This window comes from Acinonyx jubatus, chromosome B4 (assembly GCF_027475565.1).
Source record: "Acinonyx jubatus isolate Ajub_Pintada_27869175 chromosome B4, VMU_Ajub_asm_v1.0, whole genome shotgun sequence".
NCBI classification, from domain to species: Eukaryota; Metazoa; Chordata; class Mammalia; order Carnivora; family Felidae; genus Acinonyx; species Acinonyx jubatus.
The window spans coordinates 20,321,669-20,393,757 of record NC_069387.1 but is presented as its reverse complement, the minus strand read 5'-3'; the positions used below and the strand labels follow the sequence as shown (position 1 = coordinate 20,393,757).

Here is a 72,089-nt window from a genome sequence, read left to right as displayed (position 1 = left end):
CCTGTGTGCCAGGAATTGCTCTGGATGAATAAACAAAAGTCCCTGCCTTCGTGGAGCTTGCGTTCCAATGAAGGGAGATAGAGATAAGAGATAGAGTGTTGGGGGGAAGGTGGATGTTGCACTTTTTAATGGGCTAGTCAGGTAAAGACTCACTGACAAGATGACCTTGAATCAAGACCTGAAAATATCTATGAGGCCATCCGGAAAAAGACCATTCTTGATAGACGACCAACAATTGCAACGATCTTGAGGGGAGAGCATGCCTGGAAGGGTTGGGGGGATAGCAAGGGAGCCAGGGTGGGCTGGAGCAGAGGTGGGGCATCTGAGGCGATTGTGAAGATCTTGACCTTGACTCTGTCTGAGATAGGAATACATGGGAGGGCTGTGAGCAGCGGAAGAGATTTTAAAAGGATCGCCTCTGGTGCTCTAGTCAAGTAGACCTTAGGTATGGGGGTTGGAGAAGAAGGTTGAAGCAGGGAAACCAGTTAGGAGACTATTAAAAGAATTTAGGTGAAAGTTAATGGCAGCCTGCACTGTGACAGAGGTAATGAGTGACAGAGGTAATGAGGGTGGTCAAAGTGTAGAGAGATTATGGAGGTAGAACTGACAGGGTTTCCTCATGGCTTAGATGTGGGTGTTGCAAGAGAAAAAGAGATAAGTCAAGAATGACACCCAGGTTTCTGACCTTAGCAATTTGAAAGGAGGGGGTTGCTATTTATCGAGATGGGGAAGACTGTGGGACTGAGTTTGTTTTTAGGGGGAAAATCCGAAATTCTGTTTTGGGATTAAGTTTGACGTGTCTTTTGGACATTGGACATTGGACATTGGACATTGGACATCCATATGATGCTCTATACACGGGGATACATGCGACGGAAAATGGGGCGTTGCCAGCACAGAGGTGATTCTTAAAGCCAAGCAATTGCTACATATCAGCCCAGGAAGGAGGCAGACGTGAAGACTGAGCCATGGGGTACAGCGACATTCAAGTTTAGAGGTGATCAGGAGGAAGCAAGACTGGGAAGAGCAATAGAGGAAGAATAGTGGACAATCACTGGCATTGTGTGGAAGAGGCACAAGAAGGTCTTATTTTGTTTTGAATTAGATCCATCAGTTTCCCAAGAGCGTATTGTACTTGTTTATCAAAAACTTGACAGCGGTATCCCAAGTGCCACTGTTTCTTTTTACAAGCAAATAGCCTGTTTATGGCTGTGTTGGAGTGCTACTAAACATTTAGAAAATCAGTTGCAGAACGAATTGTCCTTTAGGGAAGTCTCTGTAGCCCACTCTAGAAGGTCAAGTGTTTTATTTTTTAACAATAAACAATCGTTGCTTGAGGTCATGCAAATTACATTCTTAACCCAATTAATTAAATTTGATGTAAAATAAATATGCCTAAGGTAAGATTGCTCTGTGGTCGGTTGAAGTTTTTGATTTTTATTTTCTTTAATCTTTATTTTTTTGGGGGGGGGGACACAGAGTGTGAGCAGGGGAGGAACAGAGAGAGAGGGAGACACAGAATCCGAAGCTGGCTCCAAACTCTGAGCTGACAGCACAGAGCCCCGACACGGGGCTCGAACCACAAACCATGAGAGCGTGACCTCAGCTGAAGTCAGACGCTTAACTGACTGAGCTACCCAGGCACCCCAACTCTATGGTCAGTTTTAGTGAGGAACTAACTGATATCTGGGGACATGGAAGGTCTCTAGTGCAGGGATAATACGAATCAAGAGAAATGTCTGAATTAGATCACAAGAGTTGCCTGTTCTCTTCAGGTTGAAGTTTCCCAGCTAATAGAGTCCATTGCTTGTCACACAAAGGAGGTTAAGTATGCCAACATTGTAGATGAATAATAGAAGGTTTGGAGCAAAAGTATGGTCAGCCCCAGAGTTTGAATTTTACTTTCTAGGGAAGAGGGTTGAAAGACAGCCAAGGAATGAGGAAAGCAGGGTTTTAGCATTCAGGATAATCCTGAATTATGACAGGATTGGTGAACAAAAGGGCAGAGCCAAGAATGGAAAAGGTTGGTATTAGCTCACAAAATACATTCTTCACTTCTTCAGGTTGACTGCTCTGCTAGATAAATTGCTCTTCTCCCACCTCCCCATCTTGGTAACCTCGTAACTCCATCATTCTACCCCACTTGAGCAACTCCTCTCTTTCATTAGCCAGAACATTCCTCCTGCTAAGGAAGTATTCCAAAGCAGTTTGGGCAGCAGGACCCACATGTATTCTGCATACTAGCCAGATATCTTTGCTATAATAACTCATGATTTTTAGCAGACACAAGACCACTCGGAATACACGTTACTTTTCCAAGGCTCCCTTCCCTTTCCTTCTGACAACGTACTCATTTTGAGATTTACAAAAAATGTGGCCTCTTTCATGAAGCCCACCCTGATGTGTGTAACCGAAAGATGATTTTGCTCTTCTGTGAACGCTCATGGGATTTTATGTGCACCTCTGTTAGGACATTTATAAAAATGTCAGATGTACATTCCTTGGCATAACATCCACTATCCTGCAAACTCTTTGGACACATGAATGGGGTTTTGTGTTTGCTTCACAGCAAGTATGTGGCAAGTAGGAGGCACTCCATCAATATATTTTTTGTATTAAATTGTGGCAGTCGCTCCTTTCTCAGTCTCTACCCATGTGCTTTGGACTTCACGCTCCTGATGTGTTTTTTCTAAATTTTATTCTTTCTGATGGAATAAAGACAATACAACTGAACTTGAGCAAACACAACTTACGACGTTCTGCTTTCTTTGTCATTTGTAACATCGTCTTTGCCAAGCAATGGCCCACAGTCTTCACTGGTGATCCAGATGAATTTCCACCACTTCCAAAAATGGACTCCTTTTTGCCCATAAAACAAACTTTGTGAACTCCCACTTGTGCTATTTTGCTTATTCTCTTCCTCCAGCTGAGACAACTCATTGCCCTCAGCCTCTTGCTGAAATTCCATTCATCTCCTGATGGCCTTGATTAAAGTTCACTGCCTCCTTTTAATTTTACTTGAATATACCAGCACCTACGAATTACTTCCTTATCTCAACTTCTGTTGCATTTATAATGTACCGTTTTTCTTTTTTAATATAATTCTTAAAATGATCTCTACTGTTTAAATCTTACACCCTCAGTTACATTATAAGCTCTTTAAATTCAAGAATTCACACATTCCTATTGAATTATAGTTATTATGATATAATCACCAAGCAACAACAGCTCAGTACACAATAGATATTCAATAAGTATTTATTGATTGATGGGTTGATTGGAGAAATACAGTCTACAACTTTGAGTTGAATATACACTATCTTTTTATTCTTTTCTCAAAAATGTATTTGCATACTGTTTCTACTGTACACGCAATTTTATTTTTCATATCACTTTGAGATAATCTGAATATCCATCTACTTATATCACTGCATTTTCAAGTCAATATCGGGGAGGTATGTTATCTCTGAAACAAAAACAAAAAATACACATTGAAGGTGCCTGGATGGCTCAGTCAGCTATGTGTCCGACTCTCGGTTTCAGCTTAGGTCATGACCTCACGGTTTTGTGACTTCAAGCTCTGCACTGGCAGCACAGAGCCCGCTTGGGATTCTCTCTCCCTCTTTCTCTGTCCCTCCGTCACTCATGCTGTCTCTGTCTCTCTCAAAATAAATAAATAAACTTCAAAAAAATTTTAAAAATATATACATAGACAATTCCCTCTTGAAAATTCAGTTAGGGGGCGCCTGGGTGGCGCAGTCGGTTAAGCGGCCGACTTCAGCCAGGTCACGATCTCGCGGTCCGTGAGTTCGAGCCCCGCGTCGGGCTCTGGGCTGATGGCTCAGAGCCTGGAGCCTGTTTCCGATTCTGTGTCTCCCTCTCTCTCTGCCCCTCCCCCGTTCATGCTCTGTCTTTCTCTGTCCCAAAAATAAATAAACGTTGAAAAAAAAAATTAAAAAAAAAAAAAAGAAAATTCAGTTAGCATACAAAATTAACTTGGAATTGGAAACTGGAGACAACCTGAGAAATTTTTAGTTTTACACCGTTTAGAAAAACCTAGCAATCCACTTTTGTCTGAAATGGAGCCTCTTTCAAATTCCTGATTTTATTGAATAATAATGTACCCTCAAATTTTTTTTTAACTGAAATTTTAGTTAATTAACATACAGTGCAATATTGGTTTCGGAAGCAGATTTTGGTGATTTATCATTTACGTACAACACCCAGTGCTCGTCCCAACAAGTGCCCTCCTTAGTACACATCACCTGTCTAGCCCTGCCCCCACCTACCTCTCCCTGTCAACCCATAGTTTGTTCTCTGTCATTAAGTGTCCCTTGTGGTTTGTTTGCCTCTCTCCTCTTCCCCCCTTCCCATATGTTCATCTGTTTTGTTTCTTAAATTCCACACTTGAGTGAAATCATATGGTATTATCTTTGTCTGACTGACTGGTTTCACTTAGCTTAATACACTCTAGCTCCATCCAGGTCGTTGCAAATGGTAAGATTTCATTTTTTGGCGGCTGAGTAATATTCCATTGTATATATATGTATATATATATTGTATATAATATTCCATTGTGTATATATATATATATATATATCACATCTTTTTAATTTTATTTTTAATATAATTTATTGTCAAATCGGCTAGCATACAGTGTGTAAAGTGTGCTCTTGGTTTTTGGGGTAGACTCCCGTGGTTCATCGCTTACAAACAATGCCCAGTGCTCATTCCAACAAGTGCCCTCCTCAATACCCATCACCCATTTCCCCCTCTCCCGCCCTCCCCCATCCACCCTCAGTTCATTCTCTGTATTTAAGAGTCTCTTATGGTTTGCCTCCCTCCTTCTCTGTTTGTAACTATTTTTTTCCCTTCCCTTTCCCCCATGGTCTTCTGTTAAGTTTCTCAAGATCCACATATGAGTGAAAACATATATCCGTCCTTCTCTGACTGACTTATTTCACTCAGCATAATACGTTTCATTTCCACCCATGTTGCTGCAAATGGCAGGATTTCATCTTTCTCACTGCCAAGTAGTATTCCATTGTAAATATAAACCACATCTTTGTCTGTACATCAGCCGATGGACGTTTGGGTTCTCTCCATAGTTTGGCTATTGTTGATAATGTGTACCCTCAGATTTTTGAAAAAGAATAAAACCAAATACGGGAAACTTATGGTGAGAAAGGCTACGTGAATTAGTGAGAAGACTAAATTATAACGTAGAAATAGTGGTGTATCAGAAGAGACGGAGGACTCTGGGGAGCCCGGCATAACGTATACACTTGTTGAACAGCTACGTTGTACACCTGGAACTAATGTAATATTGTGTGTAAACTACACTTGCATTAAAAAAATTTTAAATTTTTTTTCAACGTTTTTTATTTATTTTTGGGACAGAGAGAGACAGAGCATGAACGGGGGAGGGGCAGAGAGAGAGGGAGACACAGAATCGGAAACAGGCTCCAGGCTCCGAGCCATCAGCCCAGAGCCCGACGCGGGGCTCGAACTCACGGACTGCGAGATCGTGACCTGGCTGAAGTCGCCCGCTTAACCGACTGCGCCACCCAGGCGCCCCCCAAAAATTTAAATTGCAATATAGAGAAATGTGTCTTCACTAAATGTCTCCCAGGGCCATGCTGGCGAATACTGACAGAAAGCAATCCTTCAGACACTGCTGTAATGACAGAGTGATGCTGAGTAGTAAGTACTCCTGAATAAAATACTTCTAAAGGCCTAGAAAGTTTATGATCTTAAGGATGGAAACATTCTCTTGTGGGATCTAATTGACATTTCAGATCCATTTATAAACACTTTTAGTAGTGCATATAGAGATGAAATATATTTGTTTTTTTTTTTAAATTTTTAATGTTTTTATTTATTTTTGAGACAGAGAGTGACAGAGTATGAGCAGGGGAGGGGCAGACAGAGAGAGAGAGACACAGAATCCGAAGCAGGCTCCAGGCTCTGAGCTGTCAGCACAAAGCCCGACGCGGGGCTCGAACCCACGGACCGTGAGATCATGACCTGAGCCGAAGTCGGATGCTTAACCGACCGAGCCACCCAGGCGCCCCTGAAAATATATTTGTAATCACAGTGAGAGTAACAACAAACTCAGAACTTGCAAGATATAAATTAATGAGGATTCACTCTACTGGCTATTAGAAACAGTTGAAGTGTTCTTTTTGTTTTTCAACATAGAGTTCTTTTTGTTTTTCAAAATATGATCATGAAACATAGAGTTCTTTTTGTTTTTCAAAATATGATCATGAAACTTCCATGGCTTTTATACAGCATACCTGATTAAGTGACAGAAAATATTGAATATTTTCTTTTCCTGAGAGGGTAGACTAAGCCTCAATTCATATTATCACTGTAAAAGAATATTATTAGACAAGTGGCAAATTTCTACTATCAGCCTAGGAAAGTCTTAGTTCAGGTTTGTCCTCTGGAGGTCAATGATCATGCCTGAAAAGCCGTCAACAAAGCTTACTGTGTTTTAAGTAGCTGTTCTGGAGTTGCAAATTATATGTAACAATACTGTTTACAATTTACAATGCTGTTGAGAATTTCACTATTGGCAAAAAAATATATATATATTAACATATGACAAATTTTCAGGAATAGAAAGAAGAAAAGAATTGTTCTTTGGTTGTAGCATTCAGGGGTCATACTTATCTGTCAGTTAGCATTTGTAGAGACTGGATTAATCAGAGACCTGATTAATTGGGAAAAATTCAGAAGCATGTATAATTTTCACCTTATAATAAGTCAAGGGCAAGCATCTTACAGTCTTTTGTAAGCCCATACAGCCACATTTATGAGCAAGATTCATGCCATTTCAGATCAGAATTTTAAAGCTTTTGGACACGGTCATTAACAAATTTGCAGAACAAATGATTACTTATTCTGATAATGGCATTATTCTAAGGTATTGATTTAAAACAGTATAGAAGCAGACTAAGTTTCCAAGCATGAAACTATGCAATACTCCAATTGGAAATATCACCATTTCATTTTAACTGGTAGGACTAAAATGTATATTTCCCTTATCTTTAAGACAACTGATTTGAAAGACTCTAAGGGGCTCCTGGGTGGCTTAGTCGGTTAGTCGTCCAACTTCGGCTCAGGTCATGATCTCACGGTTCATGAGTTCTAGACCCAGGTCGGGCTCTGTGCTGACCGCTCAGAACCCGGAGCCTGCTTCGGATTCTGTGTCTCCCTCTCTCTCTGTTCCTGCCCCGCTCTAGCTTGTCTTTCTCGCAAAAATAAGCATTAAATTTTTTTTTGAAAGCCTCTAAAAATGATTAATTGTGTTGTATAAGGCAGTGACACAACTTTTCTCAAGCTGATATTAAATATGTATTCCTCAGCTTATCCTCGATGAATCTCTGGCATGATACTTATTACAGTGATTTCGGAAATTAGCATAAAGGAAAGTACTAGGACACACAATTGTTTTCAGGATCGATACTCTCCAGTATTTTTACTTGCTATTTGCTTATTCGGGGACTTTTGAAATTTGGAACCCATTACAGCTTTGATCTGTATTGGAACTGTCTTTAGGGAAGAATGTGGTATTTGACGAGACATTTTTAGCAATGTAATGCAATAGTTAAAGATATTTTAAATTTCATTTCAAAACTTGCCTTCTAGTGAAAGGGTTTTGTTTTTGTTTCTGTTTTTGTTTTGTGAGCTGGTTATCTGTCATTTGAGTCTAATAATCTAATTTCATTTGAATGAAGAGAAAAAGCCAACACTAACACATGGAAACCTCAACATGCCCTTGGGTAGCCTGTTGAGTTTGGCAGAACTTATGACTCCTTTCTGATGACTAGAGCACAGCAGAAGTGATGGTGTGTCATTTCCGAGACTGGGTGACTGCTGCTTTTCTTGGGGTCACCTGTTTCTGGCTCTCTCTTAGATTTCTTACTCTGAGGAAAGCCAGCATCCGTGTTATGAGCTGCGCTCTGGGGAGGCCCATGAAGTGAAGAACCGAGGGAGGCCTTTGGTCAACAGCCAGGGGTAGACTGGGGCCCTCAGTCCAACATCTTGCAAGAAGGGGAAGCCTACTAACACCCACACAAACACGCCTGTAAGTGGGGCCTTGAAATGGATACAGTCCTGGCCAACAGCCTGACTGCAATGTCGTGAAAGGCTCTGAACAAGATCCGCCCAGGTAAGCAGCCCTCAGACTTCTGACTCTCAGAAACTGTGAGATAATGAAAATTGGCTGCTTTAGGCTACCCAGTTTGGGGGTAGCTAAGTTTCTAGAAGTCTTCAAGTTTCTAGAAGTCAGGAAATAGCCTGAGCTCTGGGCTTCAATCTCCTCCCTACCATTTAAAAAAAAATTTTTTTTTTAATGTTTATTTTGGAGAGAGACAGTACAAGTGGGGGAGGGGCAGAGAGAGAGGGAGACACAGAATCCAAAGCAGGGTCCAGGCTCTGAGCTGTCAGCACAGAGCCCAACACGGTCTCGAGCCCACAAACCACAAGACCATGACCCAAGCCGAAGTCGGCGCTCAACCGACTGAGCCACCCAGGTGCCTCAATAAAGACATTTTTTTAAAGTATTATAAAAAGTGCAAGGAGTTGGATTACAGTCAGATTATCAGATAGGATGGATTACCACTCTTTGTAAGTACTTGTTAAAAAACATAAATGTTGATACACTATGAATTAGGGTCCACCAAATATGAGAGTTTTTTTGTTTTTTTTTGTTTTTTAAGTTTATTTACTTAGTTTGCCAAGGGGGCAGAGGAAGAGAGAGAGAGCACGCACGCACATGCATCTGTGAGCAGGGGAGGGGAAGAGAGATTAGGAGAGAGAGAATCCCGAGCAGGCTCCATGCCATCAGGGCTTAGCCCTAACATGAGGCTTGAACCCACCATCCATGAGATAATTACCTGAGCTGCCGTCAAGAGTAGAGTCAGTTGCTGAGGGGCGCCTGGGTGGCTCAGTCTGTTGAGAGTCTGACTATAGCTCAGGTCATGATCTCCCAGTTCCTGAGTTCGAGCCCCGCATTGGGCTGGCTGCTCTCAGCTCAGAGCCAGCTTCGGATCTTCTGTCTCCCACTCTCTGTGCCCCCCTTGGTGGCACTCTCTTAAAAAAGTCAGAGGCTTCACCGACTGAGCCACCCAGGCAGCCCCGTGAGCGATTTCTTGTTCTCAAACACGGTAAAACTATTCATGCAAATGGACGGTTTCCTTCAGAATGGTAACTCTCATCGACTCAACAGGCGGTGTATCTGTCTAGCCCCCCTAGTTCAAGGCACGATGCCAGGCGCGAGAGATGCGGGGATAAACGTTAACAGAGGCCGTGCCTTCAAAACATGGACAGTTGGAGACCGAAGCGTGCACGGGCCACTTCAGGACAGTGTAACGGGAACAGTGGGGCAAGCACCGCGTGCTATGAAAACACGGGAGTGACATTCCCTGGTTGAGGTGAAGATTGAGGCAAGTCCTGGAAGGTGATCCAGAGTGATTAGGCAGGAAGGACAGACAAGGAAGGTGGGCTGGTGTTCCAGGTAGAGCTGGCAGTTAGCACCAGAAGAGCGTGTGGTACATTTATGAGGCAACCCAGAATTCGGTTTGTCTGGGCCATCTCGGGCCACAGGATGGGGAGTGACCAGAGACCGCGCTGAGGAGGGGAGCAAGGCTCCCATCGTGAAGAGTCTTGCATGCCGTTCTAAGGATTGTAGACTTTATTGCGAATGCATGGGTGAGCAGAGGGAGGATTTTAAGGGCAGGGTGCTCCCCCAGGTTACCTACTTATTCAATAATGCTTCTTTTTTTTTTTTTCAACACGAAATTTATTGCCAAATTGGTTTCCATACGACACCCAGTGCTCATGCCAACAGGCTGGGCTCACTCTTTTGAATATGTCCGATGTTGATGATGCTTTTGACAGCAGATTCGATTTGGGGGTGGGATGGAGGGTGGGGGGTGGCACGGAAACCGTTTCAAAGAAATGTGTTCAGGGAACAGAGTGGGCGCTGAAGCGGGTTCATATTATTGGGGGTCAAAAATTTGCTGGGAATAATGCCATGAGGCTGAATTCTTGCTTATTACTGCCTTTCATGAAACACACATTTAGGTACATGCATTTTATTTATTTTGTTTATTTTGTTTTGTTTTGTTTTGAGAGCGAGAGAGTGCACACTGGGGGGAGGGGCAAAGGGGAGAGAGAGAGAGAAACTTAAGCAGGCTCCGTGCTCAGGGTGGAGCCCAACACAGGGCTTGCTCCCACGACCCCAGATCATGACCTGAGCCCAAATCAAGAGACGGTCAACCAGCTGAGCCACCCAGGTGCCCCATAAATATACTTCAGAATTTGCTAATAAATGGCTACTTATGTTTCTAACTGACTTGGCAGCAGTAGAATCAGCCAGATTTTCTGTAGGAATATTATTGCCCCGCTTAGAAAATGGCTCCTGTGAAGCTTCCAGTCTGGGGCAAGATTGCCAACTCTCTCCACTGTCCACACTTCCCCCCACTCCCTGGGTTGTGGTCCCATCTTAAATAATCTCAGACAACATCACTGGCATTTGGGTATGAGTTTCTCACTTTGCTCTACTGTCCATCACTGGTTAAAACATTTTAAGATGCGTTTTTATTCCCTAAAGTATTGGTGACAAACACTTCCGGTTCTATTTTGTGTGATTCTTATCACTACAGTGAGAAGATTTAAGGCCAATACCGAGCATCCGCCTTTTATATTCACCCTAGATGACGAGCATATGGAGGAAAGTCTGTATTTTTTCCCAGGGAACAAAGCAGAGACTTCTGTTTGGGACCAATTTAAAATATTTTGGGGGGGCGCCTGGTTGCCCCGTCGGTGAAGCAACCAACTCTTATCTCGGCTCAGGTCATGATCTCTCCATTCGTGAGTTTGAGCCCCGCATCAGGCTCTGTGCTGATGGTGCAGAGCCTGCGTGGGGTTCTGTCTCTCCTTCTCTCTGTCCCCTGCCCCGCTTGTGCTCTCCCCCTCTCTGTCTCAAAAATAAACATAAAACAAATTTTTAAAAATAAATATTTTTCTAACGTTATTTTACGGTTACGAAATGTTTAACCACAGTTTTTACTTTTGATACCTAACATACTGACAGTTTTTATAATGTAGGAGGTAAAATGTCTTTCTTCAACAGTTGAATTCCTTGTTTAGCAGATGTATTCTTATAATCCTCTTTATATTCATAAAGGGTTTCTGCCATGTGGAAAAAATAGGCTACAGGGGCGTCTGGGTGGCTCAGTTGGTTGAGAGTCCGACTTGGGCTCAGGTCACGATCTCAAAGTCTGCAAGTTCGAGCCCCGCGTCGGGCTCTGTGCTGACAGCTTGGAGCCTGGAGCCTGCTTCGGATTCTGTGTCTCTCTCTCTCTCTCTGCCCCTCCCCTGCTCATGCTCTGTCTCTCTCTCTGTCAAAAATAAATAAACATTAAAAAATTAAAAAAAAATAGGCTACAGAGTGAAATAACAAATTATAAGGAAAGGAATTAAGTAAAAGAGGGAAAAAGGGAAAAGGTGGGATCAGAAGTGAGGGTAGCACACAAAATATATAGAATGAAAATTATACTTTCAAGAAGGAGACCATTCATTTGCCTTAAAGCCTTTTTTTATATTCAAGAGGAAAAAGAAAACATCAGTGGTTAGAATTTCCAGTTTTCGGATGATTTAGAAAGATCACACCATCATCAAAATCACGACCACCAGCAGCAGATGGTGTCATTGCAGAAGCCCAGCACTTTGTGATTCTGAGACTAAAGAAGCTTATCTTGTTCTAAGCTTAGTTCATCAACTGTGAGGAAATCAAATGTGCCTTAAAGTGCTTTATTGCGGGCTACCTAACTTTGCAATAGTCTTTATTGAAACACCAGGAGACAAAAACCAAAAAGAGACAAAACGAAAACCAAGTGGAATTCATAATGATTTCAATCATTTTAATAAAGAAAGGGCAATCAAAGAAGTGCTTATTTAATCGCTCCAGAACCACCCTACCTCTGCTAATGGGCACCTGGAAAATGGACAGCTCGTACCTGCTTCCCTCACTTCCTGCATTCCTTAGCTGCAAGGGAGTCTGGGAAATGTAGTTTTTAGCTGTCCAGTCTCAGCGGTCCAGGAATGCACGGTAGAAGGAGGTTGGGAGAAATACTGTGTTAACAAGTCTACAATAGCTACCTCAGCAAGTTTTAGTCCTTTGGACATTCTTTGGTCTAAGAATAGGTATGGAATCCAGTCCTGGCCGATGAAATGTCAGGAGTCGTCTTCTGGCAAGGGCTTCCCTTCCTAAATAAAAAGACAAAACTTCTGAAGGAAATCATTCTCCACCCACATCCTTCTTCCTGTCTGGAACACAGATGCAATGCCTGGCAATGTAGTAGCCATCTGGAGACCATGAGGTAACAAGCACGAGCATGAAAGCCAATACATTAAGGATGATGGAAAAGAAAGATAGAGTCTGCGTCCCCAGTGGCATTGTTGAGCTATTGTACCAGACCTGGATTGCCCAACTCTTGGGCTGTTTTTATGAGAAACAAAAAAAAAAGAAAAAGAAAAAAAGAAACTCTACTGGTCAAAGCTACCATAGCTACCATAGTTGAGGTTTCTGTTGTTTGCTGCTGAACGTATTCCTAATCCAAGGTCTAGTACAGTAGTCCGGGCTGGGGCAGGGCTGGTAGCTGTGATGATGGTGAGAAGCAGTCAGACTCAAGATCTATTTTGGAAGTAGAACCAGCAGGACTTGATGAAGGGTTAGCTGGAAAGAGGGGGTAAGGATGGAAGGAATCGAGGGCGCCTCCTAGGTTCTTGGCCAACTGTGGCTGATGGAAATGTGTGATCTTGTTTCTATCCAGAATGTGGGAAAATTCTTTCTCCCACCACTGCAGAAATAGCTAAGGAAGATAAAAACGTCTTCATGTTGCTCCCTTAACACCTGTTTCCCATTGAGCCTAAGGAAAAACTGGGTTAAGCTCATGTTAAATAATGCAGGAAGAGATTGGAAATACCTAACATTTATTCTGAATACTGTATCTGGAACATACAACAGCCTCTCCAAAGCCTTCTCATCATCAAAGCCTTCTTTCCCCTCGAAGTCCAGGTGTACAAAAGCAAACCCTTACTTCAACCATCATGTTCTGTGTTTTATTGCTTGCAGGAATGGACTATTATAATACTAATACTTCTAAAGAATATATTAATTTCTTGAGTCAGGAGAATAATACTCCACAGCTGGGCCAAATAAACATTCCAAATCAGAGCTTTTTTTTTTTTTAAGACTGTATTCTTTAAAAATATCTACCATCATTCTATGCATATATTTTAACATTAAGTAGAAAAGAAAGATCACTTTGTATGTTTTGTACCTATTACTTGCATTGCTGAGGCTTTTCTTTTGTTAATGAGGTACACTAGGCATGTCAAAGACATTGCCTCCTACAACCATACGTGCTTCTAAGGAAGATGGATTATTCCCACTTGCCCCCAAGCCCCCGCTCCCCTGACATGGCAGACTTTAAGGACATGTGCTCTATGATCCCTTTCATCCCATGTCCCAGCACCAGCTGAAAGGACAGTAAATTCATAGGCTGGCCAGAGACCCATGGCCTGACCAGGCTTGGAAAGGATGAATGAGCCATTCAGATTCTCTCTCCCTCTCTTTCTCTCTCAGTCTCTCTCTTGTCTGTCTCTCTCTCAGTCTCTCTCTTTCCCTCCCCCCCTTCTTTCTGTCTCTGTCAGGAATTTGAAACAAAAAACTTGAAGCGAACGAAGCAGTGTGCTGTGGACAGTGAAGCTTTCAAGTTAGGAAATAGAGCAATGCCTTGAGAGTAGCCAGGTAGGTCCCCAGAGGAAAATCAAAGGTCAATTTACGGACTTGAGCACAGAGAGGCAGGCCATAGTCCCCGAGGGTAAAACATTCTTCCACTCCCCTCTTTCCCCTGCCCACCATTTGGAGCAGGAGGAGGGAGCCCGGGTGCAGCAACGGTGAGACAGGTCTCAACAGTGGACACCAAAGGCACCCGGGAAGTGAGCAAATCCACCCAGATGTCACCAGACTAGGCCTCCTTTTCACATAGCCTCTCTCTCACCTGACCAATGCCTCAATTAGTTGAGGAAACTTGACATAATCTCTGGGTTTTTTTTTTTTTTTTAAGATTATTTACATTGAGGGGGGGAGGGAGGGAGAGAGAGAGAGCATGAGAGCGAGAGAATGAGAGAATTCCACGCAGATTCCATGCTGTCAGCACAGAGCCCGACCTTAGGCTCAGTCCCACAAACCATGAGATCATGGCCTGAGCCTAAACCAAGAGTCAGAGGCTTAACCAACTAAGCCACCCAGGTGCCTCTAATCTGTGTTTTGTTTTGTTTTCAACGAAAAGAGCCCAACTAAAACCAAACAGGAACAGAAGTCTAATATCTTTGATACAAATTGTTATTAACAATAATTACAATAATATCACTGTTGCTGTGAACAAACAGTTACACACTTTTGTGTTCTTTCCAAACCTAAGCTGCTGGACAGTAAGCGTTTTGGGAGCTGGGATACTTGCACGTGAGAAATCCTGGGTGTTTCCTCTCCAAGGCGAGCCCAAAACCCCGCGTGAAGTATTTCATTCAAAAATTGTATTCAGAGTGGAGCATTCTGTGAAACAGAGGAAGCATTTCCAAAGAAACCATGTATGCAGCCTCACTGCCTAAGCCTGGGCGAGGGGTTGGTGTCGCGGGAGGGTGCCGACTGGGGACTTGCTTAATAGCATTCAAGACAAGCTTGAGATTATGGCACCCCACGGAGGACAACTTTGTAGCTGTTTCCTCAAGGACAGGTGTTGTTCTTCACCGGACAGTGTCCTTGGACCCACTGTCTATCCCCCTTCTCCTCTCCACTTCCCTTTCTCCCAGATCATCTGTTTCAACAGCCCAGAGGCAGCTATTTAGAGCGTGGAGCTATTTGAACGCAGCAGGAGGAAGCTTGAAGGAATATGATAAAGTGGAATCCCAAGAAATCCAAGTTCAAGTCACACACTTATGCTTAACGTAAGGTGGTGAGTGCTTCAACTTCTACAGAGCACGGTTTCTGCCAGGAACCTGCCACCTGCATTCTAGGGAAAGTGGCCAAATATGCAGGAGTCTGCTCGTCTCCCACACACTTTTCTGCCTGCCAGGTTCCCAGTGCTCTCTGCTACAGTGTAACTATAGTTATCCGCAGACTGATGGGCTTAACATTGGCATTTTAATTTTTTTTCAACGTTTTTTTTTGTTTTTTGGTTTTTTTTGGGACAGAGAGAGACAGAGCATGAACGGGGGAGGGGCAGAGAGAGAGGGAGACACAGGATCGGAAACAGGCTCCAGGCTCTGAGCTATCAGCCCAGAGCCCGACGCGGGGCTCGAACTCACGGACCGCGAGATCGTGACCTGGCTGAAGTCGGACGCTTAACCGACTGCGCCACCCAGGCGCCCCGGCATTTTAATTTTTTAAAAATATGTTTGAGAGAGAGAGAGACAGAGCATGAGCAGGGGAGGGGGAGAGAGAGAGACACACGCAGGATCCAAAGCAGGCTCCAGGCTCTGAGCTGTCAGCACAGAACCTCACAGGGCTCGAAATCACGAACCCATGAGATCATGACCTGACTTCTCGTGACCTGAGCTGAAGTCTGACGCTCAACCAACGGAGCCACCCAGGTGCCCCAACACTTGCATTTTAAACGAAGAGGCTGAGCTCTCCCTTCTCCCCACTGGTGAATCTAAAACAGGCAACAGGGAGATCTACATGCTCTACTTGGTATCCTGGAAGACAGAAAGCAGCCCTTTCGGATTCTGCCATTTCTGATACTCGTTTTCTAATTCCCCCAGCTTCCTTCTTACTAAATGTAACCATTCAAACACCTCCATAAATTGTATGTGAGCAGAGCTGCTAAGACCAATAATGAAAAAAACCTTATGGCCTCTTTTGCTTGCCAAATGGAAGAGACCTGGGCCATTCTGGATATACACAGCAGCCATCCCAAACCTTATCCTACATATGGAAGGAGAAAGGAAGAAGTGTGTGAGATACAGGGGTCATGGGAAGTGTGTCTGGGGAGGTGTTGCTTATGTGAGAACTTAAGGTGGGAAGAAACCAGCCAGGCTGGATCCAGCATTCTGGCAGAGGAAACAGCATATGCAAAGGCCCTGTGTCAAGAAGGAGGTTGGTGTATGTAAGGAATTAAAACAAGACCAAGTGAGCTGGAGCACGCTGAGTGGATGGGAAATGGCAGGACTCGCACTTGGGGAAGTATGCAGAGGCCAGATTGTGTTGGGGCTTGTAGGCCACAATAATGTGTTTATATTTTAGTCTAAGTATAAAGGAAGTATTTGAGGAGTTTAGGCTGCAGTGTCATAATTTGTTTTATGTTTCAAACCTGTTACTACCAATCATATAGCAGTGTTCAAAAATGGGCAAGAGAAGCCAGATCACCTGGGGAAGGTAATGACTGGAAGGGATTATCGACAGGGGGTGGGGGGTGTCTCTGGAGTACTGATAACATGATAACATTCTCTTTCTTGATCTGAGCATTGGTTATATAGGTGTCCTCAGGCTGCAAAAAGTCATTAACTGTACATTTATAGTTGATGCGGTTTTCTGTAACATTTCTGTGAAAATTTTACCAAAAAATAAAAATAAATAAGTTACAAAGGCTGGATGGAGAACAGATTTAGGCGCAAAGCAGAGGGGAGACCCCATTAGGAAGTTACTACAGTAGTACGGAGAAAAGTCAGTGATGACTAACATGGCCGCTATCAAGACAGAGAAAAAAGGAAAGACAGTCCACCTTGTGGAGTGAAAATGATAGGACTTGGTGATAGACTGGATGCAAGCATTTGAAGAACAGTGATTTGAGCAACTAGGCAGTGAGGCCATTCATGGAAATTGCGAGGAGCAGATTTGTAGGCAGAAGGTCAAGGATTCAGCTTTGGATATACTATGTGATTGTAGATACCCATGGAGCATTGAAATGATGATAACAGGGAGATAGTCGGATCGATAAATTGGCGCTCGGAGAAGAGGTCTTTGCTAAGGTGTGTCGTCATTGCAGACAAACAGATTGCAATCGAAGTTGATCGAAATTATGAGAATGTTTGGGATCATCTAGGGAAAGGGAGAGTCAAGGAGAGAGATAGGGCCCTATCTTAAGGAACTTCATCACTGGGAGTTAAGATAAAGAAGGAAGAGGCAGCAAAGAAGGCTAATAACGTAGGAAAAAGAGCTGCCAATCGTGGTGTCTATCCAAGAGGGTTGACTGGGCTTTGGGTTCAGAAGGATAAAAAAGGATCCGCTGGATCAGACAACAGGGAAGGCCATTAGTAACACTCTTAAGAATCTCAGCCACTTTATTAACTATCCTAAGCCTTCTTTCCTCAGTAACGTGTCATAACAATTGTATCCCCGTCGCCGAGTCCTTATGTGCAAAGCACTTTACAACGCTTTGTACCACGCTTGGCTCAACGTGAGTTGTTACAATAACTGAGAACAAATGCTTGCGTTTCTCGGTTTAACAACACCTTCCTCATAAACTTATTACAAGGAATGAGTGAAGAAACATTACATGTTGGAAAGGTAGATTCAAAAGAAACTATAGCTAGGCCTTCAGCGCATCTCTCTCTGAGTTCATCACAGCTGGGCGGATGTGTGAATAAAAGACCAAACCAGATCTTCAAGGAAGCGGAATGCTCATTCCGCCCATCGTTTTTATGTCAGAATCCTAGAGAGAAGTATCTGGGTATCAGTAAAAACAGAGAGAACTATGATGCAGGAAACACGAGAAATCAAGTCACTAACGTTTATTTCACCGCTTATGCAGAACACAACCTGGCCTTAACTCCCCAACGGTTGGGCTGCTGGTAGGAGACGCTTTGCACATGTGCTGGGGTTTAGCAAAAGTTGTCGCAGGGCCAGAGGCAGTGGCCCGGGGTTCGGGCATCTGATACTAGTGAAGCCAGGCTCATGACGTCCTCCACGGTTTTCAAACATGTGGTTCACGATGAGGCCAGGGAAGGTTCTCAGAGAAACCTGGTGGAAGGCTGTTTTTTGGCAACTGACAAGCTAAAAAAATATATGTATATTACACGTTGCCCTAGCACGACTGTGTGGTGCTACAAAGGTGAGGATTTTCCTGGTCTGTTCTTGATGAAGCATGCAGCTACTCATTCATAGACATCTGACAGCGGGCACAGTTAGTGGACAGGGAAACCCAGTCAACAGGCGAGCAACAGGTCCCTATTCTTACGGAAGGGCAGGTGGTCAGAGGGTCATGCTACCAGGGAAAATAGCACTGTTTGCTGAGCCACGGTGTCAGCATTCGCTGGGAAGTGTAGACCGTGATCAGAGACACAGATAAGAATCTTTTCAAAACCAGATAAACACTAAGAAAGTATGCTTGAAATGCAGATGAGTCAAGTCAAAGCTCGGAGGAATACTGGAGGAAAAAATTCAGCCTGCGATCGCAAATGAAGAAACCAGAATCAAGTCAGGTAAGGGAGGAGACCCTCACAGGCTATGAAAACTGGACTCAGGAAGCTGGTTAACGCTAGGGAAAAGTCTAGAATCCTTACATGCCTGAATGTATCATATCTGAAGGTGGATCTCCTTTCATCAGACAGGAGCACAAACTAAACAATTCCTTCACAAATCAGCATGACTCAGCTTCCAAAATCAGCAGATCTCTAAATCTCTTGAATTACTATTAAGAAATGTCACACCATTGAGAAATAATTTTCTGTTACACTTATAAAACTTATAAAAGTGGAATGCTTGGGTGGCTCCGTCGGTTAAGCGTCTGACTTCGGCTCAGGTCACGAACTCGTGGTTCATGGGTTCGAGCCCCACCTCGGGCTCTGTGTTGACAGCTTATAGCCTGGAGCCTGCTTCAGATTCTGTGTCTCCCTCTCTCTCTGCCCCTTCCCCACTCACACACACTCTCTCTCTCTCAAAAATAAATTAATGTTAAAAAAAAATTTAAAAATCAGAGTCTGTTTATGTTTGAAATAACTGAACCATTACATGGTTAATTCTGAATTAGCAATCGTTATAATTTCCGCACAGTGTGGAAATCATCATTAATATAACCAATAGGAAAAAAAAAACCCTAAACCCTAGTACGAAAATGATTTAAGAGACTCTTTAGTCATGATATTTATTAGCACAGCTCACAGTAAAGCTAAAATTTAGCAATCATCTAGTTAATTTGATTTATGTAGACAGATAAATTATCTGGTTGTCAAATACATAACACAACTAATATTTCACTTTCTATTTTATAGACATGACTTTAATGATCTGCACGTTTTACATTCAAGTCAAGTTCACACCTGAAATCTCTAATTCATTCTTTTTCCATTACACCTTGCACTGATAACTTAATTGCTCAGATACAAACACTGGTATAAAATGAAGTGCACTGTAGATCATTTAATGCTACTATGAAACGGGGTGTTTTCTAGGCAGTTACTTTGGACCAGGCCAGATGGAGGACACGGAGGTGGGTCTCTATTCCTCAATAATTCCCATCCTCAGCCTGTTCTCTGTCCCTTCCTACCCCCTGAGTTCTCTTCTTATCATGTTACTCAGTGTCCTGCAACTTTCTCTTCCTTCAACTGACACTTGCTCTGACACTCATTCCAAGGTATAAATAATTGATAACAGCTGAGAATGTGAGGTTTTTTTTTTTCAGTAGCGCTTTGGTTTTATCTAGGTTCTACCTTGTAAACTATAAAAATGTTGAAAGCATCAGGAAATGGTAACAGAGGTTATTTGGGGAGGGTATCCTGGGGAGGATATACTCTACAGTTGCCCTTGAAATTATACCAAGTAGCAATTTGCCTACCCCACCTGGTAGGAAGGCAGAGGAGAATTCTGCACCAGCCCTCACTTCCCATGAGACTCTCCTTTCTTTGGCATACCCAGAAGATACTGATTTTAATTATCTACCTATATGTGTCTGTTTCTCCCGGACCATTGTAAGGAAGGACACGCTAAAGGGAACCATATAACTAATGTATTTTATGCTTCATATTCTAAGTTAAGAATTAAAATCACAATGTGTAGATGCCGGTTCAAATGATTAATTTTACCTTACGTTGCTCATAAGGATGATCTATCACTTTTGGAGTTTTTTCCTACCAAGTGGCTTAGTTAAAAAAATAATTAGGTAATCACTAGTTCCTCCATGGAAAATAAATTATGTAAGGAGACAAAATACAATTAGAAAAACAATTGGAAAGCTCCACTCTAGGCTGCCTTCAGTACAATGTACAGTATGCAAATGTTCATTCATTTGTTAATTTTAGAGGACAGCATTTCAGTGCAATAATTGGAAACAGCTCATAGCCTGTTCTGTGAAGAAACAAAACGTTGTTTGCATTGGCGTCAGGTAAGTTAATTATGCTTTATAATCATCAAATGGAGCATATAATTGATTTATGAAATTCTGTTATCATTGTGCTTAGACCCTTGTTAGTAACCAAGAATTCTAGTAGTTTCTTATTATTCCTAATGTACAAAAATCAGCTGGCTATTCTGTAGGTTGAAAAACAATACAATTCAGAACACATGTACCAAAATAAATAATTTAAAACAATATATTAAAATGTACAAAAACCACTGAAAATGCTTTTATAAAATATTGCACTTATTGTAGTAATAATTTTGTGTTCATTAAAAAACTGTGATTTTTCTGTATTGCTTTGTAGAATTTTCCTTGACACCATTTAAGATCAGTGGCTTGTATACAATTTTTATTTGTGACATGAAAACTATAAAATTTTTGCCAATCAATATTCTTTTGCTCTCTTATGTTTAGGTCTTTATAACTCTCTGAGTAATTGTCTGAAGCACTGGATATATTGTCAAATATTTAGCTGAACACAAACAAAAAATGTTTTCAGGCAAACATGTAGATAAAAAAGGTGTAAGATTACCTCCGCCAATACCACACACGCTTTTTTTTAGTATTTGTGGTATCATATACAGCCCTCCTAAAGCAAGAGATAGTATTAAAATAAAAAGAACACTACTTGTAAATTCCCAGTTAATACAGAATTATAATCCTTGAACTTCCTGTCCTTCAATATTTATTTTCAACACATTAATTGCTTAGGTGATCTTGGACGTCAGTAAATTCTCTCTCTCTGATAAATGAATGCGAGTTTTCATCTTAAGTTTAGATTTAAAATGGTTAGTATCTTTGAACTATATTGATTTTTCATGAAACAAGAAACAATACCAAACATTAAAAAGGGAGATAATTAAAAATTTTCAACTCATTTCATTATCTAAGTGTTTGATCGTGCTTGATATCTACTAGATGTAATCGGAAGGGTATTTAGTGAAGCACTGGACAGGGAAGGGATAGCTAGAGAATTAATTGTATTACTTTTAAAAATTTCAATACAAAAATAAGGTTGTGACAAACTGGAAATTTACTGTATGTTTTTAATTAAATGTTCTTAAAATGCCAATAGAATTATAGTAAAATAAAGTTATTTTCTTTGCTGCTTCCTGTGCATGTCTTATTTCAGGCACTTAAATTTGGGCCCTATTAGAATGAAATACCTGAATGTGTGTTCCTTATGCTAATATGTGACAAAATCTGGCATCAAAAAAAAATGTACTTCAAAATGTAAAAATTATAGATGTTTAAAATTAGAGGTAGTCATAATACAAATAAGGATCATTAAAAGACACTTAATATAACATATCTCAGTGGGTTAAACCAGTTACAACTTGTAACAGTTATGACAATGTAACAAAGCAGGCAATTCTAAAGAAAAGCCTTAACAGTATTCAATAAGTTACCAATATTAAGACTTTGAAAAACAAAAGAGATAAGTAATGTTAAAAATAATAATCAGTATAGTTTTGTAAAGCTTGTATTGTGATAAGTTGACTATCCTATATTGAACGTTTCTGAATTAGTTCTTTGCATTTTTAAAGAACTATTTTGCCAAAAATTTGCTCTGCAGGTAAGTTGTATCATCTTATTTTTCTAAAATGGATTTTGAGTACAATATGAGAGTCCTACTTAAAATTCTGCCTCTTCTTTTAAGTCTAAGACAGTGATTGTTTGACTTCTTTTAAATGGTAAATCTGTCAAATAGAGATGCTTTTTCTTCTTAAGTTGCATATTACCCAGCACTATTTAACACATGAAATGCTGGAAGGGGATACATTAAATGGTGATCTTTGTCCTACTTTGAAATTAATCAGCACATGGATTTATGAAAAGAAACCCTAATTTCTCTTCAGAGTTTGAAAAATGCTTTACAATGATTTTTTTTTTTAAGTAGGCCTAAATACCTAATCAATTGCATTCAGTGGTTAGATGTAAGAGGATAGAGTACTTACCAAATTACAACTTACAACTTTTATTTCTGAAAGAAGTGATCCTGGAGAGATAAGAAAGTAACTTATTTTAAGCTTTATTTGCCCTTGTCTTTAGCTGCCATAAATATCCTTTTCTAAATGGCTTTAGGGTCTGTACTTAAAAAAAGAAAGATCATGACTAAATTGAAAGGAAACTGGTGACTAAAAAGTAAGCTTTCTCATGAAAGAGGAAAACACAAAAGACTGTTGAGTGTATCCAAGAAACATAATATAAGCCTGAGTCTTATGGGCAATGCTCACTCTAAAATTTCATGTACTGTGAAATGATAAATGCCTATTCCAGACTCTGAATGCTTTAATTTTCAAAATGTCCTATAGCTCTATTTTATCTGTCTCAGACACAGAGGTTGGAATGTTATTTGTGAGCTAGGCCTAGAGCTGGTCAATATTTTTACTTCTTAATTTGATGGAATATTCTGAAACCATCACATAGGTGTCTGAATTTGAAGTTTTGATTTTAGTATTTCACACACACACACACACACACACACACACACACGGATCACCTTAACTAGAGATGTCAAGACTCACGTTTGAGTTTAGTCCTCTCGCTTTCGCTCTTAGGGAACAGCTCAATGCTAAAGTAGTTCAAAGCGTGCATTTTAATGCAACTTCTCTAATAGAAGAATAGAAGAAGAAATCTGGGTGGTTTTTGTGGTTTTGTTTTGTTTTGTGTGTGTGTTTGTGTGTTTGCTGTTTGGTTCGTGTAAAGCTGTCGTCTGAAAAACTAGACATACAAATAATCAACCGTCGATAGTGACTTAAATGTTGTTTCAAATTTTAAAGGTCAGTCAGTAAATACATCAGTAGTCATAAAATAGCAGGGTTATAATGACCGAGGCTCACCCGCAAGTGGGCATGCGCCGTCGGTGGCTTTCAGGGTGACTGGGTTCGAGGGCCGCGCGGCCCGCCGCAGCGCAGCTTCTAAGGCGCCAAGTCTGGGCGGCGCCTGTGATGTATTGCGGGGTCTGGGGTTATCCGAGCACTCCGGGAACCGGTGACACGCACCATGCTCTGCTGTTAGAGTTGGCCGGGCAAGGAGGACACAGTGGTCCGGTGGAACACGGGAGTGAAGACGTTTCCTCTTAGGTGCAGAACCATTGCAGCGCTGACCCACACGCCCAAGGACACTGGGGTTCGGTTACACTCTCCGCCTTGACCTGCTGCACCCCATCAGCCTGAAGGGTCCGTCGCTTCCAGCCTCCAGCCACCCCACCTCTGCCGGACGCAGAAGCGAGGGCCCGGGGAAGTAGCAGGCGGCGCAGGGCCATGCGGAACCCGACGGCGCGGGGCCCCCCCGCAAGGATGCCCGCTTCGCTGAGGCCGCTCTGCACCGGTCAGCGCGAGGAGCTGGGCCCAGACCCGCAGTAGCCCCGGGACGTCTTTCCTGCCCCGGCGTCGTCCTGCCCGGGGGGGGGGGGGGGCCTCGGAGGCTCGGGGGTGGCGGGGGACAGCGGACCCGGAGGCTGGGGTGCAGACGCCGCAAACCCAGGGCTTCTACAGCTCCAGCTAGGACTTAACTTTGAGACAAGGACAATGTCAACTACAAAGGGAATAAGAGAGGGGAGGGGTGCGAACAAAGTGTACTTTGGATGCGTTTGGCACTCTCACCACGGGCAGAGATCTGATTTGACGGAAACCGGCATTTGGCGGGGAGGGGGGTCCGGGGCGAGATGACCAATGATTCCTGAACCGTCGTCAGCTGCTCTGGAACTCAACCCCGAAGGAGCTTCGCGACAACGACCGCACCTAAAATCCCTGGGAATGGCACCACGAAGACCAGTGCTCCGGGGCCGCCTCCTGGACGCGCGCTCCGAGGCTGGCGCTGGCCGGTCCTTCCCTCCGGACCCGCCCGGACCGCGACCGCGTGGACATTCTTCCGGCAGCCGGGAGAGGCCTGGCGGCCTGGGCCAGGCGCCGCGTCGGGCAGCCCGGGCTCCCGGCCGCGCTGGACGCGGGCCCCCGGCGCGAGCGCGCGGCCCCAGGCCGGGCCGCCCCCCGCCGCTCCCGGCTCGCAGGTGGAGGTGGCTCCGCCGGCCGAGTGCCAGCTCCCTCGAGGAAGCCTCTATTTTCGGGCGCCGCTCCCCGCAACCCCCCACCCGCCACCCCGGCGTGCGTGCGCCCCCCGCCTCCTCCCCACGGGTTTAGTTCGTCTTTTTCGGTTTCTTTCTTCGACGCTTCTCGGTTCCCCAGCCAAGCCCGTGGGCCGACCTGGAGGGCTGCGGCGGGGCCCCTGCGTGGCGCGCCCTCCCGGCCCGAGGGGCCGAGGGGAGGCCGGCGCGCAGCGGAGAGGCGCGGGGGCGGGAGGTGCGCGAGCGGCCCCGGCCGGGGAGGGGGCCGCGCGGGGGCCCGGGCCGCAGGCGCTCGTCCCCGCCCGGGCCCTCCGTCCCTCCCCATCTGTCGGACCGAAGCTGCTGAAGCTGCAGAAATGTGCTGGCGCCTGTCCACCGGCTGCAAACAAAACCCAACCAAACGCGGCGAGGGGGAAAAGCGAATATGGCGCTGCTGAAAATGGAGCCTCGGCATCTAAGAACGTGTCTCTTTCCTCCGTCGCCTCTTGCTTCGTCGATTTGGCCCCCTGGTCCTTCAACGTGACGCCTCCTTCGCGGCCCTCCGGGTGCTGCCAACCCCACCACCACTTTTCCTGTTCTTATCCGCAGCCTCCTTTCCGCCGCTTTTCCTTCTTTTCTTTCCCCTCTCGGTTCCTCTTTCTCCATTTTGTGTCACAGGCGCTTTTCTTCTCAGTTCCCTCTCTGGGCTCGCAGCACCCCCCCCCCCCCCCCCGGTCTCACTTTATTGTGTGTGTGTGTGTGTGTGTGTGTGTGTGTGTCCGTGTCCGGGAGCGGCGCCGAGGGCAGGGCTGGCGAGGCCAGGTGGTGGGCTGGTTTGGCAAAGAAAGGTCTTCTCCTAGGACCCCAGAATCTCCTGGAGAGACTTGCGCGCTTGCCTGGCAGCTGCGGGGACCTTCGCCTCCTTCACGTCGCCCACGGCGCTGCCCCCGGACTCGCGCGACAGACACCGTGTCACCAGCCGAGGGCCACCCGCCCAGGAGGAGGCTCAGGGTGGACGCCGAAGTGAATACCTTTAAAAGAGAGAGGTGGGGGGTGGGAAGGCTTGGACTCTCGAATCTCGCTTTTGCAGCGTTCGAGGGCACGGCACGGTTTGGGTAGATGTGGAATCTGAATCTCATTTTCCCCGGGGGGACTCCCAAGGACCATTGTAAGAGGAGCATGCAAAGGACACAGCAATGTGAATCGTATTTTTCTTGTTTTGTTTTGAACAGAGGGAACCCCAGGCACTAAGATAGTTATGTTTCTAAGGATAAACTTTTTTTTTTTTAATAACTTTTCTCTTTTACACTTATAGCTGACTTTGATCCCTTAAAAAAAAAAAAAGGATGAACTCTTTCGGGAGACTAATGCTTTTTGAATACCTAACGCCCCCAAATTGAGGTTCTGGCACAGTTTCTCTTCTGATTTTGAAGTTCAAGGTCTCTAAGCGCTGTTCAGTGAAACAATGAGAAATATGTTGCTACATTAAAGGTAAAGAAGAAGGTGGTGTTTTCTGCCTTCGTAGTGGAGACGCTTGGATTTGGTTTGGGTTTTTTTTTTTTTTGGTTTTGGATGGGAACAATTTGCCTGGGTTCCATGAAGCCACTGAGAGAAGCTGCGTCAAGTGAGAGACTTCATTCAGTCAACACAAACGTGAGAAGCACTGACATCATTTTCTGACCCGAGTGCCTCTTTCAGTCTTAGTAAAAAAAAGGTTAATCCACATACAGTATTTGAAAACAAAATGATTTTGCCTCCCAGTACGCTTTTTTAACCAACTGTATTTCACTTTGTTCATATTTGCTAGTGCATTCTCATCATCATCTGGCCAGTTTGGTCTCCTCACTGTGGTCTGTCAGAACCTCATCCTCCAGAAAAAAAAAAAAAAAAAAGTAAGAATACAAATGTTCATCCCTTATGTGACTCTAAATGCTCCTGGAATTATTTGAAAAGATCAAATTTTTATAAAGAGACGCGTTTTAAAAAATGTATTAAGGAAGTGTTCTTTGAAGGAATCTTAGAATGTTCCTTTTTGAAAAATTAACTTCCTTGGTTTTTCATGAATTGCTTTTGATTCAAGTTAGGTTACGTATCTTACTTTCAGATTATTTCTCTGTGAAAGAAAGGAGAAAGGAAGCAGGTCTTGGCAGGAACGAAACCAGTGTAACTAGGCCTTATTAAGAGCCTAAATCTGTAAATTGGTACCCTCACAATATGCTTATCAAACTGAGTTTGGTGTGTGTTTTCTTCTGACTAAAATAGTTGACTTACAAGTCTTAAAAAATGGGTTAAAACTTGTTTTAAATTCAGGTCCTACTTTGTTAATGTTTTTCTCCTGGTGGATAAACAAGAGTCTAACTTGAAGGTAGGTAGATTTTGTTTTTTCCCCAGACAAGATTTCTTAAAATGGGCAAAGTTAGGAAGTTATTAGTACCCTTTAGTTTAATTGGAATGATTCAATACTTTGGCCATGTTAATCCTATTAAGATGTTATTTCCTGTTCAGGGGTGGGGGTGAAGTGGGGGATAAATTAAGGCACAACTTGGATTAATCTACATGGACCACTTTGTATATCCTCTAAGCAGTGGGGGCTAGAATAAAGTATCAGTTATCCAAAATAATATATATATTTTGAGAACCAGTAACATTCAGAGTCCACTGAGGTAGTATATGGAGGAGGCTATAGGTAAATCATGGAGTATGTTGTCGAGGAGTTGACCGATCATAAACAAGTAATTCTTTATTTTCTTTCATTAGACAAATTCATATTGAAAAACCAATCTTGACCTTATCCCACTCACAAATTAAAATTCGATCTTGACCTTATCCCACTCACAAATTAAATTTCAGACAGATGAAAACCTTAAATTAAAAAAATAATAGAACTTCAAAAATATTGGCGGGGCCCCTGGGTGGCTCAGTTGGTTAAGCATCCAACTCTTGATTTTGACTCGAGTCATGATCTCACCATTTGTGAAATCAAGCCCCACGTTGGGCTCTGGGTCACCAACTCGGAGCCTTGGAGCTTGTGTCTCCTCTGTCTCTGTCTCTCCTCTGTCTCTGTCTCTCCTCTGTCTCTGTCTCTCCATGCTGGTGAGTGCTCTCTCTCTCTCAAAATAAATAAACATTAAAAAATATATTAGAATGTAATACAGGAGAATATCTTCATGACCTTGGAGTAAGGGAAGATTACAATACACAATCTAGAAATGAAATGATAAATTACATATTCTGTAAGTGAGAGTATAGTCTACTGACAGGAAGGATACATGCTGACTTCAAAAAAAAAAAATGATTTCTTCTTAGGGAGAAAGGAAAGAAGGAAGGAGGAGAAGAAGTCCAAAGGGGGTGTCTCTTTGTAAAAGGGTCGGAGGGAACAATTGCGAGATGTTAACCCTTTGTGTTCTTTGTACTTTTTTATAAGCTTGCTATAGTTCATTTAAAATTCTGTAACAGCAATTCCTAATCCAAAAGACAAACCAATGACACATTTCTTTTTCTCAGCCCATTATAATCCTTGTGAGCTGGTGTTCACATGTATGGCAACAAAGTTGACATCATTCCCCTGTAGTTTTCCTGAATAATCTTTAAAGGGTATGTGATGTTCACAGCCGAGATTTTCCCCTCATATGGTGTCTTTCTGTTGTATGCTTGTTTTCTGAGCAGATCTAGTGGGAAGAGAGAAACATGTTTGAAAGTATGACTCAGCATAAAACCATTTATTCTCAAGTGATGAAATCGCTCAAACTGTTTTTTAAAAGTGAGCAAATTAAAAACCCTCCATACCGTTATAGAAAAACCCTTTAAAAAAAAGTTTCATTTATTTATGTAATCTCCAAACCCAATGTGGGGCTCGATCCCATGACCTCAAGATCAAGAGTTGCATGTTCCTCTGAGTCAGCCAGGCATCCCGCTGTTGAAACACTCCAGAAAAATCTAACAGTTTCAGGCCTAGCCTGCAAAATTTATTATTTAGGCATGTCTAGTATTTTTGTGCAGATCACATATCAGGAATTTGGTCTTTTGGAAGCATATGTGTGGTCCCATTCTCTCATTTTATATGGCAGGAGTTCATAAGATGTTAAACTCTACCATTGGTACTTTTCATGAACAGAAGTTTTGTTTACTTGTAACTTCCTCAGGGGCTATTCATATCTTGGCAGCGCTGAAATGATGTAACAATTCATTTGCTTTGAGACCTTCTGTTTGTAGTAGGTCAAGACAAGCATCATGAAGCAACATGGTTATTGTTTGGCTTCCTCATGCGTGAACCGAGGCGGTTTTCACACCCACTGAGTCACACAGCGGGCACCGCCAATACAATCACGCCCAATAAAGGTCAGAAAGTTAGACAAAGAAGAAGCATCACTCTTCGGCACAGGTGGACCCTGCTAATTTTGCCAAAGTAATCTTCCGAAAGTTCCAAAGCTACTCCAAAACCTTCTATGACCCCCGATTGCCAACACAATTGCAGCCCGAGTCTCTTTTTGGGTATTAGAGGCCCCAGTAGCCTCATTTCATTTGCATTTCCAGCCTCATTTCCAAATACTCCCAAAGAATCTCTGTGTCCTGTAGCAGACAAACTGTAGTATTTGTAACATGTCCATTAGAAAGAGTGATCGGTACTTACGGTCTGTCTTTTCTTTCTTTCTGTATCAAGGAGTGTAACAGAAAACCTAGCTAAAATAGACATTTATATTTCCATATGACAAGAAGTCTAGAGGTAAAGAGTTGCTGGTGTTTTCTCGATGATGTGATGTCAGAGCTCTGCAATTCGTTTGACCTTCACTTCATGGTTGCAAAATGGCTGCTGCAAATCCAGGGATCACATCTTCACCCTGGGTTCGAAGGCGGGAAGGCAAGCAGAAAGTGTATTCTTCAGGAGCTTTTCTCAAAGAGGTAAAATGTCTTCCAAACTATTGCAACCACTAAGGGAGTTCCCCTTACATACCATTAGTGAGCACTTTACTAGATTATCATCCCTAGTTTAGGCTCTGGACCCACCTTTCTACACCAAAGGGAATCTTCTCCATGCCTAAAGAAAACTGGAATTCTGGTTAGCAAGGAATAAATGGGGGAATGACTGGAGGCAGTGAACACTGCCACATTTTCCAGTCTGTTCCTCAACAACTGTAAACCAGCCTCTCCCGGTCCCTCTCTTGAAACATCTTTGATTAATATCATCAGTGACTTTTAGACCTTTTCATCCATGTTTATTTTTCTAATTTATCACTTTTTGTGGTTCTCAACCACACCCTCCCTCTAATTTCTTCGTTCATCACATATCCATTCTTCTCCTCAGTGTAGTGGTGAGTATCCCCACCTGTCATCAAATATCCACTCATCACTTACTGTGTATCAGGCACTCTGCTAGGTGAAGAGAATATAGCAATGAATCATGCATAGCCTTGGCCCTCCACAAGTTTATGGTCTAGTGAAGGAGACAGGTGAACAAATAAATGCAGAAGAATCTCTGTGATCGAATGAAAGAAAATAGAGCACAAAGAAAGGCGCAGTCATTTATGTCACTCAGGCGCTATGCTTCTTTTCAGGGAAGGGAAGGGGTAGTACAGCCATCAACAAAGACAATCTCACTGTTGCCTGTTACCCACCCTAGGAAAATACAGATCTCTACAGAAAATGGGGAGCAGGATAGGAACCAGGGGAGGGCTACCTCTTCTGTTGCCCTGACAAATACAAATAGAATTCCAAACAATAGCCAGTCAATTGTTTCTATCCTTTCCTTTCCCTTCCCTTCCCTTCCCTTCCCTCCCCTCCCCTCCCCTCCCCTCCCCTCCCCTCCCCTCCCCTCCCCTTCCCTCCCCTCCCCTCCCCTCCCCTCCCCTCCTCTTCCCTCCTCTCCTTTCCCATACCCTCCCATCCTCCCTACTCTCCTCTCTTTTCTTTTCTAACTTCTAATAATGCAACTCATACAGGATCCACCCAGTATAGGGTTTATGGAGTGACATCCCTGATTTATTTACTTCATTCTGTGTTCTATCGAAGGGACCAGCTCTCGTTCCTAGACCCTGGATAGACCATGTCTCTACTCTCTTAATGTCAGGGCCTCATCACTGCGGATGGCAGGAAGGACACATTTGAGGAGATGTAAGCCTATCTGTGGAGTTGTAGAGTAGGATTGGGGGAGAAGGAAGGGCATGACAAGGAGAGAAATGAGGCTGGAGAGGTGGGTAAGGGCCAGTTCATGGTGGACTGAGGGGCGTGAACACACTTGGTAGGTCATAGGTTCCCCAACTTTCTCAGTTCATTGTACCTTTAGTGTCTCCGTGATTTTTTCATGATGTCTTAGGCCAAAGGAAATACCCAACAGTTCCCTTCATGGAGTAGTTATGTTCAAACGACATGATAGTGATAGTCTGGTGTCTAATAGATGTTGCACTTGCCTCACAAACAAAAAATATCCTGCTGTAACTCCATGAGCTCAACGTGGCACTCTAGGGGTGACTCATGTGCAGTTTGGGAACCATGATACAGGTAATCAAATTTGTTGTCATTTGGTGAATTAAATATTTGCTTTTGCATGTTAGAAAGATCACTCTCTCAAGCGTATTGCCGGGTTAATTGGAGTAAAGTCACGATGGGAGGTAGGGGGACCATGACTTAATGGTAACCATTTAGGAAAGAAATGGTCAGGATGTAAAATGAGATGAACGAACGAGAATGTCATTGAATCTAAGATATGTTATGGTGGTGGAATGGATAGGCTTGCCTTATCAATTGGTTTGGGAGAAAGAAAGAGACAGGGTGATTCCTAGATTGTAAGGTTGGGTTAAAAGGTACCTGAGGGTAGAGATATAGGAAGAAAAACATGTTCCTGGGAGGAACAGTTCCTGTTTTCATGTTGTCACTGAATTTGATGTCTATAAGGTCAGGACGGCTATATCGTGTTGCACATCAGGAATGGATCTGGAAAAGAAATAGAAATCGATAAGCTATCAGTATGTAGAGATGACAACATGAGAGCAAATGAGAGTAGATGAGATGTAGATCAGGGTAGACCAGACTAGAAGAAGCACGCCCATATTTAGACTCAACAGAGGAAGAGGGTCCTGCAAAGGAGCTGGAACCAGGAGAGGGGTCATGAAGCTTGTGTAAGGCATCCTGTTCCAATGAAGCCCGGACTCTTCCCTACTATTGCTCTGTTGTACTAGATATCACAGTCTACCTTTTCTTCTGTGTGTGTTGGGGGGGTGCAGCGGGAGTGCCGAGTAAAGCTTCATAGAGACAGAATCACAGAGAATCATGCATGGGCTTCATTCTGCGGTGGAGACTGCATTGGGGGTTGGGTGGGCGGGCAAGGGGCAAGGGGAGGTGAGTCGCACACGCTGAAAGGAAAGTTTTGTGCAGGGGCACCTCAGGCACATGTCCAAGGAGCTACCTTTTCTGAATCCCTGGCAAAGAAGCACGATTTTGATGCTGACATTTTAAGAGAAAATAAAGCAATGGTCTGTTTGCAGAATCAAATGCAAGACAGTGACAAAATAAGGACTGGAGAAAGCCCCTGCAATCTGACAATTTGGAGGGTTGTGGTGACTTATTTAAACACGTTGTTGCAGTAGAGGAAGGCAGAAACTGGAGGAGATCAGGCAATAGCAGACATGTAAACAAATAATAACAATGTAATATAATAAGATACGTTTTATATCAGGCAGGGTGACCTTCTCCTACTTCTGTATTTACTAACCACTTCTTATCAATGCCTGTTACTAGTAGAATAATTTCTGACCGCTCTGAAAAGTCTGTCCCCAGGGTTCTGTCCTAGTTCCTTTCTTCTGTCTGCTTGCATTTCCTAAGCAATTCCATCCAATTTAGGACCTTAACCAGCACCTACAGACCCACGATATCTCAATTTATATTTCTTTTTTTTTTTTAAGTCTATCTTTATTTATTTTGAGAGAGAGACAGAGAGCAAGCAGGGGAGGGGCAGAGAGAGAGGAAGAGAGAGAATCCCAAGCAGGCTCCACGCTGTCAGTGCAGAGCCCGATGCAGGGCTCAAACTCACAAACTGTGAGATCACGACCTGAGCCAAAGTCAAGAGTTGGACCGTTAACTGACTGAGCCACCCAGGTGCTCCTCTCAATTTATATTTCTAGTTCCCTGACTTTCTGAGCTTGAGTTCTACATGTGCACTACTGGGTACATGCTAGGTATTTAATCAATGTATACGAATTAATTTAAAAGTTGACCCTAAATGCATCGATGACGCAGAAGGAAATTTAAATGTCAAGTCACTGCATTTTACATAGTGAGTAGGGGAGAAGTGTTTCCCGCCAAATTTGTCATACAATTTCAGTAAATAACTGGAAGCTACGTGACAGTTTCAGCATGGGAATTGGGTTAGATCCAGAGAGTCGCAGTGAATCAATAGGTTAAAAGATGCAGATTTGCAAATCAGAATGCAGGTTCTGTTGCTAACTTGGGGCAATACAGCTAATTCTCTGTGCTTCATTTGCAAACTAGCAAACAATTCGAAGGCACAGTTTTGTTTCCTGTTTTTATTTATTTTTACTGAGATGTAGGTCGCCTGCCACCAAATTTCCCCTTTCAAAGTGTACGATTCAGTGTATATACAGAGTTGTGTAGCCATCACTAGTATCTAATTCCAGATCATTTTCATCACCTCCAGAAGAAACCCCAAGCCCTTCTCAGTCACCTCTCAATCCTCCCTCCCCCACTTTCTGCCTTCTCCTTTCCATCTCCACAGTTTTGCTTATTCTAGACATTTCAGATAAAAGGAATCATACCCTATGTGGTCTTCTGTGTCTGGCTTCTTTCCCTTAGCATGAAACAAACAAATAAACAAACAAACAAACAAACAAACCTTAGCATAAAGTGTTCAAGGTTCACTCATCCTACAGCATGTGTCAGTACCCCATTCCTTTTTATGGTTAAATCATACTCCATTCACTGGACACCCCACACTTTGTTGATCATTTAGTTCATCGCTTGATGGACTAGGTTGTTTCCACTTTTTAGCTATTATGAATAATGCTATTATAAACATTGTGCAAGTTTTTGTGTGGCTGTTTCCAATCGTCTAAGGGTGGAATTCCTGTGTCAGATGGTGACTCTGTGTTTAACATTTTGAGGCACTCCCGAACTGTTTTCCAAAGTGCCTGCATCACTCTACGCTCCCAGCAGCAATGTTTAAAGGTTCCAGTTTCGGGGCACCTGGGTGGCTCCGTCGGTTAAGCGGCCGAAGTCAGCTCAGGTCATGATCTCGTGGTCCGTGAGTTCGAGCCCCGCATCGGGCTCTGTGCTGACAGCTCAGAGCCTGGAGCCTGTTTCAGATTCTGTGTCTCCCTCTCTCTGACCCTCCCCCGTTCATGCTTTGTCTCTCTCTGTCTCAAAAATAAATAAACGTTAAAAAAAAAATTAAAAAAAATAAAGGTTCCAGTTTCTCCACATCCTCATCTACATTTGTTCATCTCTTTTATCATTGCCATGTTCGTAGATATGAACTAATAGCTCACTGTGGTTTGATCTGCATTTTGCTGATGACTAATGATATTGAGCAATTTTTTCACGTGTCTGTTGGCCAGTTGTATATCTTCTTTGGAGGAATGTCTACAAATGCTTTCCCATTTTTAAAGTGGGTTATTTTTCTTTTCATGAATGCATTGTAAGGGTTCTTTATATATCCAGATGTTAAACCCTTATCTGATATGTGATTTGCAAATATTTTCTCCTATTCTGTGGGTTTTATTTTCCGCTTTCTTTAAAAAATTTTTTTTTAATGTTTATTTATTTTTGAGAGAGAGAGAGAGAGACAGAGAGAGAGAGAGAGAGCGTGAGCCGGGGAGGGGCAGAGAGAGAGGGAGACACAGAATTGGAAAGAGGCTCCAGGTTCTGAACACAGAGAGACTGACGTGGGGCTCAAACCCATGAATTGTGTGATCATGACCTGAGCCAAAGTCAAGAGTTGGACACTTAACTGACTGAGCTCCCCAGGTACCCCTCCACTTTCTTGATAGAGTCCTTTGAGGCACCAAATTTTTAAAATTTTGATGACATTCAATTTATCTACTTTTTCTTGCATTGCTTGTGCCATTTTTAAAAAAGAAATTATTGCCTAATCCACAGTTATAAAAAACTATGGCCAATTTTTTTTCTACCAGTTTTAGCTCTTACATTGATGTTCTTTTTTTAATTTTATTTTTTTGAGTAGGCTTCACACCCAATGTGGGATTTGAATTCATGACCTTGAGATTCAGAGTCACATGCTCTACCAACTGAACCAAACAGGGGCCCCACATTAATTTTTGAGTTAATTTTTATATATGGTATGAGTTAGGGATCCAACTTCATTCTTCTTTATGTGGATATGTACTTGTCCCCTCTGTTGAAAAGACTGTATTGTCCTTATTGAACTATGTTTGCACTCTTGTTGGAAAGCATTTGGCCACGGCATTTGAGAACTTATGGGTTCTCAATTCTATTTCATTGATCTTTATGTCTATGCCAGTAGCATAACTACAGTTCCAAAACAGTGAAGTGAATTGCATTGAAGAAATTCTCATTCTCAACCTCCTTGGTAATTCAAGGGATTGCGAGTCTGGATTTTCTTTCATAACTTTTTAAAAAGAATTCTCCATGTCAAATCTCCCATTTAAAACAACTAAATTGTATGCACAAATCTAAATTTAAATGCTCACTGGCAGGGAACTTTTATATAATTCTACTTATGCTGATGATGTGGGCTTTGGCAATCTCTTTCTCTGTGTATTCTGTGAAGCAGTTAAAAAGGCAATTACAGGGAGGCCTGGCTGGCTCAGTGGGTAGAGCATGTGACTCTCTATTCAAAGTGCAAGTTCAAGCCCCACGTTGGGTGTGGAGCCTTCTTAAAAAAAAACAAAAAAGTCAATTTTGAATTGAGGTATTCAAATTCATATTGTTAGGATACTTAATGTTAATCTAACTTCGATGCTGGGGTTTCACTTCACACAAAACCCTTCAAATGATTAATTTTAGAAAAAAATACTTTGTTTATCCTATGGATTTACACTAGGAATTTAAAATGCCTTTCCTCTAAATGCAAGAATTCTCAGAAGCCCAAAATCTCAACTCTAGCATAATAGAATGTGCTGATTCAATTGTAGTCTCTGTACTTCTGTCATTGATACATTTCACAGAAAAAAGAAAAAGTATAAACAGTATTCCCTAGGTAGAGGAGATATGATAGCAAGGAGAGTCTGACATGAAGGAGAAAAAATAATTCTCTCAGACTGTCATAGACAGGTGTATTGGATTCTTTAAGAACAACTTTTAAAGGAGTTAAGGGAAGATCTTTTTTCTTAATAAGAAAAGGCTTTTTTCCCCCTAAGTAAAAAGATCAAAAGTTCTTTTTTGTTTTCACAAAGGGAGCACTTGGCACAATGTTTCTGTTGAGATTACTGGTTGAATTGTGCATGGATCCCCTGTTATCTCTGAGAGGATTTTTTTTTTTTTTATCTCTGTGATTATTTAGACAGTGTTAAATCTTTGGCAAAATCTCTGCTCCCCGCGTTTTCTTGGTCATGCTTAAGAACTGTGTGATAGTCAATTTTATGTGTCAATTTGACTGGGCTAAAGGATGCCCCGATAAGCTATTAAAACATTATTTCTGGGTGTGTCTGTGAAGTTGTTTCCAGAGGAGATTAGCATTTGAATTAGTAGACTGAGTAAAGAAAATCCCCCTCACCAATGTGGGCTGGCATCATCCATCTGAGGATGGATGGCTGGAGGGCCTGACTGGAACAAAATGGCAGAGGAAGGGCAAATTTGCTTTCTCCTTAAGCTGGGACAGCCATCTCTGCCCCAGACTTTGGCAGCCCTGGTTGTTAGAGCCTTTGCGTTTGGACTGGAATCACCAGCCTCCTGGGTCTCCAGCTCGCAGACAGCAGCTTGTGAGACTTCTCAGCCTCCATGACCCTGAGAGCCAGTCCTTCAAAACAAATCTTTTTCTGTATATCTGCGTATATCCTTTTAGTTCTACTTCTCTGGAGAATCCTAATACAAACTGTGGGAGGCAACCCAGGACTAGAGGAGGCGCCCTTGATTACGCCTTGACATACCCCAGCAGGTCTATGTGAATCTTAGAATTGCAGTCTTAGAAATTCGAGTTGATCTGTTCACCAAGGGGCTAACAGGTGTGGAAGACTTGATTCTTCATAAGCAAGTATAAGAAGGATTTGGTTTTTAAACTCTGCAACACTCAATGACCATTCATCAAGGGTTGCATCTTACCAAAGAATCAGAACCAATTCCATGCAATGGTTACTCCCCTTTCCGGTGGGTGTTTCTCAAGAGACGTAGTGTCGGATCAGAATTCTTTGGTGAATATGTAACTGAAACAAACAAACAAACAAACAAACAAGATGTGGTTCAGGGACTCCTATGTAAAAACTTAAATGATTATTTCAAGAATATTCCTGTTTAAGTGGTTGAGACCATTCACATAGTATGATGTAGAGATACTAAAAGTTCTATTTCTGCTAAATAGAATAGAATAGAATAGAATAGAATAGAATAGAATAGAATAGAATAGAATAGAAATAGAATAGAAAAGTTCTATTTCTGCTAAACTCATGATAACACCACCCATCTTTGTGCTTATTCTAGCCCATTTTATTTTATTTTATTTTATTTTATTTTACTTTACCAGTGTTTCAGATTGACGTTACAATGGCCAGTTTACTAAATGTGTCAGAGGGAGCAAAAGTACCTAACCTGAATCTAGTCATGAGGAAACACCAGACAAGCTGACATTTAGAGACATTTTACAAAATAACTGGCCTGTATTCTTTAGAAATGTCAACACCATCATGTGCAGGAGAGAGAAAGAGGGACGGATTCAAGAATGGTTACAGATTTAAAAAGGCTAAAGACACGACGATTGAATGCAAATCATGATCTTGAATTTTCTTTTGCAATAAAGGACCTTACTGGAACAATTGGTGAATGCCGAATAAGGTCTATATATTATGGCCTAGCTGTAACAATGCTGTTACCAATGTGAAAATGCTAACTTTGAAAATTGCACTGTGGTCATTTAATAAAATGCCTTCATTTTAGGAAACACACTGAAGTATTGAGGGGTTATCATGTCTGCAATTTACTCGGAAACAGATGAGGGAAAAAATATCCAGAGAAAGAAAGAGAACAGGGTAAAGTCAGTGTAGTAAGATATTACCATTTGGAAAATTTGGTTGAATTCTTCCTGCTACTCTTGCAACTTTTACTGGAGTCTGAAATTATGTCAAATAAAAAATTTGTAAGTAATGGGAGACTTTAAAGTTTCCCAATTGTTAAAAATAAGTTTGGGGCGCCTGGGTGGCTCGGTCGGTTAAGCGGCCGACTTCGGCTCAGGTCATGATGTCGCGGTCCGTGAGTTCGAGCCCCGCGTCGGGCTCTGTGCTGATGGCTCAGAGCCTGGAGCCTGTTTCAGATTCTGTGTCTCCCTCTCTCTGACCCTCCCCTGTTCATGCTCTGTCTCTCCCTGTCTCAAAAATAAACAAAACGTTAAAAAAATATAAAAAAAAATAAGTTTAACTGTAAGTACAAGATTCATTGCGTAATTAAAAAAAGAAAATCGAGTCAGCGTAGCCTAGTAGTTAGGAAAGTAGTGTGGAGAAGGTTGCCTTGATTTGAATCGTTGCTCTGTCACTTACAATTCTGTGATTTTGGGTAAGTTATTATGTTCTGAGTTTTCCCATCTGTTAGACAGTGATGATAATAATGGAACCTACCTCACAAGATTATTATAAAATTTAAACTAGTAAATATTTGCAAGGGATTTGAAAGAGCCCTTGACATGAAGTACTATGCAGGTATTTGTTAAATGAATACATTTAGGATAGCACTTTAGTCTTCATGGTATCGAAATCACCTTTAAGGATAGCAGTATTTTTTTTTAACTTTAAAAACTTTAAAATTTACAGAAGTTTTTCTAGAAACAACTGATTTGGATTCTTATTGTCTCTTCTTGAACCAATGTCAGATTCTTGTCATGACCCTTGATAACCTCTGATACTAATTTTTGGCCTGCTTCATTATTAGGAATCTGTAAAATCTGCTAATATTTTACCAAAAATATTTAATACAGTTCACTCATTTTCACTTTTATTTTCAATTATCCAATATACTTATCTAACATGCTAAGTCAAATGCTACAGGAGGCATAAACATGGTCTCATTTCCTTTTTTTTTTTTAATTTGTATTTATTTATTTTGAGATGAAGAGAGAGAACCAGCAGGGGTGGGACAAAGAGAGGAAGAGAGACAATCCCAAGCAGGCTCCGTGCTGTCAGCACAGAGCCCAATGCAGGGCTCGAACTCAGCAACTGTGAGGTCGTGACCTGAGCTGCAGACAAGAGTCGGACGCTTAACTGACTGAACCACCAGGCACCCAGAATGGATCACATTTCTGACCTCAAGGAGTATACGAAGGGGGCATTAAGTGCTAGATGGTTTACAAGAGGGAAAGATTATATCTAGTTCTCAAACTAGAGCAGAAAAGGCTTCATAGAGAAAAAGTCTTCACTATATGAGCCTGAAGAAAGCATAAGGCTTCAACAGGCAAGATGGCCAAGAGAGGGTGTTCTCCGTAGAGGGACGAGCAAAAACAAAGCACAGCGACCAGGACCAGCAGGCGTTACCTTGGGCAAATTATCTGAAGTTTAGATAGATTTGGAGTTTAAATTTTAAACCGCTGTAAGCCTTAGTTTTCTTATCCATAAAATGGGCATAACAACAGTCCCCATCTTACAGAGTAGATGAGAGAGAAATATAATGAATGCGACTGACAGTAAATGCTCATTAAACGTTATTATTTTGGTTGCCCAGTTGTTGGAAACGAGCTGTATGTCAGGAAATAGGTATATTGGATATATTGGGTTAATACTGAATGGTGGGAATGAGTGTGCAAAGGAAATGAAGTGAAAGTTGAGAGAAGTTATGAAGGTAGAATCTGTGACTTTGGGCCCAACCAAAGGTAAGAAAGAAAGGAAACTGAGATGATGTCAAGGTTTCAACTCGGGTGCTGGAAGAGTAGAAGCGTCCTTACAGGGCCACCAGCTACCTTGTCAAGGGCCAAACCTCATAACTTTGTCCCTCATGAACGCTGGACATTGGGCTAGTACTTTACTCATGTTATCACATATTTGAAAAATATCCTTTTCATGGGTTCCTACTTTAAATATAATAAATAAATACGAGATTTAAATAAATTTAAATAGGTATTTCAATAAATGTAATTTAAAAATATAATTAAGGGGCGCCTGGGTGGCTCAGTCGGTTGAACGTCCGACTTCGGCTCAGGTCACGATCTTGCGGTCCGTGAGTTCGAGCCCCGCGTCGGGCTCTGGGCTGATGGCTCAGAGCCTGGAGCCTGCTTCCAATTCTGTGTCTCCCCCTCTCTCTGCCCCCTCCCTGTTCATGCTGTGTCTCTCTCTGTCTCAAAAATAAATAAACGTTAAAAAATATATATATATAATTTAAAAAAATAAATAAATACGAGAGCACTCACTATGTCCAATAGTCTAGGATGAATCATTTTGTAATACTGCAAAATCTTTTTTTCCAAATATGGATTTAGCTGAGCTTGCTTTGTATATATGCACACACACATGCATATAATATTATATATACATATATATTTATATATAATATACATATATATATAGATGCTATGGTTCACAATTCACGGAGTGGGCAGTTCATTGAGTACCTGCTCTTTAAAAGATACAGTCATCCTAATGACTTAGTTGACTTTAATTCGAGGTTTCCTGTTCATTTTCTGGAAAGCAGCTGCAAGGAGAGAGCTATTCTTGGGGCGTTAGTCTGCACCCTACCCCTATACCTGAAACTCCATTGGGACTGTGGAAACGGGGGGCAATGGCTTCACCCTACATCTTTCTCTGCCTTTACTGGGAACATCTGGAGTTCACCAGGACCGTGACAGGGACTGTCACGTATTGCTCCTGAATAAATCCTCTTGGCCGTAATGACTAGAGGCTTAGATCCTCTGGTTTAATGTAAGTTGCACCTTCTGATTGGATTAGATATTATTCTTTCATTTCCGTTACAGGAGGTCTAAAGGGTTATAACTTTTTGAAAAATGTAAACAGTGTATCTGCATAACGTCTTAAAAGTGAGAGAAATATATTCATGTGTTATTTTGCAATAGCTCTGTGAGTTAGGCAGTGCAAAGATGATAAATTCTCAAGAGGAGGAAGCAGAGGCACACTGACTCCAAGACGGGCAGTATTTAGCACTCTTCCTTCTCTATCTTGCTACCTTGCTGAATGAACTCCGTCCACACTGGTTTTCTCCTATTTCTGAGTTCCTCAACTGACTGACCGTTCCCTCCCACCTCCAGGCAGTTCACAGCTGAGAAACTGAGTCTCCCTTTGCCAGTTGCCGATTTTCTTTATTCTTTTGAAGGGAATGGAAAGAGGATATCTGTTCTGATTTTTTTTTTTTTATGTTTGTTTATTTACTTTGAGAGAGAGCGTGCGAGCGGGGGAAAGGGGCAGAGGGAGAGAGAGAATCTTAAGCAGGGCTCCACACACAGTGCAGAGCCTGAGTGGGGCTAGATCTCACGAACCCTGAGGTCATGGCCTGAGCCGAAATCAAGAGTCGGACACTTAACTGAATGAGCCACCCAGGCATGCCTCTTCTGATTTTTTTTTTTTTAGTGTTAATTTTTAATAGGTCAATTCAGACTGATAGGTCTGCCAGTTCAGCAGCACATTCACTGTATAGATGGCATAGCAAAAAACTATTGCCTCCAAGTGTTTCTGTGAAAGCATCATGGGAAATACAAGGCTGTGGCTTCTGTATTAACAGTGTTGTGGTCAAGAAATGGACTATGAGGTAGAACCTATCCAAATTACTGAGATAACTGTAGGCTTCTTTTCCCGGAGAAGTTTCTGGCGTATACTAAAGAAAGTTAAAATCCGTGCTGTCCCCCAACCCCCATAATTTCTAGCTGAGGCCAAGATTCTTCTGGTCTGGACACAGTTGAAATCATCAACACAGTTTGTGAATAATACTTTCCCACTAATGAAAAAAGCAATGACTAAAATTTTAGATCTGTATAATTTGGCAAAACCATACAGATGATTTCCATATACAAACGAAAGCTTTGTGATGAATAAACTATAGTTTTAATAATTTTCGTCTGACACGTTAGGTAGTGTATCAATATATTATTTCTGCCTCTCTACCTTTTCTCTTAAATCATGTCTATTAAATTAAAAGTGAAATGGAGATAATTATCTGAGTAATTTCACAAAACTTTCCCACTAAGTGAGACAATTTTAAAAATGAAGAAGGGGCTCCTGGGTGGCTCAGTTGGTTAAGTGTCCGCTTCGGCTCAGGTCATGATCTCATGGTCCGTGAATCCCAAATAGTAGTAGCATAGAATAATCTAGCATTTCATTGTCTTCAGTAACTAACCATCATACATCTACCATTAATTACTATGAAAGGGGGAACCCGGCTGGCTCAATCTGTAGAGCATGTGACTCTTGATCTTGAGGTTGTAAATTCGAGCTCCATAGTGGGGAGAGAGCTTACTTAAAAAAAGAAGAAAGTTTAAAAGCTAGATCTAGATTTTTATGTTTGAAATACAACATTACAAACAAAACCAGCTATATATAGTATTTTCCGAGTGCCAGAAACTGTTCTAAGTGCTTGTCTGATTTTACCCTCAAGATGAATGCTAAGAATGAATCCTAACATGCACATACTATTATTATCTCCCTCTTACAGTTGAGGAAACTGAGGCACAGAGAGGTTAAATGACCTGCCCAATGGCACACAGCCATTAAGCATAGAGCTAGGTTCCAATCTAGGCAGCCTGAGTACAGCATGCATGCACTTAACCATTACGCTCTTTACCAATTCTGGCTTTAAAATGCAGAAATATTCATGGGTGCCTGGGTGGCTCAGTTGGTTAAGCGTCCGACCTCAGGTCATGATTTCATGGTTCATGGGATCGAGCCCCAGGTCAGGCTCTGTGCTGACAGCTCAGAGCTTGGAGCCTGCTTCGGATTCTGTGTCTTCCTCTCTCTCTGCCCCTCCTCCACTCCCTCTCTCTCTCTCTCTCTCTCTCTCTGTAAACATTAAAAAAGAATGAAATGGAAATAATTATCTGAATAATTTCACAAAACTTTCCAGCTAAGAGACAATTTTAAAAATGAAGAAGGGGCGAGCAGGTGGCTTGGTCAATTAAGCATTCACTCTCTGCTCAGGTCCTGATCTCCCAGCAGGCAGCCTGCTTGGGATTGTCTCTCTCCCTCTCTCTGCTCCTCACTGACTCATGTGCGCGTGCACTCTCTCTCTCTTAAAATAAATAAATAAAAAATAAAAGTGATGAAGACACAATATTCTAAAATATCTTTCTTAATTTTCTTAGTTTGTGAGTAGACCCACCTTAGCAGTAAACTGTGGAAGCAATTGTTCTCTGTGAACAGTGTTTTGGACCCTGCCATTGGCCTGCTAACCTGACAACTGGCCCTTAGTCAACAGTTTTGAATGATACTTTTTGTGAGTAGGAAATAGAATTTAAACTTGAAACTGGCCGGAAGGGTTCAACTCTACTATAAGTCAGTTTTAAAACATGACTTCAATGGCTTTGGAAATTGGTCTCATAGTTTTCTTGCTCTCAGTGACACTTGGTTTAGTGTTCTCTTTTAACTTGTTTCCCGGTGCCACAATCTTCCATTTATTGAGATAATTTCTCCAACTCGCTGTATTTACACAAAAATCCTGACCCACTGGGTTTTTCATTTTTAACCACTCAGTCACCATCTTTCTGAAATACAGTCATTCAAAAGAATGAAGGTCATGTATCAGTGTGTTAATGGGAATCCTGTGAGTTGCCTATTCTGTTGGTCTGAGGCTGGAGGCACGTTATTCGAAAGCATTGGACTCGTGCTACCTGGAAGGTCTATAAATCAACGTGGTCCATCTTGCCTTGTCTGGTAAGACGGGTGGATCCCATTTGCACAGATGTTCTTTCTCTCCCTCTCTCTCTTTTTTCCCCTCTAAGAAGGAAATAAAATATATAGGCCCATTAATCTGCACGGGTCAGCCTCTTTGATAGGGCACATTCTTGGAAGAGGTAAAGTTCAATTGTGTATGATACACAAAAAGGGGGCAAAATGCTCAGTCCTTTTCACTTTTAGTAATTATAAAGACCTAAGTACTAATGAAGCCATAAAACTTGTTTATCTTAGGCTATCCTGAAATTTAAGAAAAGATAATGTATGCTTCTAAAATTACTCCAGTGGGCTTAATTTGGGTTTAAATACTGGGCATAGATAGAAGGCCTAAGAGGAAATAACTGCCAAGGTTTAGAGGACAACACATACTTTTATTTTTGTAAGGGGGCATTTTGCATAAAAGCTGTTTGATAGACAGCTTATTATTGGAGCAAAACACTGAGGTTCCATTTAGTATATTTAATATTTACACGTTCTTTTGAAGTATTTTCAAGAAATGACACCAAAAACAAAAAACACAAAAAACAAAAAAGAGACAAAGCTAATGAGCCGTGAAATAGCCATTTATTTTATTAAAAAATATGAACAACAGAACCAGACTCAAGACTGAGTTTAAAAACAAATGTGGCATTCCACATAGACACATTTTTAGCATGCAAATTAATATTCCGTTTTGAATCAGTTTTTCTCATCAGCCGCTTCTCATTGTCTCTCTTTTTAGAAGTTAACCTGTTCGTATGATGACTGAAGTGAGCCAAAGAGCTGAAGGTATTCACATGAAAAGAACAGTTTCTAATATTATTTTAAGCAGGAGGGTTAATGCTGAATGAAGGGGTGATGAGGGACCTCCTTGCAGTTTGCTCTCACTGAACAGACACAGGAACAACAGCAGCCGAAAGGACACTCACTTTGGTATCCACAGAAGTAAAACCAGCACGGTAGTCATAGCTCACAATAACAGGTGCATAAAATACAAACGAAGGTTCCTCATCGTGTGTGAAGGTAGCAGCATAAAACGAAATAAGACTCATTAGCTATTCTTTAGAAGCGCTTCCTGGATTCCCCCCCCCCAAACTCAGAATTTTCGAGTCCATTTCTAAAAAGTTTGTTTAAAGACGACTGGTACAGCTGGGTGTGAATTCACAGCTGTTTCATGTCCCAGTGCTTTCAAGGAATCCTGCTAATTGTTTTCCAAAGCCAATTTAAATTGCCTTATCAAGCCACAGGAACTCCAAATGTTGATTGGACTGAGGATGTAGCCACAACCTCTATAAATCACAAAACGAATTCTTTCTCCAGGCATTCTGGACAAAGCAATGTAGTGACTGTTCAAAATTTAAATACAGAGTTGTCAAGTGGAAACGAGCAGTTATTTGAGGAGAGAAGAGGCAAAAAAGAGTGTTGAGCGTTTTGAAGAGTACCTCAACGGGCATCTGGAAATAGTCACACACAAAGGGGAAAATTTTCAGAGAGAGCATCTACAGAGATTTTTGTCAACAGCTAGGGATTTTTAGGAGTTAGAAATCATTCTTTTTTTTCTTAACTTCTTTTTCCTCAATTGGGCTATAAATATCCTGCGAGACGTGTGTTTCAAGTGGCATGGCTCAAATGTGCGTATTTAGGCTACATCTTAGGGAGCATGAAGGGCGATTTAGCAATGAACTAGAATGCACAGGACTAATGAATGTTACTGTATGTAGCTTTTTCCTAGAGCTCTTTTCCAATAAAAACATGTCAGTGACAGATAATTGCAAGCAGGCCAGTACGTGACAAGCAAATGGGGATTGCCTATATGCACTTAATAATACCTGGAAAATAAAAATAAAGAACGCAAATAAATACAATTCAGATAACCTTATGAATGCCACACAAGTAAATCATGAAGATTAGCGAACAAAACACTGGACAAAGAGTTTGAAACAAAAGGCAAGTTTCTCAGCTCACAAGATTAAATTTTTTATTTCCCTATAAAAAGGAAACATCAGAAATAGTTATCTTCTTGGAACAGAACGTTCCAAACGGGAACTGGGGGAAAAAACAAACAAAAATACGACAGTATTTTAATTCACGCTGCAATCTGAAATTCTCCTCGATCTTGCTGTATTTTATAACTTCCCAATATGCTTTAAAGGCTGAAAATAAAATGAAGACACGTAGATATACTGAGTGAAAGATTCTGATTTTAATAATATGAATCGGGAAACAGCAGAGAAAATAACAGTCGCTCATTGCCTTTACACTTCCTCATAGAAGCTATAGCTGGCGCACCAAGCGGCACAGGAGTCTCTGTGGCGCAATCGGTTAGCGCGTTCGGCTGTTAACCGAAAGGTTGGTGGTTCGAGCCCACCCAGGGACGGCCCCGTCTTTTGCGGGTTTGTCGCCGGTACTTTTGCACAATTCTTGGGAGTTCAGACCTACAGACAACTCGGAGGTGGATATCCGGGGGTTGAGGGAAAAGAAACCGCCCAACTCCCTTCGCCGCCCACCCTGCGTGCCGCTCTTCAGCTTCCGGGAGCGCTGGCGGCCCCTCCCCCAGCCGTCCCCTGCTGGAGACGGGCAGGTGGGCTGTTCCTGCCGTTCCCCGGGGTCGGCGGGAGGGTCCAGCGCCTTAAAGCGCGCGCGTACTTCCACTTGTGATCGCCCAGTTCCCAAACTCAGGCCGCTGGGTGCCCAAAGGAGCCCTCGTCCTCCTCGCTCTTTCCTGAAGCTCAGGCCGCACAAGTCCCTTCCCTGCCTCGCCAGGCTCCCGCGGGCTCCGAGCGGACCGACAGACTGGCGCGAGCGCCGAGAGCGCGCAGAGCCCGGGCGGGCCCCTCAGCCGCGCGCGCGCGGCCGCGCCGGGGCTCGAACCCGCCTCCGCAGCTCCGAGCGGCCCCGGAGGCCCCGGCGGCGGGAGCGCGGCCCGAGCTGCTCTCGTTCTGCTTCAGGACCCCTGAAATGTCAGAGGTCGCGTGCATGTATGTATTTAAAAGGTGCCAAGTTCAAGCTGCACATTGATTTAAAACTCTTCACGGTTTTTAACACTAATGTTGAATCGTGCGTGCAACGTTGGTCTCTTCCCCGTCCGCGTAAGCATAAACTCCCGTATAATAACTTCAACGTTGACTCTTCCTGGTACTGGTGAATTCAGAAATGTTTGTTCTAAAGCCTTTGAGGGGGCTCGATCGTAGGCGCATTTATGTATTACATTTCACTTTTTATACTCAAGGGGCAGAATTTTATAGAGGATGGAAAGGACCTGCCACATTTCCCATCTATTCGGAAAGGGAGCAAACCTGCTTTTTGTTTTTGTCTTTTAACAGCTGTGTGACTGTGTTAAACTTAAAAAAAAATTATGAGAAAGATTCAAAGTGAAACTGCTAACATATTTTGCTTCGATAAGCATATACGATGTAGTTCACAAAATGCAAAGTCCTCTGAAAATAGTTACCTTGTACTTCATTCTCTAAATATATGCTGCCTTTCAGAAGTAATCATAGTTTCTTCATAATTATGGTCTTGGGTCTAGATTACAGAAATGTGAAGGATGGTTCTGGAGAAAAGGGATGTTTTATTCCCGCAAATGAATAGTTACGCTTTTCTTTGTATTTTCAGGTGTACATGTTAATTAGGGCTCACATTTAGTGAGTGTTCAGTCCTGGCCAGTCACTGCTCTGAGTGCTTTCATGGAAGAAAGTGCGATCCTTACAACAACCCTTCCAGGTAGGTCCTACTGTTGCCACTGTACAGATGAGCTACCGGAAGCAAGGTGCAGTGGGCCGATTTGCCTGAATCTGCAGTTAGTCACTAGCGTGGTACAGATTTGAACCCAGGCAGTCAGGCTCCAGAGCCCATGCTCCTCACTGTTGTACTATACTTCTCCTTCTGACTTAGAGCTCCTTGATTAATTAGTTAATTTAAAACCAAAGGTGATATTTTTAATGAATTTTTATGACGTTTCATTAACATTTTGTTCCAGAGTTCATGAAGGAAAAAAGAAACCCATGGAACATTCATGGAATACTAAAGGGCATTGTTAAATTGCACATTCATTGTGCTGCTTCGTTTTATTGAAATGAAAACTGGGTAGGAACATGAAATCTTAATGTGAAATGGATCTTTGGGAAACAATTTGATAGCATTTCCTTGGAGAAGGCAAGATTAGAAACAAAGACAGGCTGGAATAGCCCAGGCAAAATAGGGAAGAAAGATAGAAAGAATAGATTCAAGCATGGGGCCTAATGTAGAGCCTAAGGATTCTTGGACTGATGTTTGGCCTTTGGGATATACCCATACAGACCCCGATTTCGGGACCCTTTTGGGAGATAGCACCACGGTTGGCCCTGGACAGGTGCCTAGGCGGCAGTTTTAAATTTGATCCTAAAATTTTTTCCGTATGTTCAATCTCATCCTATTTCGGGGATTAATAGGATTTAGAGGCCAGAAAGTAAAGAGGAGGGATTAAGTGAGAATGGAGACGGGGCAAAGAGTGCAAAACTGCCCTCTAATGTAAGTAGTTGATTTTATTATGTAGGCAAGTGCTTAGTGCATTTCTTTGTACTCGCTGTTGCATACAGAGAAGACAGGTGGGAAGCCTTTTAGAAAAATCGCTTAAATATTTATGGAGAAATTGGCTTTGTAAAATTTCAGTGTGTACTACTTGTAGATGTTGCAATTCATGCTACTTTTGGGGAGCGTTACTTGGTTTTCAGTGTCTTGGTTCTGTGATACCAACAAAGCCCAGAAATGTGTCGAGATCATTCAGATCATTAATTGAAGACTGAAGAGCCTTTAACAGTCTATGTCGAGCATCTGAGTATGTAAATATGTTCCTAATATTGTTATCAAACAGTTGTATCCTTAAACTTCATGTATAAAGTATGAGAAAAACTCACTAAAGTAATGCAGTAAAAGGTGAACATAGGTGCTGTGGCTTACAAACTTATTAGAGAAGGTGAGATTCAGGTAACGTAATAAATAATAATTTAAAATATTTTTTATATCACCGCATTTCTTTAAATAATGGAGGTCAGGAGGAAGCCACATGGGTACTATGTCTCTGTTTTCATTTCTAACACCTGTGTCTGATGTCATACGCTACAAGGTTGGGGGGGGGGGGAGCTTTTAAACTGCCAAAGAAACACAAATGCCTTATTTCTGCATACATGATACATCATAATGAGTAATGCCAACATGATTTTTAATTTTATTTCTCGGAATTTTGCTGGGCTTGAGGCCTAAAAAATTCAACTTCTAGCTATAGCCGGCGGAGCAGGAATAAACTGGTGGTAGGATAAACTATAATACGTTTAGCTAGAAAATAGTTTAAGAAGTTGAAACCTCTGAAATAACTAAGAATGTTAATTGTATCGGGGCGGGGCGCCTGGCTGGCTCAGTGGAAGGAGCTTGCAACTCTTGAGCTCAGGGTTGTGAATTCAAGCCCCACCTTCGGTGTAGCGATTACTTAAATAAATTAATTAAAAAGAACACTTTCCCATTCCTGTTAAAAGAATGTTAATTCTATCAGCCGCAGAAAGTCATTAAAAATTGTTTAGACTCATATACCTTAAGAAAACTCTTAAAATATAATTTTAAAGGAAACTCTTTGTAACCTACGTCTTGATTAATAAATAGAATAATTATCAACATCCCAGAGACTCCCCCCTTGTTCTCCTCCTAGTCACCAAACTATAACTTTTAAATTGTAAACATACGGAGTCTCAGGTTACAATGAGCATTTTACGTTGTCTTAGATCGGGAGTCAAAAATAAATTTACTACCAAACGCTATCAGATGAGTACTTACACGTGAAGATCGGGAGAAATGATAGAAATTGAAAATCAGTTTTCCATGCCTGCTCACTTTTGATCTACCATCTACAATAAACTTGGTAAGAATAAATTTGTGCTATTAAGGCGGAAAATATGGGAAATTTACTATCTATTTGAAGTTTTGAGTTTTGTCTGTAAGCAAATAAAAACGGCTCCTACCCCCACCTATTTAAAATCATGAAACATGGGGCACCTGGCTGGCTCAGTCGGTAAGGGGGTGGGGAGCATGGTGGGACTCTTGACCTTGGGATTGTAAATTCGAACCCCATGTTGGGTATAGAGATTACATAAAAATAAAATCTTTAAAAATATGAAACAGTTATAACCTAGAAATTACTATGACATTTATGTTAATCAAAATTTTACTTTTGAAAACAAATTAAAAAAATAAAATAAAAATTTGAAAAACAATAAATTTTAAAACCAAAACGAGATTTGAGATTAAAAGTGCAGAAAGAAGATGACGCAGTAGTTTTCAAAATAATATATTCTAAAATCTCAAGGATCCAGAGGCCTCTGTTGGAGGAAAACACATAGTCATCCTGTTATTTGGAAACTGTAAATAACTATAAAGGAAAATCTAATTTGTGTGGGGGAAAAAAGGCCATGTTTAAAGCTGTGGAAAGTTCAGTTTTTAATACCACTAAGGAGAGGCTTCGCAGAAAGGGTCAGCATGTAAGAATCCAGAGCAAAAATTTTACTTTCTTTCTTCAAAGAAAATTCTTCATTGTTATCAAAGTAGTGTATGTATAAGGTTATAATAATAAATACGTGTAGAATTTACTATGTGATATTTACTATATACTATCTAATAGAAATCATAAATAAGATAAAACATGCAATACTTATGGAAGTAGTGAAATAAATTATGGTATATTATTTAGACATTAGAATACTGCATAGCCATTTATATAATATTTTTCAGGAAAAAGGCCTTTGGACAATGTTAAAATATAGAATCAGGTATAAAAAGTTAGATACAAAAACTGTCCAAAAAGCATGATCCTAATTTTGTAATGAGTCTAAATTACCTACATAGGTGATCTCTAAATATTTCTTGATGGTGAATGAAATACACCAAAAGAAGATTATTAGTGATTTTTCTTTTTTATACTTGACTGTCCAAATTATCTGTAATAAGCTTGTATTCTCTTATTTGTTAAATAACATGTTTATAATATAAAATAATACCTGAACTCATACTATGCATATAATTTTGAATTCTACTTTTCTCTCTTAAAACTAACACTGAGGAGTTTAGGGAGCTCATACATAAACCTTTGTGTACACGATCAAATGATTTTCAACAGGAGTTCACAGACCATTCAAGGGAGAAAGGACAGTCTTTTTAACAAATGTTGTGGAGAAAACTGGATTTCCACATGCAAAGAATCAAGTTGGGTCCTTCCCTTACATCATATACGAAAATCAACTCAAAATGGATCAAATACCTACATGTAAGATCTAAAATTATAAAACTCTTAGAAGAAAACATAGGGGGAAATCTTCATGACCTTGAATTTGGCCGTGATTTCTTGGATATGACAACGAAAGCACAGGCAACAATTTAAAAGTAGATAAAATGGACTACATCAGAATTAAAAACTTCTGGCAAACGAATGACACTATCAATTGACTGAAAAGGCAGCCCATGGAATGGGAGAAAATATTTGTAAATAGTGTATCTGTTAAAGGGTTAATATCTGGAATATATAAAGAACTTCTACAACTCAACAATAAAAAGCAAACAACTCAAAAGTGGGCAAAGCAGTCAAGTAGACATTTCTGTAAAGAAGATCTACAAATAGGGCACCTGGGTGCCTCAGTCGGTTGAGCCTCTGACTTCGGCTCAGGTCATGATCTCACGGTTCGTGAGTTCAAGTCCCGCATGGGGCTCTGTGCTGACAGCTCAGAGCCTGCAGCCTGCTTTGGATTCTGTGTCTCCCCCTCTCTCTGCCCCTCCCCCACTCACGCTCTGTCTCTCACTCTCAAAAATAAACAAAACATTAAAAACATTAAACAAAAAAAAAAGAAGATATACAAATGGCCAGTAAGTCCATGAAAAGAAGCTCAACATCAGTAATCATTAGAGAAATGCAAATCCAAACCACAGGGAGATATCACGTCACCTACATTAGGATGGCTACCGTTAAAAAACAACAGAATAATAACTACAAGCTGTAAATAAATAACAAGTGTGGGTGAGGACATGGAGAAATTGGAATCCATGTGCGTTGCTGGTGGGAATGGAAGGTGATACAGTCACTATGGCAAACGGTGTGGTGGTTCCTCAAAAAATTAGAATTACCATAAGGTCTGGCAATTCTGCTTCTTGATACATAACCAAAAGGTTTGAAAAGAGAAGTATTTGTACACCCATGGTCATAGTGGCTAAAGTGTGGGTATAGAGTTTTAGTTTTGCAAGATGAAAAGAGTTTTGGAGACTGCTAGTACAACAATGGGAATGTCCTTAACAATACACTTAACATAATAAAGATGTTAAGTTTTGTGTTCTGTATATTTTAACCATAATTTAAAAAATTTTTTAAATTATTTTGAGGGGTTGTGTTCCCCCTCCTATGAAGTATGTAAGACAGTAGAGTATCGATGCAGGGATAGATACGTAAAGCCAATGGGAATGATTGAAAACCCAGAACCATACTTAAAGACATTTAAACAATTTTTTGAAGATTTTATTTTAAGTCATCTCTGCACCCAGTGTGGGGCTCGAACTTACAACCTGGAGATCAAGAGTCACACGCTCCACCAACTGAACCAGCCAGGTGCCCCAAGGATATTTAATTTTTTAAGAAGGTGGCTCCGCAGGAAAGGGGGAGCATAATTCCCCACTCCTTAAGTGTGTGCTGTGCATAGTGATTTTCTTCTAAAGAGTACAGTACGGAAAGGGATGGAGAGAGCAAGGAAAGGGCAACTTTACTGACAAACACTACCTCAGCCAGGTGATCAAGGACAACATCAGTAGAGAGAAGTCATGTTGGTAGTATGTTCCCTTGATATGATGGCACTTCGCCTCTGTGGTCTTCCTTCTCCCAACCCATGATCCCAGTCTACTCATGATGAAAACATTAGACAAAGTTCAGTAGAGGCTCATGTTGTAGAATACTTGCCTGGTCCTCCTCAAAACTCAAAATCCTCAAGAGCAAGGAACGTCAGAAATTATTACAGCCGAGAGGAATCTAAGGAGACAAGACAAGTAAATGTAATGTAGTATCCTAGATAGAATCCTGGATGGAAAAGGTCATTAGGTAAAATCTAAGGAAATATGAAGAAGCTATGGACTCTGGATAATAATGTGTTGATAATGGTTTATGATAACGAATGTACTATATTAATGTAAGATGTTAATAATAGGAGAAACTAGATGTGGGGTGCATGAGTACTTTGCACGATGGTCTCAATTTTTTCTGTAAATCTAAACCTGTTCTAAAAAAGCGAGACGATTAAAAAATATAGGGTGGCCCTGCAGAACAGTGGAGAAAGGACTGAATTTTCAATATATGGTATGGGGACAATTGGTTATCTATGTAGAAAGAACGAAATTGTATTCCTACTTCACACTAAACACAAAAATTAATTCCAGATGAATCATAGACTTAAATATGAAAAATAAAGCAGTTATGTTTTTAGAAGATAATGCAGATAAAAATCCTGTGGCCTCATGATAGGGACTTTCTTAAATAAGACACCCCCCCCCCAAAGACCCCCAACTCATCACAAAAGTAAAGATTGATAGATTTTTTTAAAAGATTTTATTTTTAAGTAATCTCTACATCCAACGTGGGACTTGAACTCACAACCCTGAGATCAAGAGTCACATGCTCACTGACTGAGCCAGCCAAGTGCCCCAAAGTTTGATACATTGGATTGCATCAACATTAAGAGGTCTCTCTCTCTCTCTCTCTCTCTCTGCTGGGAAGGGAGAGGTTCTCCCCCTCCTCTCAAAAATTAAAAAAAAAATTAAGAACTTATGTTTATCAAAACACATTATTATTTATTTTTTTTTAGCAAGCGAGCGAGAGGGAGAGAGAGAGAAGGAGTGCGAGTGGGGGAGGAGCAGAGGGAGAGGGTGAAGGAGAGAGAATCTTAAGCAGGCTCCATGCTCATTGTAGGGCCCTACGTGGGGCTCCCTCTCACAACTGTGAGATCATGATCTGAGCTGAAGTCAACAGTCAGATGGTCAACCGACGGAGCTACCCTGGCACCCCTCAAAAGACGTTATTGAAAGAGCGAAATGGCAAGCCAAGAGTTATAATTCATAAAACCAACACTGGAATCATATGTAGATTAAAAATCATATGTAGATTTAAAAAGAAGAGGAGAAATACCTAATAGAAAAACAGTTAATGGATATGAACAGGAAAGTCAAGTGGCCAATAAACATCTGAAGAGATTATTTCATTAGTAATCAGGAGACTGTAAATTACATTTGGAATGAGTTACCGTTACACAGGCACCAGACTGGCAAACATTTTAGCCTAACACTTGCAAGAGTTGGTGGGGCGGGGGTGGGGGGGTGGGGGGGTGGAGGATAGAAAATAATAGGAACCCTTAAACATGGCTGTATTTGGTGGAAAACAAAACTTTGGAATTATCTGGTAGAGATGGTTTGGTATCTTATTTTTATTTAAAATTTTATTTAAATTCTAGTTAGTTAAAATACAGTGCAGTATTGGTTTCAGGAGTAGGATTCAGTGATTCATCACTTACATACAACATTCAGTGCTTATCATAACAAGTGCCCTCCTTAATACCCATCACCCATCTAGCCCAGCCCCCACCCACCTCCCTCCATCAACCCTCAGTTTGTTCTCCATCATTAAGAGTCTCTCATGGTTTGCTTCCCTCTCTCTCTGTCCTTTTTTTTCCCCCTTCCCGTATGGTCATCTGTTTTGTTTCTTAAATTCCACATATGAGTGAAATCATATGGTATTTGTCTTTCTCTGGCTAACTTATTTCACTTCGCATAATACGCTCTAGCTCCATCCATGTCATTGCAAATGGCAAGATTTCATTCTTTTTGATGGCTGAGTAATATTCCAGTGTGTGTGTGTGTGTGTGTGTGTGTGTGTGTGTGTGTGTGTGTGTGTATCACATCTTGATCCATTCATCAGTCAATGGATATCTGGGCTCTTTCCAGAGTTTTGTTATCGTTGAAAATGCTGCTGTAAACATCAGGGTGCGGGTACCCCTTGGAATCTGTATTTTTGTATCCTTTGTTTAAACACCTAGTAGTGCAGTTGCTGGATCATAGGTTACTTCTATTTTTTACTTTTTGAGGAACCTCCATACTGTTTTCCAGAGTGGCTGCACCAGTTTGCGTTCCCAGAGATGGTTATCTATTTTATGAGACTGACGCACTGCCCACCGCACCAAGAGGGCTGCTTCGTTATCTATTTTAATACAAACTTGGGTTCATTGAGCAAGTTGACACAGATCAAGTTCCTAGGGAAATGCATCCTGAGATTGGGGTGTAAGAGATTTTTGAAGATTGCTCTATGGAAAGACACCTCTGAGGGAACAAGGGGAGTGAGATTGAGCAGAGGGCAGAATTGAAATGAGACACAGTTTCAGAATCCCATGGGGAACTCTGGAGCTGAGGAAGCCTTCCCAGAATATCCCAAATCAAGGCACGGGTGCCGGGCTTTTGTAGCTCCACGTTAAGTCATCATCTGATGTGGACCATCCATGGGGAGAGGCCGGAACCTTGGGTAAAACCTCTTTCTTTGGCCAAGGGAAATTCTTGAGGAATGACAAAGCTGGAGTTACCAACATCCAACATTGCCAGCAACAGCACGAATAAGTGCCTTGCTCCTGAGGGTTTCTCTACTGACCAAATTTACTTGCTTTGTATGGTCAGTTCATTCCATCTTCTCCACGATCGTGGACAGCCTCTTTTTCTGGGAAATTCACAAGAGGAAAGTTAGTGGGATGAATCATAGCCCTAACCGTTGTAGCTGGTCTTGAAGCTACAATCGATATTCGTCATCTCTGTCCTGATCCTTTGCTAACACTTCCTCTGGTCTAGGAAGCTTGTCTCATGGAGTGATGCGGACTTCCAGCCTTGGTGGGGGGGGGGGGGGGTCTGAACTCATGCTCATTGCACCCTTTGTAAGCTGTCAATTCTGCATTTCTTTATTAACAATCAAAATTGGACAGGTGTCCCAAGAGACACCACAAGTGAGTCACCTGGCTGTGAATGCATTCCTCTCCATACCACGTAATAGCAATCCTTCCTCCTCCTGGTAATCACAGTCAAGTACTCCTTCCAGAAAGATGACTAGTTTTCTTACCTGATGGTGTCTTGACAAAAGAAGCTTGAAGTGACCTGGAGGCAGCTATGCTTTAAGTTTAATGACAGTCTCGCTGTATCCCTTGGTGGAAGCATTCGGCTTAGGATCGTGGGTACAGGAAGTACAAATTTCTCAAGTAGGTTCCTGAAAGGATGGTAAACTGTTGACTCCTACTTATAATCCTTGGTTTTCAGACTCCTGTATTCTATGTATTGGGGACACAGTACCAAATAACAGTCATTGATTTCAGCTATATATTACTATGTCCCATGGAGTGGCCATCCAGGGTATCATTTCCAAGCTGCCTTTGGCTTGGGCTCAGTTATGTCTTTCAGCAGCCATTCCACTCTTCTCTCAGGCCAGCAGCTTCTGGATGATGTAGTCGTGAAAGGCTAAGTTGGTCCCACGGTCATATGCCCCTCCTGTTGCAGTGGCTCAATGCAATGCCATGCCACCGTTTGAGCACCAGTCTTAGATAGGTTTTGTGGGTTGCCAAAGGGAAATCACTGCCCCTGTCGGGGTGCAAGGGGTCCAGGGTAGTCTGTTGGCCACCAGTGACCAGTTGATATCCTTGACTGGTTGCCATATTAGGGGCTTGGTGTTAGTTTCTCTTATTGACAGAATGAAACGTTCAGCAGTGGCAGCAGCTGGCCTTGCCTTAGTGGCTGCAAGTCCGTGCTGTTGGGCCTGTGCATACATAGCCTCATCCCTAGCAGCATGGCTGTTCCATTTATGAGCTCATTTGATCCGCGCTGGGGTGGCTGATGACAGATGCAGGCTGGTGTCAGCTGCCTAAGGTGTTTTGCGAGTGTCTCTTCTTTGGTGGATGTTTTCTTGTGGGAGGTAGCAGGCAATACAAAGAACTCCACTTTTCATGCCTACTACCATTTGCTGGCTCTTCCACATTCCTCTCCCCCGGACCTCCCTACCCTATTTTGTTGTCCGTTGCCACATAAAAAGCCACACCCAAACTTAGTTATGACACTTTAGTCATATCTCATGATTTTGCGGTTTGGCTGGGGGCCCGCCTGGGGCTCCTGTGCTGGTGTTGTGTGGGGTCTCTCAGTTGCAGCGAGATGGGGCTGGGCTGGTCGTCTGGCGTCTCAGTACTCCTCCATGTGAACACTCCATCCCGCAAGATAGCCAGAACCTCCCGTATGTTGTCTTAAGGGACAAAGAGGGAGGAAGTAGAAGCTACTTGGCCTTCTGAAAGCCTGGGTTCACAAGTCCGAGCCTCACCTCTTGCATTCTGTTGATCAGCCCCAACCCACATTCATTGGGACATTAGCTTGGTCTCCTGTTGAGTAGCGGTATGTGCATGCAAGGAAGGCCAGAGTTATTAGGGTTGTCCTTGAAGAGTGGCGGCCACAGTCCATCCTCTGGCCACTTTTCATATTCCCCCCTCATATAAAATATGACTCACCCCTTCTTCCAAGACCGTAAGTCTCATCTCATAATGTCTCCACCTGAATCCGGGACTTCATCATTAAAATTAGGCATAGGCGTTGATGGGGCTTCCCAGATGTGTTTCCTTGAATGTAACATCTTAGGTATGGCTCCTCTTACTCTAAAGAATTATAGAAGAGATAAGTTGCTTGCTCGACACTCACCCAACGATGATGAGGCAGGAACAGGCAAATCAGAATAGCCCAAAGGGGGAGATACAGCGGGTATTGCACAGTTACAGGTTCATATAGTAATTTTGAAATCCAGCAGGCAACGTGTTGCCAGTCCTTCCTTTTAAACCAGTCCTGATTTGTGCGAATAGCTCCCAAACCTCTTGCCTCTACCCTGAATCATCCTTCCTTTTCCATAATAAATGGCCTCTCTTTGAAGCTAGACAGCTTTCTTAGTCTGTGTACCGCCTGTGGAAGTCTGAGGACCCAAAGACGGTTTTTCATTACGAACAGTCTCTGTCCCTTTTGGTCCAAATGGATTCAGTTCCCTGAGAGACATCGTGCATTTTGTTTGTATCGAATCATAATCAACTCCATTTGGCAAAAGCCATACCTGCCTTCTTTCTGAAACAGGACTGGGAAGTTGGTCTGGAACAACTTCCTTCTGGTTCTTAGAAGCCCTGTTGGCTAGTTGAGAGGTACGCCCTTCGGATTCTTAGAAGGCTTTTTGTTCCACCGGAAGGCCCTGTGACACATCACCTAAAATCTTCCTGAGCTTTCAACAAAGTGTCTTCTAGGTCCATCCTTGACCTGAACTTTACGCCGAGGCAGGTTTTACTCTCAGGGTCCTGGATTTGATTTTTTCTTTTTCCCTCTGGGTCCGTTTCTTACCTTGAGAGGCTTTCTTCATCTGGAGAGACAGCATTGCTTTCAAACCTATTCAATCCTGGTTCCTTTATGTTCCCTCTCAGTTCTGCTTGAAAACTATACTTCCTTTTTTTCTTATCTTACTCTTCATGTACTTTTGTCATAGGCAGCTCAAAACAAAAAAAAAAAAAACAGTTGGAGCTTTTCCACCGTGCCTATAAATATCCCCAGCCGGACCCGTGAGTTCCTTGGGTACCTTTCCTATTTCCCGCCTCACTGTACATGACAGTTTGACCTCTGTGTTGTGTGTGTGTTGGCACCACATACTGTTAATACAGAATACTCAGGTCCCCTTGCCTTTAGTCTCCAATGACGATTTTGTCCCTGTCTCTCAAGCCTTCACGAATGGTCTCTTTAAGGAGCTCAGCCTTCTGTTTGCCACTTGGTCCCAAAGCTAATGCGACGTGTTTTCATTTTCTGTCCAGGTAGACACCTTATTTTCAGACCCCAAGTTCCGCTTCAGTCACCTATCGTTGCGTAACACGCCACGATAAAATCCAGTGGCTTAAAACAACAGCCGTTTTACTGCATCCCTTGATTCCATGGATGGACTGGGGCTCAGCCAAGCAGTGCCTTTACCGGCGTTGCCTGGGGTCTCTCATGTGTTTGCGGTCGGGTTGGCACTGGGACTAGATGCCTTGCACCTCGGGCTCCTCCATGTGGCCTCTTTCTCCACCCGGCATCTCATCTTCCAGGGCCCGTCTCTCCAGCGGGGTAGCCTGGTTTTCTTCAAATGGCAGCTCAGGGCTCAAAGAGCCAGAGGGTGGAAGAAGCCAGGCTTTCTTAATGTCTGGGCACAGAGGTCTCAAAATGTTGTTCCTCTGCATTCTGCTGGTCAAAAACAGTTCTCGGTTGTGCCCAGATTTACAGCGAGGGCACGCAGGCCCCTCTTGTTGATGAGTATAGCACCATGTCTGTTGAGGGCGTTAGAGAATTATCTGGGGTCTTCTTTGAGGACTTGCTACCAGGCCTTTGATCTTTTACCTTTGTAGCCCCAGACTAAGCAGCCAAGCCACTCACCGCTGCCATGAGTCTATATGTATACATTACCTTGGGCTATGTCCCTGTCCACAGAGAGGTACCATCTGAGTGAGACTCCGCCCATTGAAAGGCTTTGTCCTCATTGCTGCCTTTCAGGGTCACTCCTCAGGGGGGCAGTAGTATAGTTGGTATACATTTTTGGCTTGCACCTGCATCCTGAGCTGACCCATTGTGACTACATGCAGCCTTCTTCTTCCTTTGTCCTCTGGTCAGAAGAGACCTCCTCCCACCCCAGCTTCCCAGTATGGCCATAGATGTTGACTGAGGGAGAGGCAATGCTGGTGGGTGAAATGGGGATTTAGGGCCACCTGCCCATGTGGCTTGCTTATCTCCTTTCACCCTGATCCCCGAGGTATCCCTGCCATTTTACAATGGATGGCTGCGGGGCCTTAGAACACTGGGGGTCTGCCAGAGCCCAGTTCAGGCTGGGCAGTTCTGGTCTCATGATCACTCAATGGCCTGTGGTCAGGCATTCTGTTGCCAGGGTCCCGGAGCACGTTCAAAGGTGGTTTTTCAGTGATAGGCGACAATTTGCTGCCGATGGCATGGCCTTGGTCCAGAACCGTGGGGGTCTGTATTGTGAGATTCTCATTTTTGGAACTGCCATTATTTGGTAGGCATCTTTGCCTACCAAATAAATAAATAAATAAATAAATAAATAAATGCCAAAAAACCAAGACTCATCTAATACCACAGGGTATGTTGAGTTGTGTAGCCCACAAGGCAGGACTACATGTGTTGCAGCCCAGACTTACTGCAGGGCCCTTTCCTGCCCTAGACCCTACTCACAGCTGTTCTGACGGCCTTGTACGTCACCTAATAAATAGGTAGAAATGGTGTTTTTGAGTGTTTTTGAGTCTCTAGCAGACATTTTTGCTATTTTTTTTTTTTTTTTAGCGGTGGGAATTGTGAGATGCAGTACTTTGCCAGTTGCTTTCGGAAGGGACGCTTGAGACCACAGGGTTCCTTATAACTTCACCACTGGTGTGGCCCCTGAATCTCTGTGGGATTCGTTTCCCACGCTCTCTGGATCGCACAGGTGTTACCAATACCTCCAAGGTTTTTTTCCTTCTTTCTTATCTGGTCTGCCTGAGGTGATGTCATCGGTAGAGCCAACCCCGTGATGTTCTGCACAACGTCCAGACAGTCCGGGTCCCCTCTGATCATACTATGACTTGGAGCGAGAGAATGAACATCGCCCTGGAGCTAGACTGGAAACACAGTCTCATGTGTGTCCCACATGAAGGCAAACTGCTTCTGACCTTCCTTCCTTCCTGGTGGGACGACCACCTGCCATACACCCAGGGCCGTGGTACCACTGAGGCGACTGCTTAAGAGGTCATCTTCCGAGAATCATGTGGGTTTTGTAAAGGTCGGGCCAGTAAATCGAATGGAGATGTCATGAGGACCTCCACGGCATCCTTTGGATGTTCAAGGGTGTTGTCAATCTCTGCCATTCTCCTGTCATGTGATATTGTTTCTGTTTACCAGCTAGGCTGGGGGCAGGAGGGGACACTTTCAGAGTTTCTGTTTGGCTTTTCCCTCGAGGGTCCCTTTTGCCCCCACAGGGCAGGGAACCAATGTGGGGCTTTGTGCCAGCTGTCAAGTATATCCATTCCGGTTCTACATTTATGCATTCAGCACTGCTGGTTCATGATGTCACAGTGCCATTTATTACCCGGGTTGTGCCAGTGCCCACTCTGCTGGGAGTAGGGGGCGGTGGGGATGGTGTGGGAGCATGATGATAATTTAGGTCTTTGGGTATTAGTGTTAATTCTGACTCGGTCTACGTCCTTGAAGTGTCTGGGAGTTCCTCTTTCCCCCAGTGTACCATAGCGAATGGCTCTACGTCTCCCTGGCAGAAGGATTGGGAAAATCTCTGTCTTATATACTAGACACGAGTGATAGGATTCTTCCACCTGGGGCCTGGGGTCCGTTCTTCAGTCAGTGGGTTTTCAGCCTGAGTAATGACTCCGATCCAGAAACTGGGCAGAGTACAGCAGTTCTTTGTCGGGATGGCTACTCTCTGTCTCTAGAAGGTCCATCCTTACCTTCTTTCGATTGTACGGTTTGACTAATGTGCTTATTGGCTGCTCACCCATCTCGTCCCTGACGATGCTGTGTCCTGTGAAGCATCTCCTTATCTCAGTGGATCAGACTCCCACACCTTCAATCTAACCTTTCCAGGCATTGCAATAATTGTCCACAGTCTGGCCTCCATTACTTCAGGACTCAATCACCCGGTTGCTACCAGGGAAACCAGTTCTGTCAGAGTATCCCCAGTATCAGTCCGAGAAGTCACTACAGAAGACAGCAGGACTGCCCTTCACCCCGGTGCGTTCCCTTTTTATTAAAGAGTGTCCTCTGGGCGCTGCCACTGAATATTGTCGGTGGGTAAGTCTTCTGGCCTGAAATAGTATAACCACTCTAGACCATTTTTCTGAACACCCTGAAACCTTTATTCTCCTGTTTGTTCTGGAATCTCTGGCATTTCCTCCTCACCCAATGTAGCTGTGTTTCCTACCTGATTCTCAGAGCCATCTCAGGCATCATCTCAGGCATCATCTCCCAGGGTGCTTGTTGTAGGTCATAGGATCGTCCGTATTGATCAGCTTTCCTTTATCCAGCTTTGTTTTCTACCCACGTTGATCTGACACCCAAAAGATCTGTCCCAAATCTTGGCTTCTGCTGGTACGTGTTAGCTTGGTCCTATGGTTCCTTTTGCGGGGCATAATCTCTTTTCTCCCTCAGCAGGTTGGGTTCTGTTATGCCTTTTAACCCTACTGATTTGTGTGATGACTAGAGGGGAGGTGGGGTTAGGTCTGAAGGGAATGCAAGGTCTTGCAAGGCAGATGACTTTGCATCATCTTCAAACAAGGAGTGAGTGCTGGCCATTTACAGGAGGGATTGGGCCGCTCCTGCAGACCCAGAGGCTGAGGAGGGAATGTAGGAAGTCAAGATGTCCTCATCCCATGCCCTAGGGCAGGCTCTGTCCCAACAGGTCCTAACTTTGGGTAGCAGATTGGCCTGGCTTGAGAATTCAACCTCTTCTGAAGCTCTGCTACTCTTATAATGAGTCCTGGGCTTGACCCTGAGACTTTTCTGGTCTCTACTCATAGGAGATGAGAGTCTCTTTATATGGTGCCAACGAGGCATGACTTTCATGCTGACACTTAATTGGTGATTAATTAACTTCCACCTTTCATTGTCCTTGCCTAGTTCCTCCATTGTCCTCAGCAGCAGCCAGTTTCATAATCCTTGTAATGACCACCTTCTCTATCTCTCAAACTCCTGAGATACTGCCTTTACCAGTGCATTCCCTCCCACCAGTAACCTACCCCCATTCACATGGTGAGCATTTTAATACTTGCACAACTACCTCGGGCTAGAGACTCTCCATGCTCCGTTTACCACCAGTTATGGGTCTTCATTGCCACCTGGCCAGAAGTTGGTGCAGCTCCAAAATTTCATTTTAAAGCCTGCTTCCTAGGACCCCTTCCAGCACTAGCCGTTGCAGGTTGGATGATCGTAGTAACCAAGATTCTGAGATTTGCACGTGCAAGTTTGAGAAATGCTCTCAGGAACAGCTCTTTTGAGGGACCAAGGGAGGTGTGGGCAAAGGGAGGAGATGAACTGCAGTACAGTTAGCAGTAGCAGCCCCAGCTGATTCCATGGGGAGTTCTGAGGCTGAGTAGCCCATCTGAGATGGATTACATCAAGGCATGGGTCGGGGGGTGGCTGGGCCTTTGCACTGTTGTATCAACCAGCCATTGGATGTGGGCTGCCTTTGATGAAGGGGCATAAACTTAATGCAGGGCAACTTCCTTTGACTGAGGGTAATTCCAGAGGATGAATTCAACTGGAATCATCAGCCGCCAGTACTCCAAGCAGCGGACTTGAACCTGAGGGGGGTCTGGTGGGGTGGGGCATACCATCAGTGGATGCACAAGTCTAGACATTTTTTTGTGTTGTTTACTTATTTTCCCTTTTATGTTTGCTATTTATTAATTCTTCCTGTTTTCCTGAAGTCATTGCTACTTTTGCTTGCTTGCTTGCTTGCTTGCTTGCTTTCTTTCTTTCTTTCTTTCTTTCTTCTTTTAGTTACATGCTTGGTTCTTCTTTTTTTTTTTAAATTCCAGTATAATTTACATACAGTGTTTTATTAGTTTCACATACGACATAGTGATTCAACAATTCTACATATTTCTCAGTGCTTATCATGACAAGTGTTTTCTTAATCCCCTTCACCTATTTCACCCATCCTCCCCCCACCCACCTCCCCTCTGTATCCACCAGTTTGTTCTCTATAGTTAAGAGTGTGTTACGGGGCTCCCGGGTGGCTCAGTTGGTTAAGTGTCCAACTTCAGCTCAGGTCATGATCTAGTGATTTGTGAATTTGAGCCCGCATCAGGTTCTGTGCTGATAGCTCAGAGCCTGGAGCCTGTTTCGGATTCTGTCTCCCTCTTTCTCTGCCCCTCCCCCACTTGTGCTCTGTCTCTGTCTCCCAAAAATGGAGAAACATTAAAAATTTGTTTTTTAAATAGTGTGTTTCTTGGTTCATCTCTTTCTCTTTTTCCTATGCTCATTTATTTTTGTTTCTTAAATTCCACATATCAGTGAAATCATATGGTATTTGTCTTTCTCTGTAGATCTATCCATGTTGCAAATGGCAAGATTTTACTCTTTTATGGCTGAGTAATATTCCGTTGTGCACATACACCATATCTTCTTTATCCATTCATCTATCAATGGACACTTGGGTTGCTTACATACTTTGGCTAATGTAAATAATGCTGCAATAAACAGAGGGGTGCATCTATCATTTCAAATTAGTGTTTTTGTATTCTTTGGGTAAATTCTTAGTGGAATTACTACCGGATCATATGGTAATTCTGTTTTTAATTTTTTGAGGAACGTGTATACTGTTTTCCACAGTGGCTGCACCAGTTTGCATTCCCACCAACAGTGCATGAGGGTTCCCTTTTCTCTATATCCTCACTAACACTTGTTTTTTGCTATTCTGGCAGATGTATCTCATTGTGGTTTTGATTTGCATTTCCCTGATGATGAGTAACGTTGAACACTTTTTCATGTATCTGTTGGCCATCTACATTTCTTTTTTGGAAAAAATGTCTATTCACATTCTCTTGTTTTTAAATCAGATTATTTGTTTTATTGGTGTTGAGACATAACTTCTTTGTATAGTTTGGATATTAACCCGTTATTGGATATGTCATTTGCAAATATCTCCTCCCATTCAATAGGTTGTCTTCTGTTTTATTGACTGTTTCCTTTGCTGTGCAAAAGCCTTTTGTATTTTGATGTAGTCCTCATAGTTTATGTATGCTTTTGTTTCTCTTGCCCCGGGAGACATCTAGAAAAATGTGGTGACAGGTGATGACAGAAATGACTGCCTGTGCTCTCTTCTAGGATTTATATGGTCTCAGATCTCACATGTAGGCTCTTAATCCATTTTGAGTTTATTTTTGTGAATTGAGTAGGAAAGTGGTCCAATTTCATTCTTTTGCATGTAGCTGTCCAGTTTTCCCAACACCATTTGTTAAAGAGACTGTCTTTCTCCCATTGTATATTCTTGCCTCCTTTGTTGTAGATTAGTTGACCATATAATTGTGAGTTTATTTCTGGACTCTCTATTCTGTTCCATTTGTCTGTCTATTTTTGTGCCAGTACCATACTATTTTGATTAGTACAGCTTTGTAGTATATCTTGAATTCTGGGATTGTAATACCTCCAGATTTGTTCTTTTTCAAGATTGCTTTGGCTATTCAGGGCCATACAAATTGTAGGCCATACAAATTGTAGTTCCATACAAATTGTAGGATTGTATGTTCTAGTTCTTTGAAAAGTTACAAGCTTGGTTCTTGTATTTTAATTTTTTTAAAAAAAATACTGAAATCATTTAGATCTAAACTTGCCAAACAGAGAAGAATTTTCCGCTTAATTATTTATAGGTAATGTATAATTATTGCTTGCTTTTTTTTACTTAAACGTTATTCAGAAGAGGTTTAAAAATTTTTTTCAAGTGGTGTATGTCATATTTTCAAAATCGATTTTATAAATTTACAGTCATATCATGGTAGTCAGAGAACATGGCCAGCATACTGTCTACTTTTGTAATTTATTAAAGTTTTCTTTGTGGGGAGCCTAGGTGGCTCAGTCGGTTAAGCGTCCAACTTTGGCTCAGGTCATGATTGAGCAGTTTGTGAGGTCGAGCCCCGCATGGGGCTCTGTGCTGACAGCTCGGAGCCTGGAGCCCGCTTCCGATTCTGTGTCTCTCTCTCTGCCCCTCCCCTGCTCACGCTGTGTCTCTAAAAAATAAATAAACATTAAAAAAATTTTTTTTAATTAAAAAAGGTTTTCTTTGTTTCTCATTGAAGTTTTGTTTCCATTTGTTTCCATTTTTTTCACGTAGGCCACGAAAGCTATAAAATAATTGAATGTAATTGAATCTGACAAATACATTTGTATGTAATGAGATACATGCTATGCAGTGCATACAGACGAAGAAAGTCAGAGCGTATACTATTTCTTCTCTTTATATTGCCGAAGTTTTGGGGGAACAAGAAATGAATGACAGCAAGGTGAAATGGTTCTCCTACTCAGAGCCCTCATATAACGATATTAGAAAGGCAATTAGGATAATAAAAATTTCCGTTTTGTATTTCCTGAAATGTTGACTGTTTACTCATAGATTTTAAAAATTATTTCTGCGTAGGCATTTAGTGCTTTAACAATGAAGCAACAGTTATTTTTGTGATAAGCATGAGGGTTTCTTTTTATATATATATATATATATATATATATATATATATATATATATACATACATACATACATACATATGTTTATTTATTTCTTTATGTTGAGAGAGAGCACGGGAAGGGCAGAGAGGGAGGGAGAGAATCCCAAGCAGGCTCTGTGCCGACAGTGTGGAGCCCAACATGGAGCTCGAGCCTGTGAACCATGAGGTCATGGCCTGCACCCAAATCAAGAGTCAGAGGTTTAACTGACTGAGCCACCCCGCCCCCCGCCCCCCGCCCCCCGCCCCCAGGCATGAGGCTTTCTAAGGCAACATTAGATTCTGATTGGCTGAGTCAAGGTAAAGTGAATCAGCACACACACTGTGTTTCTTTGATTCGAAGCTCACGTGTATTCACTTAGCTTTTGGCCTCAATGAAATAAGCGGTGTTGAGGAAAATCGTACAGCATTTTGATTACGGTGATTTTTGTAGAAAGGAGATGGGGTGCAAGGAGGACAAGAAGTACTTTGCGGAGAGCAGTGATTCCTGATTCAACTTTCAGTGTTTTAAAGCTCAGATTAAAATTTCTGAAGGCTTGGGGGCACCTGGGTGGCTCGGTTGGTTAAGCGTCCGACTTCAGCCCAGGTCACGATCTCATGGTTCGAGCCCCATGTCAGGCTCTGTGCTGACGGCTCAGAGCCTGGAGCCTGTTTTGGATTCTGTCTCCCTCTCTCTCTGCCCCTCCCCCATTCACACTCTCCTTCTCTTTCTCTCTCTCTCTCAAAAATAAACATGAAAGCATTTTTAAAAAAATTCTGAAGGTTTGTACTCTGTTTAATGTAAGTTATATTATTATGACTTGCAAATCGCAACTGTTCGTTAAAATCCTGTCCTTCCTCAGCCTTCTTTTTATTATCTCTAATCTGCCTTTCTTTGAAGTTTTGTGTGCCAGGTTGCCAATGATGAAAACTATGGGAACATTTTATCTTTTGTTTCAAAGAAATATTCTAAGCTTCTGAAATTAAGCAATGAATAAATCAGCTATTATATGTAGAATGTTGCCACCTGTGTTTTTTTTTTTAAATAAAGAGTATTCCATTCTGATTGTGAGTGGCTGTCCTTAAAAGAGGTTGCCATATTTGATTCTATTTGTAATACTTAAAAAAATTTTTTTTAATGTTCATTTATCATAGAGAGACACACAGCGTGAGCTGGGGAGGGGCAGAGAGAGGGGGAGACATAGAATCTGAATTAGGCTCTAGGCTCTGAGCTGTCAGCACAGAGCCCGATGCAAGGCTCGAACTCATAAACTGCGAGATCACGACCTGAGCCAAAGTCGGTCGCTCAACCAACTGAGCCACCCAGGTGCCCCTATTTGTAATAATTTAAAATCTTTTCTTTAAAAACATATTTAACGAATCTAGATTGGAAGTAGTTGGAGGGGTCAATATTTACTGTAAACGTAGTTGTAAAGCGGATGTAAGACTGGAGGAAAAAATACATCTCATAAAATGGACGGAGGTGTACATGATCACTAATTTATTCTCTTAGATATTATAAGGCGTTTCTAAATGTGGCGTATTCAAGATAATGTAAAAATAGAAAGAAAGAAGAAAAAAGTTAAGCTTAGTTCTGAGCATACTGTTTCTACAATTTGGGGCTGTTGTTTTTTTTCTTTTTTTAAAATGTTTTATTTATTTTGGGGAGTGAGAGCATGCGCGAGGGGGTGGGGGCAAACGAAGAGGCGGCAGAGGATCCGAAGTGGGTTCTGCACTGACAGCCGCGAGCCTGATGGGCTCGAACTCGGGAACTGGGAGATCATGACCTGAGCCAAAGACTGAGCCACCCAGGTGCACCGTGCTGTTTTTTTCCTGATATCATGCACATAATAGTAATTTTCCCATATGAGCATGTCCTATATTTTTAGCTGCTGTACAATATTCCATCTAGTGTGTATACCACAGCACTCTTAATTATTTCCCTGTCAGTGAACATTTAAGATGTTTCATTTCTTCAGTATGATACAAAATACCGAAATGTGGGTCTTTATATATAATGATTTTTCCCTCATATTTAGGATGAATTTTCTGGGTAATATTTCTATAGGCAGCACCACTGGGGCAGAGTATGACTGTATTGAGAATTCTTAACACATATTGGTAACCTGCCTTCAGAAAGAGCTGTGCCAGTCTGCACCCTCGCTGACAATACACGAGAACATCTGTTTTGCCGTACTTCTAGCAGCAGTGAAAATTATTATTTAAAAAATTTCCCCCTATTTTTTGATAATAATAGTATCTCATTTATCTCATTTTTTTGATTACTAAGGATGTTGATAGTTTCCTCGTGTTTGTTAGCTTGCTTTCTCTTCTGTGATTCGGCTGTACATTCTTAACAACAACAAAAAAAAGAGTGTTGGGGCACCTGGGCGGCCCAGTTGGTTGAGCATCCAACTTTGGCTCAGGTCACGATCTCGTGGTTCATGAGTTCGAGCCCCGCATCGGGCTCTGTGCTGACAGCTCGGAGCCTGGAGCCCGCTTAGGATTCTGTGTCTGCCTCTCTGTTCCTCCCTCACTTGCACTCTGTCTCTCTTTCTCTCACAAATAAATAAAGATTAAAAAATAATTTAAAAAGATAAGAGTGTTGTTATTATAAAGCTATTTATAATATTGTATATTGATATAGTATGTAGTATAGTGATATCATGTTATATATTGCATATTGAATATACCGTATTGTATACTGTATATATTGCATATTGAATATACAGTATTCACCTATCATATAATTCACCCAGTTGTAGAGTACAGTTCAGTGAATTTTAGCATATTGCTGTGGTGTGGTACAACTATCACCACAATCAATTTTAGAATATTTTCATCAGCCCAAGGAGGAACCTCATATGCACTGGTAGTCGTTTCTCACTTCCTAACCCCCTCCCAGCTGGGCAACCCCTAATTTTAAATTTTCTGTCTGATTATGTCTGCTATTCTGGGTATTTCACAGAATCATGACTGTTTCATAGAATATGATATTTCATATAACTGCATAATCTATCTTCTTTTCTGACTGGCTTTTTGCGTAAGTTTTCACTGTAATATTCCATTGGATGGAAATAACACATTTTATCTGTCCAGTCACGGTTGGTGGTTATTTGGGCTGTTTCCACTTTTTAACTATCCTACGTAATGCTTCTTTGAACATAAATGTACAAAGTTTTTGTGTGGACATATATGCTTCCCTCTCTTGTGTATACACTGGAAATACAATTGCTGGGCCATATGGTAAATCCACGTTTCAATTTTTGGAGTACTGACAGACTATGTATGATTTTTGCATAGTTATCTATTGGGGTCTTAGTACTTTTCTTATGGATTTGTGTGAGCTCTTCATATAAGGTTGATACTAATCTGGCATACTTGAAGAGAGTATTTTATCCCAAAAATTGCTTCCCTTTAACTTGAGTATGTTTTTCTGTGTGCGAATTAATTTTAATTTTTACCCTGTCCGTTCTGCCAGTATTTTATTTTGTAACTCCTTTCATTGTTTCTGTGCTTTAACAAATTATTCTTCTGTCAAGTTTGAGAAATGTTAATGTTCATTTTCTTATAATTTTTATATAATTTAATCTTTTTAATAATTTTTTAGGTGTTTATTTTTGAGAGAGAGAGAGAAACAGTGCAAGTGGAGGAGGGGCAGAGAGAGAGACACACGGAATCCGAAGCAGGCTCCAGGCTCTGAGCTGTCAGCACAGAGCCTGACGCAGGGCCTGAACCCCTGAACTGCGAGATCGTGACTTGAGCTGAAGTTGGTGCTCAACTGGCTGAGCCACCTGTGTGCCCCTATAATCTAATCTTTAAAAGTATTTCATCACTTTATCTCTTTAGTTTGAGTGAATGGTGTAAGATTAAGATCTAAATGGATTTTTAAAAATTTTATTTAAATCCGAGTTAGATCTAAATGGATTTTCACTTTCAAAGATCTAACCAATTATAACATTACCATTTTTCTAACACTTCTTCCCTCTCCTGTTGAATTTGTGTGTCTCTCATCATTTCTTAATCTTTTATATGTACTGATGTCTGTTTTGTTCACTGTGTCTATTCCTACAGCAGTAGCATTGTTTAAATTATTGAAGGTTTGTAGTATGTTTTGTATCTGGACGAACAACTCATTTTTTCCCCAGCCCTGTACCTCACATTCAATGAATCATTCTTTTCAAAAATTTCTTAGTGATTCCTATTTTTTCCCCAGATGTTTCCCAGGTTAGGTTTTGTTATGCTTTCTAAATACTAGTGGAATATTTATTGCACTTGCATTAAACGCTCAATTTGATTTTGAGAGACTTGACATTTTAATAGTATTGAGTTTTGTCATCTAGGAATCTCGTATGTGTCTCTGGTTATAGCGTTTTGAAATATTCAGCCAAGTATTGTACTCACTTATGGAAATCATATTATTTATTGCCTCACTGGGACAGATCCGGGTTTTGTGGGGTCTGAAGCTCATGCAACGTTGGAGGCTTACTTTAAGCAAAAGAATACCCCATTACAAATGCAAAATCAGGTGCTGATGTTGGAAGGTGACCACGCGGGAGAAAGCTGATTTTCACAGTTGACCTCTTGTCAGAGAGGTATATCTTTGTTGCTCTTGTGGATGATACCTCATTAATTATGTATTTTTAGTATTTATTTATTGCCTATAGGAATGCAAGAAACCATTTACTGAACTTAGAAAATATTTTTCAAAACTTTTCTAAAAAGCTTTCCATTTTGGATTTTCTATCCCAATGTTCACACTGTATGTGACTAGCAATAGATCTGTGTTCATCTTGCTATTTCTTCCTACATCTCAAACTTCTTAAGGGAAAGAACTGTATTTGTAGGTAACTAATAAATGCTTAATAGTGATGGCTGATAAAGGATCATAATATTATATTGTACTTATCATATTGTGTTCATTGAAGACATAGCTAGATAAATTTATAGTCACCAAATTTCATACTTCAGATGGCACATAATTTTGTCCATTCAGCAGAATGGATGCTGCAGACCTGTAAATTTGCCTTAAATACATATACTACATTGGAACATATAATATACTTTGAATTATAGAGAGGCTTTTAATATAATTTCAATGCTCTAAATTCAGATTATATTTGTAGAGAATTTTCAACAGTTTTTATTCCAGAAATTATTCAAGGAACCTTGTATTTGGCCTAGATTCTCATGCCAAAAATAAATTGCCCAAATGGGAAAGAAGGCTTCCTAATGAAATAGTCTTGAGACTATAAATCAATAACTAGGTTAAAAAAAGTCTCACTGGGGACATATTCTATTTACAAAAAGAAAGAAAGAAGAAAGGAAGAAAGAAAAAGAAAAGAAAAGGAAGAGAAAAAGGACAAGAATAAAGAAACAAAGAATTGTTTATATCTCCTGTGGCTCTAGCATTTTACAAAATAAGCGATCAGATTTTTTATGGGCAGTTTGAAAACTGAATATTTTAGGAATTTCAGAAAGCAAGTGATTTGTTACTTTAGCCTCTTTAATGTCTTTGAACTCTGATGTAAAATATTACAGGACAACAGAAAAATGGGCAATTCAAGTTACCTATCGGTTAATTAAACCAGCTGTCTTTTTGTGGCTGGAACAGGTTTTGGAAAATTCACAAAATCCTAATCATACCCACGGAAACCTACTGAGTGCTCTACAGGTGTGCAACACATTATTGTTCATGCCACTGTGAACACCAGCCCAAATTCTTCATTACCCAAAAAATCAATAATACAGGAATATTTTTAGTAAACATTCTCCATTTTGATCACCTAAGACATCTATTCGCAATAAAGAATGCTCAGACTGCTTCGATTATAAATGTTAGTTAAATTAATGTATGTGGGGGCACCTGGGTGCCTCAGTTGGTTAAGTGTCTGATTCCTGATTTCAGCTCAGGTCATGATCTCACGGTTCCTGAGTTTGAGCCCTGGGTTGGGCTTGGTGCTGATAACTCAAAGCCTGCCTGAGATTCTCTGCCTCGCTCTTTGTCTCTGACCTTCCCCCACTTCCCCCTCTCTCAAATATAAATAAATAAACATTTAGAACATAAGTTAAAAGGATGGTTAACTAAGTGTTACATGGGATTAAGAGGTTACATGGTAAAATGCATGCACCCTTAAGTGGCATTAATTATCACACCATTAAGATGGGAAGAAGAACTCACGGGCACCTGAAACTCCTTTCAGTCGATCTGATTTGATACTGATTAGATTTTGCTATTGCCTAAACAAAACAAAATAACAAAAAGCCTAGGGTTTATATACGCTTTCAGAATTGGTAACCACAGCAAAATCCGTGATGTGTTAGGATTCTTTT

At 41.8% G+C, this 72,089-nt stretch overlaps 1 protein-coding gene and 1 non-coding gene across 2 annotated transcripts; both read left to right on the top strand.

Moving 5' to 3' along the window:
* The first annotated feature begins 29,265 nt into the window (after nt 1–29,265).
* LOC113603728 (uncharacterized) lies at nt 29,266–48,287 on the top strand. The gene is made up of 3 exons (XM_053199611.1): nt 29,266–29,361; nt 45,778–46,429; nt 47,067–48,287. Exons 1-3 carry the CDS (start codon nt 29,266–29,268, stop codon nt 47,081–47,083), a joined length of 765 nt encoding a protein of 254 aa, XP_053055586.1. The 3' UTR covers nt 47,084–48,287.
* On the top strand, nt 45,755–45,828 carry TRNAN-GUU (transfer RNA asparagine (anticodon GUU)). Its single transcript has one exon. It is a non-coding gene; the product is annotated as a tRNA-Asn (tRNA).
* Nucleotides 48,288–72,089: the final 23,802 nt, after the last annotated feature.

Excerpts from the sequence above, each read along its gene's own strand:
- LOC113603728 (XM_053199611.1), top strand. The coding sequence starts at position 29,266 with ATGGCTGCTGCAAATCCAGGGATCACATCTTCACCCTGGGTTCGAAGG. Across the intron at positions 29,362-45,777 it reads CAGGAGCTTTTCTCAAAGAG|CGCGTTCGGCTGTTAACCGA; the intron begins GTAAAATGTCTT and ends GCAATCGGTTAG.